The following is a 60,948-nucleotide window of genomic DNA, read 5'->3' as shown; positions in this document are numbered from 1 at the left end:
GGAGACTCTAATTAGGGTTAACCACCACTAATTTTGTCACCTTGCTTAAGCATCTCGAGCTCCATTAAATAGAGATCGGATGGAAACATTCAAGCAATGTTTCCACCACCAGTCGACTATCATACTTACCAATCAACTGGTCTTCATGGATTTCGACCATTACTGGCCAATGACTTGATACCAGTTGATTAATAAAAATACTAGTCGATTGCTATAGTAATGCTATAGTAATATTTGACTGCTACAGTACCAAACGAATGTTTTCACAACCGATGGGTACAGAAACATTTTATGCCCTGTCCCAGTTGATTGATCAAATCCTAATTCTAGGATTTGACCCCTGAGTGCATTCACTCAACACTCGTCCTCGCCTGACCAACCTAGACATAATCTTCTAGCCTCCTCCATCAGCCTTGTGTCCCTCGGATATCTCCACATCCTTCATGTCTTACCTTTTAGAGCTTCCTTCGGCCTTGTCTTAGTTGTCGGGTCTTCCTTTGACAAGCGGCTCCTCACCTCTGGGACTTCAACCATTATCAAGTCACACTTGGACTTACGTTGCCAAGACTACATACTTGGACTTACAGTATCAAGACTCCTCTTAGACTTTTCTCCTTTGTCAAGATCACACTTGAACTGTCCTTGTTGTACCTGTATCTTGCACACTCATAATGCATATCAAATACAACAATCAACCTAGCCTAAACCTTTGCCCAAATATTAAAATCTAGGGCACCTAGTTTGCTCCAACAATGATCACTCTGATCAGATAATAGTAGCAAAGCACATGTTTGGATCATTAATGAGACCTATGTTCCATTGCTTGTGCATTGACTCTAGTTTTGTCATAGTAAATATGTAATGCTTCAATAGTGGATGGAACCACACCAAGTTTGGTAACGAACTTCTTGATCTGAGCTTGTAATATATTCCGCCTCACAAGTAAAATCTGCAACAGTGTATTGCTTGAAACTCATATAATTAATTATGCCTCCAATTAATATGAATATAAATCTAGATTGGGACTTGGAGTTATCCTTGTTCGTCTGGAAACTGGCATTCGTATACCCACTTATTATATCATCATCTCTATGTACCAAGAATATATCCTTAGTTCTTCTCAAGTACTTAGGATTATCTTGACAGTCATCCAATGATCAATTTCTGGATCTGATTGATATCTACTTGTAACACTTAGAGCATATGATACATTGGGCCTTGTACATAATATAACATATATGATAGTTCCTATTGCGGATGCATAAGGTATCTTATCCATGCAAATCATCTCATCTTTTGTGCATGGCATATAGATTTCGAAAGGTGAATTTCATGCCTTATAGGTATAAAACCTTTCTTGGATTCAGACATGTTAAACTGTTTTAGCACTCTGTCTATATATGTCGACTGTGAAAGACCAAGCAACCTTTCCGATCTATCTCTATAGATCTTCATCACTAGGATGTAAGTTGGTTCTCCCATGTCTTTCATGGAGAATGTCGTGGACAACGAAACTTTCCCTTACTATAAAACTGGCATATCATTTCCTATAAGTAATATGCCATCAACATATAATATTATGAATATGATCACATTCCCACTAACCTTTTGATACACATAAAGTTCATCTGGATTTTGTGAGAAATCAAACTCTTTGATTGCCTTATCAAAATGGATATTCCAACTCCTAGATGCTTGCTTTAGTTTATAAACGGACCGTTGAAACTTGCATACTTTATTTTTGTTAACAGATGTGAAACCTTCGGGCTATATCATATATACTTCCTCGAGTAGGTTTACATTAAAGAAAATTATTTTCACATCCATTTACCATATCTCATAATCATGATGAGTTGATATGGTCAGGAGTATCCGAATGAATTTAAGCATGACTATAGGTGAGAAGGTTTCGTCATAGTCAATGTCTTGCCTTTGACAATAGTCATTTACCGCCAACGTTACCTTGTAGGTAATTACATTACCGTCAATGTCAGTTTTTTTCTTGAAAACCCACTTACATCCTATAGGTGTAATGCCTTCAGGTGGGTCCACCAAATTCCAAACTTGGTTTTCGTATATGGAATCCATTTCCGAATTCATGCTGTAAGCAACTTATCCTTCTCTGAACTATTCAGAGCTTATTCGTAATTAGTAGATTCCTCATCCTCAATGAGTAACATGTCAGTCGATTCTCTTACAAGAGATCCATATCTTTTAGGAATATTGCATGTCTTACCTGATCTACGAGGAGGTTGTGTCATAATCGATTGCGGTTCTTAACTAAGCATCTCATTAGTGTATATTGATGTCTCTTGAACTTAATCAAGTTCAACTATACTCTCACTTGTTTCCTGTAAGAAAAACTCTTTCTCTAGGAATTCAACATGCCTTGAAATAAACAACTTTTGTTTTAAGGGATGATCGAATTGGTAACCCTTAGTTTCCTTAGGGTATCCAATAAATAAATACTTATCAGACTTAGCACCCAACTTGTCTGATATAGTCCTCTTTACATAAGCAAGATATCCCTATATCTTCAAATAGTATATGAAGGGCTTCTTACTAGTCCATATCTCATATGAAGAGTTAAGATTACCTTTGTCGGAACTCTGTTTAGCAAGTAAACAACTATCATAAGTGCATAACCCTAAAAGGTTTTGGAAAGATTTGCATGATTTATCATTGACCTAACTATGTCCAATAGGATTCGGTTATGTCTTTCTAACACACCATTATGTTGTGACATATAACGCGAATTCTATCAAGACAATATACCATTCTCCCTTAGATAATCTTGAAACTCTTGGCTTAAATACTCACTATCTTGATCGGATCGAAGTATCTTAATACTTTTACTAAGTTATTTCTCTACTTTATTTCTGAATTCTCTAAACTTTTCAAAGGATTCAGACTTGTATTTCATTAGATACACATATCTATATGAGAGTGATCATCAATTAAAGTAATGAAGTAGTTATAACCTCCTAATGCTTAAGTTAACATTGGTCCACATGCATCAATATGCATGAGCCCAAATAGCCTGAGAATGATGACGTGAATCCTAATATCTTCCCAAATTTAGTGACATATATTAATTATCTGTCGTTATTAGTGACGAAATATTTAATCCATTACTAATAGCGACAAAATAACTTATCCATCGTTATATATAGATAATAAATTTAAAAAGTCGCTAAATAGTCACAAATTATTAATAATCTATCGTTAATAGTGATAATTTTTAATAACCCGTCGTTAATGCATGATTTTATGGTAGCTATGTTTTTTTCTTCATCTTGGTTTTTTGTTTTCTGGAATTTGGCTAAATTATTAATATATTTGCAAAAATAAATAAATAAAATGTTTTATTAAATCAAATTTTACTTAATTGTGCATTGTCTTTCATAAATTTTTGAATCGCATTAACTTTTAAATTAATCAAATTATGTATTTTAATCGTGCATTAATTTTCACTAATTTTGTAGAATTTTATAATGGTTGTTTATCTACTTTAAAATAAAATTAGATTTTTCTTTCAAATACTTATAATATGTTAAATAGGTGTAAGAATTAAAATTGAAGAGTATGATTAAACTGGAAATATGATTAATTTTCACTAATTTTGTAGAATTTTATAATTGTTGTTTATCTACTTTAAAATAAAATTAGATTTTTCTTTCAAATACTTATAATATGTTAAATAGGTGTAAGAATTAAAATTGAAGAGTATGATTAAACTGGAAATATGATAAACCTAAGTTTATTTATAAGTTTTGATAAAAAATTATTAATTTTTATATCAAGTTCAAATTAGACAAAAGAAACATGATCTTAATCTTAGGTTTTTTTTAGTTCAGTTTCTCTGTTATGTAATTTCTAGTCTCTTATTAGTCTTTTTTTTATAATTTGTACATTGGATTACGATCGTAATCTGATCAAAATTAACTGATTTCCCTTAGGTTCATTTTCCCATCTAAATTATAATTTTGGGTTGATTCATGGTGGATGGGCCGTCGCATGCTTAACATCATACAATCCGTCAATTGCCGATAGTCTCTAGCTGCCTAGCTTAACCTGAAATTATAATTTAGGTAGGAAGATGAATCTAGAGGAGATCACAGTCAATTTTAATCGGATTCTGACCACAATCCGAAGTGCAAATTGCGTAAAGAGACCAAGAAGGAATTAGGGATTGCGGATTTGGACTGGATTTTTTCCTTTTTAAAAAAATTATAAGAGACTAAGGGAGTGCTTGACTTTGAGAGAGCTTTTGTTTATTTAAAAATAATTCTTATAGAGATTTTTTTTAAGTTAGTGAGAAGTTAAAATATGGAGTGTTTGGAAATAAAAATCAAAAGTTAATATATGATAAAGTTAGAGTGTTGGATGAATAATTATTTTTAAATTTAATTTTTAGTTAAATAACAATGATTTTCTTAAACTATATAAATTATTATTTTTTAATTATCTAAATATAAGTTTGACAATAGTTTATATAATTATTATTATATTTTAAATATTGTATCAATTTTTTTTTATAATGAAAAAATTATAATATTAATAAAAATAAAAATGAAAAATTTATATAAATACATAAAAAAAATATGTATAAAAAACTTCTAGAAATAGAAATTATATAAAAATATAAAATATTATTTAAAAAATATATATAGTAGAAGTGTGGTGATAATTATTTAAAATGATAAATTTATTAAGGTTAAATATGTGGTGGTAATTTATATAATGATAAATTTATTAAGTATATAAATGTCAATTTTTAATTTTATATCATAAATAAAAAAACAGAAGTAAGAAAAAATATTCTAACTTTTGAGTAAAAAAGTTTTTAAAAAAATATTAGTTTTATAATAAAATACTCAAAGGAATAATAAGACATCCAATTTTAAATCTCAAATGGAATGAATATTTTAGAGGTTGTATATTATATTTTAAATTGATTAGAAAGACGAATTAGAAAAAAATCTCAAATTCTTAGATTTAAAAAATATATATTATTTATTATTTGGATTTTATCGAATTTAATTGATAACCTTACAAATTAGTTGTGATTTAATAATTTTTAAGAAAAAAAAAACCATTTTATTGAACCAGTAGCAGGGTTATAGTCAAAACCCTCCGCCTCCAACTCCTCTAGGGTTTACTATCTGGCGGAAAGCATCCCTTGTTTTTACCTGCAATGTCTTCTTCCTCTTCTTTCTCTACCTTCGCCTCCATTTCCAAGCGCCTGTTCTCGCTCTCTCCGGTACTTCCACTCCGCCAGCAGCTCCTCCACGTCGCCGCTTCTTGCCGCTCCTATTGCACTCCGCTATCTTCTGGAAACTGCTCTGACGCAGACCCCGAAGAGTCCTTTCCTCAACCCGACGATGCCGCCGCTTCGAACGAGAACCCCCAGCGGCGCGCCCCTTTCCAGCGCCCCCTCGAGAACGGCCTCGATCAAGGCGTCTACAAGGTACTGTTTTGCCGCGAGTCATTTCATAAATCTAAAATTTAAATATGGAGGCTTGTTTTCCTCGCAGGCGATTCTCGTCGGGAAGGTCGGGCAGAAGCCGATGCAGAAGTATCTCAGGAGTGGACACGCTGTGGTGCTCTTTTCGCTGGGGACGGGAGGAATCCGGAATAATCGCCGCCCCCTTGACAACGAGGAGCCGAGAGACTATGCCAATCGATGCTCCGTTCAGTGGCACAGGGTCAGCGTGTACCCCGATCGGCTTGGCAACCTAGCTCTCACTCACGTTAAGCCAGGGTTAGTCGAAGTTAATATTATCTGATAGTTTTCTGATTCTGTTGGAGTTTGTTAGGCATTGTGAAGGAGTTCAAAAGCAAGAAAATTGATCCATATACAAACTTTGCCACTGCAAATTTTGGTTTCACCATGTTGATAATCTTTAGATGTGGCATGCTTGAATGTGATAATATGTTATGTTTGTTTTTTACTGCAATAACTTTGACCTGAACATAATTAGTTGTGAATGCTCTTTACAAAAATTTCCTCCGTCAAAGAAGCACATGATAGAAATTTGAGAATAGTCGCTTTGTTCTTGTTTCACAAGTTTATCCTGATCAGTAGACACATACATGATTTGTGTATGGTTCTGATTTGTGCTTTTTCTTAACTTCAAGTATAAGAGCTAGTTCTACCTCAGTAACTCATCTGTTTTAGTAGAACAACTTGAATATTGGGCTTGCAAAAGATGTAACGCAAGCTTTCAATGCGTAAAAACACGATGAAGATGTAAGACAAGGTTTTACTACCTAATATCATGATTTGCCAATTGATTTCTGCACTAACCTTTAGCAAATATGACTGTCTAACCTCCTCAAAATCATATAGAAAAAGAGCTGTTGTTAGTCCATCCAAGTCAAGCCATATGAATTAACTGCAAGGACCATTTCATCATTATTTGAAGCCATTCTAGTATAATATTTCTGCTATTTAGGATCAAAATTATGGCGTATGCTGCATTTATGTTAATGAACTATAGACACAGACACTTACAGATCACATCATTTTTTTTTATGCGCATGTCACATTGATTTGTTTTCATCGTATATCTTGCCAGTGTTTTCAAGGTAAAATTACTATTCGCAGTGGTGATTATCTTTTCTCTTTTATTGCAGATCAATCTTGTATGTGGAGGGAAATCTTGAGACTAAAATTTTCACTGATCAAGTTACTGGTTTAGTTAGACGAATAAGAGAAATTGCTATTCGACGAGACGGTATCACTCTTTCCTTTTCTGTTGCTTTAGTTTTCAAGAATTGAGAAATTACTGTCCATTTTTAACCTGTAAGTATAAACTTGCACCACCAATTATATGCTTATTATTCTGAAAGAAAAGGTCAGTAGCCTATTAAAACTACAATTTAGAAATAATTTTAGCTTCTCAATCTGCAAACACCTCATAGAGTTCTATGACATCAAATATCCAATTGAAAATTTGGGTGGATTTAACTGCCCTAGATTAAACGAGGAAGAGCTTATGGATTTAGAGTCTTCCTTAATTCATTCTCTATGCAAAATAACAATTTTTTTTCTCAGAAGTTAGGTCATAATATCCATACAGCTTTAACTGATAAATAACTCAAACTGTTGATTGATCTTTACTTTATATAGATACCAAGTGCCTGAAACCTTTTGTTGTTTTACTTTACATTGATCTTTAATCGTAGAATGACACTGTTATCATTTTTCCTAACGGTTTCAGGTCGTCTTCTGTTCCTCGACAATGGCAACACAGCTGCTGAACCAGAAGTGCCAAAAAATGTGGGTTATTACTGAGAAGCATGATCTGGATTCACCCACTCCAGATGCAATAAAGCATAGAACACCTTAAAAGAGACTCATATCTTTGCCTTATTGTTCCAAAAATTTCAACTGGACCAAACACTTTGGGGATTCTGACCTTGGGACATTGTATTTACTCTTCCAGCAGTGGTTGGGAAATGTCTGTTTCAACTTGGCTGACGATCTTTGTTCCAGGTATTTGAAGGGTGGCTGTTGGTTGGTTGATTTGATTTACGCAAAATTATTCTTGTTTGATGTGACTTATGAACAATTTTAGTTGACGTTTCAATCACTTTGATTTTATGAGTGTTTAAAGTTACGGGGCTTGCAATACTTAGAGGCAGACCTGATCATCATCTTTATAACGCAGCGTTTATAACTTTAATATATATATATATATATATATATCAAATTTGTTAAAATTACTAAATTTAGTTAAAATCGCTACAACTTTTACCAATATTACTCTAAATGTGAAGTAATTTGATTAAAATTAAAATCGCTTTAACTTTTTAGTCAAATTATTTTCGGTATCATACTGTTACAATAAATATATTTTCGGCAGTAAATATGTTTAAGGGTTCTTGTTAGATGAAAAATGGATATAAAATAATAAATAAAAAATAATCATGAAAACTTTAAATCACATTGGGCGTTTGGTCTAGTGGTATGATTCTCGCTTTGGGTGCGAGAGGTCGCGAGTTCGATTCTCGCAACGCCCCCGTTTTATTAAACGTTTTTTTGGAAAAAAATCTTTATTTTTAAAAACGTCTAAAATCTTCTGACAACTTGATTTGGTGGTAGAGCAGCATCTTGCAATAGGAAATGGAATAAGAAACATAACTGCACCTTTTAGCAAAACCGAATTATTTGGGCTATTTTGGGTAAACTCAGACAGCGATTTGACTGATTGGATAAAGCTTCGCGATTACGATTTCCCGCAACCAAATAAAAAAGCATAATTGGGACAAGTCGGGAAAAATGACAAGGCAACGGCGGTGACAGTCACTGCGAGGCCAGTACGACAACAGCAAACGCGTCTGCATCAAGCAAGCCGCCGAAAGAGGAGAAAAGGAGGAGACGGCGATCGAGAGAGAGAGAGAGAGTGGCCGAGGAGAGGGGCACATGGCGACGTTGCAGAGTTGGCGGAAGGCCGTCGGCGCGCTCAAAGACTCCACCACCGTCGGCCTCGCGAACCTCAACAGCGATTTCAAGGTGGCAGTCCAAATGACTCTTCTTTTTCCACATCTTTCTTTTCTACTGGTGTGATCCCTGAATGCCGCCCCGTCTTTTCTTTCTCTCGATCGAAGGATTTGGATGTGGCCATTGTCAAGGCTACCAATCACGTTGAGTGCCCGCCCAAGGAGCGCCATCTGAGGAGTCAGTTCTTTACCTTTTCCATCCGATTTTTTTTTCTTCTGCTTTTCCTATCATCAATTTCTTGTTTTCTGGACTGCAATGAGTTGCAGAGATCTTGGAGGCCACTTCGATCACCCGCCCTCGCCCGGATGTAACCTATTGCATCCACGCCCTTGCACGGAGGCTCGCCAAGACGCGCAATTGGACGGTACCCATCTCTCCCTTCTTCTGTTTACTTGGATTGTTTTGCCCCTTCTTTTTCTTCATCCCCTTAAAGAGAATGAACCTTGTAGATGATTGAGTCTGGATTTTGGTGTTATGTTCGTTGGATTGGAAGTAAATTCGATTTTTGTTAAACGGATGCATAGGGGGATCTGGTACAGTGTGTTACGAACTTCGAAGAAAGAACTTTTCTTGCTCTTTTGGAACCATAAGATTTTGAAGGATTAGAATTCTATTTCTATACCAACTTTTGGAAGAAAAGATGGGAATTAAAATTCTGTTATCCTGAAAATTTGAGAGATTTAATGATCTGTTCAAAATGGGTTGGATATATCTTTTGAGTAGAGGCTTTTGAGGAATTCTTTTCTATTGTGGAATTGGTTCCAAACAAGTTATTAAGGCCTTTATAGATACTTGTTTGAAAAGGAAATGAAGAAAGGGAGACAGGGGGGACATTAAATCCTCCAATCCGGCATTATAAATCCGCACATGATACTAGGGCACGGAAGTGAAATTGAATATCATTGAAGTACCTGTGTCATCTCATGCAATTTTGATAGGATAATAAATTGCAGCAGGCATATCATGTGTAGCTGTAGTCAGGTGGTGGTAGAAAGCTGAAACTAGATTTAACGAAAACATCTGCTCTAGTTTGTCTGATGTGTCCATCAGTAGCTTTTTATGGAGTTGAAGTTTGAGATCTGCTCTTGAGGAAAAATTACATTGATGCACGATTCAAGTAATATAAGATCCCCTAATCTTTTGCTTGACTGATTGACTTTTTCCAGTTAAGTTGAATTTCAAGGACTTCCATGGTTGCACCACCACATTTCATCTATTGCAGAACATTCATGTGGTCAATGTTAGCAGATACAAATTGTTATGATCTTAAAGCAAAGAATAATAATATTCTGGAACTTTCGTGCAGTCAATGTTAGCAGCTAAAACTAGATTCCTAGATTACCCAAGAATTATAATTATAAAATCGTTATGAATTGGGGTGGTTTTTAATGCTTTGTCTTGAATTTTATATTGTATGAATTCAGATAGATTTCTGTACCTAACAAAGATGCTTGAGAGGCTACCCAAGCATCTTTATAGAAATAGTACAGGTGACATACCACATTAATTTGCTAGATTCAAACTACGTGCTAAGTGTTTCACCTAGTCTCATTTTAAAGTGTCATCTCTACTATTTTCTATTATTATTATTCACTACTTGCCCGAATAAATGGTGCCATGCAGGTGGCATTAAAGACGCTTATAGTAATCCATAGGGCTCTCAGGGATGGTGACCCAACATTCCGAGAAGAGCTGTTTAATTTCCCACAAAGGGTCCGAATTCTTCAATTATCAAATTTCAAGGATGATTCAAGTCCTATTGGTATTTTCTTATACCTTCATAAATGAGAACAAATAGAGAACCTATGTTTCAGTGCTGGATCTTGCAACTAGTTTTCTTATATTATTGGGAAAAAATTTATTTATTTGAACAATTGGCAGCTTGGGATTGCTCTGCATGGGTGCGTGCTTATGCTCTGTTTTTGGAGGAAAGACTTGAATGTTTCAAGGTCTTGAAGTATGATGTTGAAGCTGAGCGTTTGGTACGACCTGATCCAAGTTCTGAAAAGGTCTAGACAATTATCTGAACAAGCAAACATGTGATTATATGCAGGGAAATTTCACTTCAAATTCTGAATTGTTCTACTCATCTAACATATTTTCTGACAGGGGCATAGTAAAACCAGAGAGCTGGAAAATGAAGATTTATTGGAGCAGTTGCCTGCTTTACAACAGTTATTATATCGCCTTGTTGGATGTCGTGTAATCATCACTGGAGCCATTAGAGAAATATAACTGATATTTATGTTGTGCACAAATATGTCAATAAGATTCATGAGATTTAATTTTTTTCTACTTCCATTTAATGGATATTCACACTAGCTTTTGGTTGGTTGTGCAGTCAGAAGGGGCAGCTGTTAGCAACTATGTTGTTCAATATGCGCTCGCTTTGGTGAGCCACTTGCTTCTGTGAAATCTTATTACTATTTTTCTCTCTCACCAAGTTATACATTCTTATGAACATACTACATGTATTGATTTTTTCTTGGAAGGGCTATCGTAGAGTTCTGTGTCTAGTCAAATTCAACCAAGTTCTTTGATGGTTTATAGTGTTTTGCAACTGCAAGAAAAATCTGCTGTCATACTGTTGAGGTCAGAAAACTGTTTTTACTTGGAGACGCGTCTTTGGACTAGATTGAGTTTTTTCTTGAATAACTCATCGTTTTGGTCATCTAGAATGAAAGATAGATTTATCTATAATTGCTCTTAGTACAGGAAACTGCTTTCATTTTCCTACACGTGCTGTTATTTTCCAACCATTTATTTGTTCTTCTTTTCTATTTCTGTGTAATCGTGAGTGAATTTTCCCTTTCAATTTTTTTCTCCCTTCATATGGTAACAGGTACTGAAAGAGAGCTTCAAAATCTATTGTGCTATAAATGATGGCATCATCAACCTTGTTGACAAGGTATTGTCCTGAACTTCTCTTCTTGGTGGGGTTTGCACATGCAACTTCTTGAAAAAGGACAATCAAGCCTTTATTTTGACTTAGATATCTAGTTTTATCTCTATTGCAGTTCTTTGAGATGCCAAGACATGAAGCAATTAAAGCCCTTGAAATCTACACAAGGGCTGGTCAACAGGTCTATGATATTTGCAATTATCAAATCCTCTGCCACTTAATAACTTGGTTTCTACTTGTGACTGCATTGCTGTCGGTTGTTTCTTAGTAATCATGTTCAAGATGACTTGAAGCAGCATAAATCAAGGAAACTTACATTCTCTCTATTTTTGGCTTCTAATGTAGGCCTTTTCTTTTCAGGCTGCAAGTCTTTCAGAATTTTATGAAGTTTGTCGTGGACTGGAACTCGCTAGAAATTTCCAGTTTCCAAACTTGAGGGAGGTAGTTGGTTTCAAGTGTTGGTCTAGCATTTTTTACGTTAATAATATGGATTAATTGAATCTTTATCTAATATATTAGCCTCCACAATCATTTCTTGCAACTATGGAAGAATATATTAGAGAGGCTCCACGTGTGGTTTCGGTCCCGAGAGAAGCATTGGTAAATAACTATCTTCACTAATACTTTTTTTTCCACTTTAACTTGGGTTGTTACTTTTTGTCTTGCGTGCTTTAATCGATATATTCAAGTACAGTTTGTTGTTTCCAAATTTTGCTCTTTGCAAATGCTTCGTATGCAGTGGAATTTTATTCAACGTTTGTATTTTGTTCCTATTGAAAAAATGTGTTTTTCCCTTTTATTGTGTGCAACTTTGATGTGTAAATTGCTATGATTACTGGACTTTACCTTCAGCTGCAAAATAGGAAATGGATGTTTTAAGTGGTAGGCCTGTTTATTTAATAAAGTAACTGTTAATGTTTCTTGCAATAGGACTTCCCAGAGAGACTCCTCCTAACGTACAAAGTAGAAGCAATTCCTGTCACAGTTGAGGAAGAACAACCATCTCTCGAAACCAAATTAGCAACACCCGTCACTGAAGATGCATCACCTGCTGCATCCCCCAAGGCACAGAGTTCGGCGACCGTAGATCTTCTTGTAAGTTTTTACTGCAAGGATTTTTTTTTTGGATTTGCTATTCATACCTGATTGCAAACATTCTCTTGGTGTCAGGGACTAAATGTATCTGCACTAGAAGAAAGTAATGCATTAGCCGTGGCAATCGTCCCAGCCAGTATGCATATGAACTTCCTTGAACTCATAATTTTCTATTGCTAGATTCAATGCTGAAGGGATGGTGAAGAACCCCCTAAATGCCTGCAGGTATTGCAATCGAATCTGTCAGTATTCAGGATAAAGGATTTGATCCAACAGGATGGGAACTTGCCCTGGTGAATACTCCAAGCGACAATAGTGCTGCTGTCACAGAAAGCAAATTGGTTAGTCTTTCCGACATAACCCCACTCATTATATATATAAAAAAGATGATCCTGTCCTTGATCCTGTATATCATCACAAACTTCTATGAACTCTTTCTTGCTCGTTCTTTATCTTTTTGGCAATGACTTGCAGGGTGGTGGCTTTGATGAGCTCACACTGGACAGCCTATACGACGAAGCAGTGTACAGGCAGCAACCGGCGGAGCTCTATGCAGCACCACCCCCAAATCCATTCATGGTGGCTGATCCATTTGCAATGTCAAACCAATCTCCAGCCGTCCAAATGGCTGCCATGGCCCAGCAGCAGCAGCAGCCGATGCCCATGTACATGCAACCCAATCCCTTCGGGCAGCCTCTCTATCAGCAGCAGCAGGAGGCTGGCTTGGGGATTGCACCAAATCCCTTCGGGGATGATGGTTTCGGAGCCCTCCCAGGAAACACTCCTCACCAACAGAGCAATCCTTTTGGGGACCCCCAGCTGATATAAGCCCAGCCACCAAATCCCTTCGGGGGTGTTGTCTGTGTCTTGTGGATTTTGACTAGGAACAAACAAACTGCATGGGTGAGAAAAGAAATTCCATCTTAGTTCCGTCTGTTGTCTTTCTCAACGTGACGCGCTACTTTAATTATTCGACCGTTAGAAAAGGCCAAGCGGCGATAAATGGGACTCCACTCTCCCACCACGTGCCCGTTGACGTTGCGATCCAATCCACCTCCGCCGCGAAAGCTACAGCGAATAAGGACGCGACTTGGAAGCCTTTGCCGACACTTCGCCCCCCGCTCCCTCCACGCACACATGGCTTCTTCCACGTGTGATATAAAAAATGTCTTCGAAGACGGCCGATTGATTGATTTCGTCTCCACTGATGCCGACGTCGAAAACAAATCTTATTTATGGGGTGATATTTACAGGAATTAATTATTCTATGAGTACAGAGTCTACAGTTTGTGAATGAAAACGGCTAAAATTGATGGTTCCACATGTACTGACGGCGTTAAATATCCGTTTCCCTTTGCGCTGTCTCTCTCTGCGCTCTACCAACTCGTCGACTTCCGGCGGAACTCGTCGATTTCTGCTTTACTGATTTCATACTCTCTTTTTCGTCGATCCCTGCTTCACTGGACGCTGTTCTTTTATCGGATTTAAATCTCTGGCGCGCCGTCGTCGTCTGAGGAACGAATTAGTGTCGGAGGAAGAACACATCGCGGCAGGATTGGAAGGTGGTAGATACTGTGTTCTGCGAGTCCGATCCGCGGATCCTTGCGTACGCCGTCTCGTTTTATCGCTCTCTGTATTTCTTTGCAGTCTCGACAGTGGGAAAAATGAAAAGAAAAGAAATCCACCATTTTTTTTTTATGTTTTGAATATGCGTTTTTCTTTGATAGCGTTGGAGTTTCCCTTTTTTATTTGTTGCTTTGTTGATGATATAATGGTATGTTTTATAGTCAGTTTCTGGAAATTCTTCGGCTATGCAGAACGTCTTAAGGATTTGTTTATTGTTACAGACATGAGAAAGGAGTTGGTTGAATATATTTGAAGGACTGTAGGAGTAGGACCAACAGTTGAGACTGTGACAAGATGACTTTCGTTTAGGTGTTTGGTTAAAATGGTCTAGGTACTTGCCAGGTTGTGGTAATTGGTTTAGGTTTTGAAAAGCTAACTAAGTTCCCCTCCTTTGATTTGGATTTTGTCTGAGTGAGTGAATAAGCAAAGTTGCTACGAGGCTTGTGTCATATTGGGAAGACTGATGTTTGGTAAGTATTTGTCACCATTCATATCTATAGGAATCTTCACCTAATTTGAATTTAGCAGTGAATTTCGTCAACCATGGCCCTTTCCTATCCGTGCAACTACATTCCTGTCTGCATCCCGTTTATGGTTCGAAGATTTTATTAAAATGTTTATTCTGTTTGAATTGATTCAGAAATTAAAAGGTTTAATCTGTTTAAACTGATTCAGAAGTTTTGACCTGAATCATTTTTCATTATAAAACACAGTTCACGTCAATTGTAGTAGGTATTGTGGGATTCAGGGATTGTGAAAGTGTGAATTACGAGACACTTAGTACTTTTGGTAGTCTCATCCACAGAATGTTACTTTAAGTTGATTTATTTATTTTTATTTAATGCAAAAAGAGACTGTTTAGATTTCAACAGAACATAAGTAGTTAAACTAAAAATCATATGTTGATACTGACACGACAAAAACCCTATTGTTTATTATTCAAAGGGGGTATTTTTTGTTGCCGAATAAGTATATTGTAAGATTTGTTTCTATAGTGAATAAAGTGCATTCTAATTTACCTTCAAATGACATACGTTCACAGGGAATAAGTCTTGTCGGAGGTAGTTATGGCCACAATTGCTGACATAGGGTTTGCAGCAGGCATTAACTTCCTCACTGCCTTGGCATTCCTCGTGGCATTTGCTGTTCTAAGGATCCAGCCAGTAAATGACAGGGTTTATTTTTCAAAATGGTATCTTAAAGGTACAAGAAGCAGTCCACCTCATGGCGGAGCATTTGTGCAAAAGTTTGTCAATTTGAATTGGAGGTCATACTTGCGATTTTTGGAATGGGTGCCGGATGCTCTCAAGATGCCTGAACCAGAGCTTATAGACCATGCAGGACTTGACTCTGTGGTCTTCTTGCGAATATACTTGATTGGGTATTCTACCTAAGTTTTGGATTTTATTTCATTTGTTATTGCTGGTTATCATTATATTACACTAATACAGAAATATCAGGAGCAGTTAGGTGTGATACGTTGTGAATAAATATGTAATCTAATACGACATAGATCATACAATTGCACAAATTGAATCAATTAGAGTTACTCAAAAGGTATTTGACTCTATTTGAAGCTATAAAAGACTATCTATTTGTTCAACTATTGTATCCAAGTACAACTTTTCACTGAAAAATTGTTTGTTTTTATTGAGTAAAGAGGACTTATGTTCCCTATTGCATAGAAAATTCTACAATCTTCTTTTGCCTTCTTTTCTCCTTCTGCTAGGAGAAGTCAAAAGAATTTTTTTTTTGCACAATTCTTTGGCCTAGGTTTTGAGTTCACCCAAATGGCTGTCTTGTCTAAATCACGCCTCATGGACCATATTCCTACTGGGTTCACCATTGTCTTGAACCCTAGAAGACAGTTTGTTCATGCAACATAAGATTGTCAAAGGGAATCACATTTTCAGGCATGTTGTTTCATTAATTAAATTGTTGTAGATAAGATTAGAACATTTTGTTCACATGAGAATCTACCAGACAATTGAGATTTTCACAATAAGCTGAGGAAAGCACATTGTTGGCATAGCTCCTTTGTATTTTCAGATTTTCAGTACTTCGGATGCTTTGTGATGTACTAGTTTTCCCACAATTGTTTACAAATTACAGTATTTGTTTGTTCATTTTGTCGCCAATCCCTTTGAGTGCTCATCTGGTTTTCCTTTTCTCTATTGCAGACTTAAAATCTTTATTCCCATTGCAATCCTGGCATTTGGTGTTCTTGTCCCTGTAAACTGGACTAGTAACGGACTAAAAGATTCAAAGAGTTTAGAATACAGTGACGTTGACAAACTATCAGTATCCAATATCTCTACTGGGTCACAGAGGTGAGCAATTATGATTTTATCAATAGATCAGTTAAATTTTCTGATCGTGTATGCCCTGCATTTGCACTGTTTAAAAGAATCCAAAGGAAAATAATAAGTTAATTCAATAGAAATAGAAAAAGGAAATTTTGTGCAGGCACACACACTTCATCGAGACAATATTCATCGACACAATGAATATTCATGCATCGACACAATGACACCGGAGAAATTATGTAAAATTTGATAATTTATTAGAATAATATATTTTGACTATGCCACTAGAACATGGATGGAAATATGATCATAATACAAATTATGTTTTGAATCTCATGTTGTGCCTCCAACAGGTCAAACTCTACACTTCTAGTAAATTATCAAAACCTGATACTATCATGTGTAACCTATTTTGATCATGTCTATGAGTATTGTTCTGTGCCTTCACTTGACATGACACACATTAAGATGAATTCATCTAAAGTTTGTTCAATCAATTATCTAATTGCTAGTCTTACTTTTAGAATGAAACAAGTTAAAAAAAAAGATTGTCGCAGTAAAATTTATTTGAATTCATTTCAACATACATTGAATAAAAAATGAGTAAAAGATATTTTTATTCAACAATCTCATTTATACAAAGTTATTAAAGGTAGAAAATCAAAGTGAAACAATATAGTAAAATCTAGCTAAGTTCATTTTGATATGTTGTATCATATGATGAAGCACAATAAGTTTCATATCATACAATAATATTGTAATTTAAGTGACTATCCAATTGTTGTATTGTTATTTTTAGAAGAAATGAATGTAGTAAGAAAATTGATATCAAAGTGACTATCATAAAATGAATGGATATTAAAGAAGAAAATCATCTAAAACAAAGATTGTAGTAAGAAAATTGATATCAATTCCCTCGACGTGCATTTAAAATAAAAAAATGAGTAAAAGACATTTTTAATTCGACAATCTAACTTATGCGACCTTATTAAAAATAGAAAATCAAAGTGAAGAAGATTAATTGTGTAAAATCTATCTAAGTTCATTTCAACATACTTTATCACATGTTGGAGCAACAGAATTTTAATATAATTGATTGTCTGAATATTTTAGTGTTAATTTCAGAAGTAAATAAAGTGAATGGATACTTATGTAGAAATAATCTAAATTTCATCTTCATATGCTTTGATGCTTGTCAAAGTGTGTCAAGTGTCAACACAACACGATGTTGTACTAGCTTAGTTATGGCATGAAACTCAGGCATGGAGCAATATTTTAAACCTTATAATAATTAGAACATTAATAAATAGATAATTATTTGAATGCATGAAATGCAATCTAATTTCTATCCCACCTAGTGGGATAAGATTTAGTTGTTGTTGGTTTTGTTGTATGAAATGCAGTCAAATTCAGGCCAAGTGACAACCCATTATGTTAATCACAAGTTGGAGACACTAAAAAATATTACATGTGCCCTTGGGAAACTCACTCTAGCCTTGATGCCAAACTAGATAAGCTTTTGTTGCAACATCAACTTCCAACAAAAGTGCTATCTTGAAGCTGGTAGAACTACATCACAAGTGCTGCCAACTATTTGTACTTGTTTATAATTAGTCAAATTTTCTTCCTACTTGTTATCATGAAGACATACCTTTATTTCTTATCTCCTGAATACTTTACAATGCATTTTTTTTGCTTGTAGAAACTGCCTGTATGTTGTTTGCCTCACCTTTGAGTTGACAAAGCTGACTTTGTCTTCAACATGCTCATTTTTGCTATAGGTTTTGGACCCATTTGGTCATGGCATATGCCTTTACCTTTTGGACATGTTATGTTTTGAACAAGGAGTATGACATTATTGCATCAATGAGGTTACATTTTCTTGCATCAACGAAACGCCGTCCTGATCAGTTCACTGTAAGCACATCCAAGATTTCTTAAAATTGTTTTATATGCAATTGTCTTGAGTATTGAGATTGTAGAGAATGTTCTCCCTTTATGTCTGTTTTTCGCATTAGCTAGTCTTAATGAACTATATCACTTGCCATCTTTCAAGTACATTGGCATATAGTCAAGGTTTAAAATTTCGACTCGTGCCGAGGTTTCGGTCTTGGATCGGAACGATACGATTTCGGTACCGTATCGTGCCATGCCGATATAGTTTCGGTATTTTTTACATATAAAATATCTTAATTAAAAAATAAAATATTTAACATAAATATTTAAAAAATAAACAATATAAAAAATAATCTTTAAAAAAATAAAAGATTTGAAAATAGATAAATAAATAAATAAAAAAGTTATTATAATTTTTAAATTAAAATAAATGAAATATAAAATTAATTAGATAATTTTATTAGGGTTTAATAAAGCCTCTTTAGATTATCTTCATCATAGCTAGGAGTTGATTAAAATAATTAAGCTAAGTTTAATTAAAAAAAATCTGAAATCCAACACCACTCGCGAGCTCGTGCGACTTCGGCGTTGCCGCGGGGTTGTGCGACCCCTCAACCATGGGTGCGGGGATTGTGTGACTCCTCCAGCGCGACCGCAGTGGTCGTGCGATCCCTCTACAACGGCTATAGGGTCTCGCGACACTTCCGCGGCGACAACGGAAGGGTTAAGCGACCCCTCCGCTGCTGTTGCGGAGTTGAGCGACCCCTTGCTGCGGTCATGGGGTCGTGTAACTGTCGTGAGTTTGGTGCTGGGGTCGTGCCGATCGCTGGGCAGAACGAGATGTTTCGCCCGTTTCGACCGTCTCGACACAACATTTTAAACCATGCATATAGTTCTGTTATTTCTCCTTTGTTCAAGCGTGCACTATTGAAAGCTGATAATAAAATATAAATGAATAAACTGGTCTCTTTCTTGCCTCTTAAGCTTTGGGAATAAGTGATCTAGTGTTTGATTGTTGTCACTGTATAGTGTTTTACAGCTGTGTTGAGTCAGTCCACTTATTGGGTTTGACTAGGCCAATATCCATAATCATATAGTTTGTGTTATTCATGTTTAAAATTGGGCTCTGCTTTTCTGAAGTTGGTTCAATCTCTAGTAATATTTGAAGTTTGTTTTTTTATTGTGTTTTGAAAACCTGACTAGAGGGTTGAGACATTAACTTCCTGGGTCATGATTTTCCTGGATGAATGGGCCACAATTCCATTTCATAAGGATGTTTTCTAATGCTGCAACAGGCCAGTTCAGTCAGTCTTTAAGACATTGTTTTATCAGATAAAGATAAGATCATTCTAGTGGTACATGTTGGTTTATCATACATTTTATCACAAGATATTTGAGGGTATCTCGAGTGCATTAATATATTATGTTAGGTTGGCTATGTGTTGTGACAGTACATGTATCATCACTTGTGCTACTACCTAACTTTGTCATTCATGAACATTAGATAGTGTGCCACATTAGATAATGTGCCTCATGTCATGAGCATATATATATAAATGTTTGTTGAGACCAAAAGCAAAAATTTTTTATTAGTGAAAGTTCCACAGTTCCTTTTTTCTCTCTCTTATTTGGAAACTGACTTTAGAATTAAACATTTCAGGTCCTCGTTCGGAATGTGCCACCTGATCCAGATGAGTCAGTTGATGAGCTTGTTGAACATTTTTTCCTTGTCAATCATCCTGATCAATATTTAACCCACCAGGTATTCCTAATAATCCTTTCATGAATATGGATGAGCACTATCATCATTATGTAGTACACAGCTTTATATAGCAAATCATGCTTGTAAAACCATTGAAGTGTTTCTTATTCAATCTAATCATATCATAATATGCATCAGTATATGTCTTAGAATATTTGGTTTGAGTTAATAAATAGTTTGGGGTTTTGCCATTGCATGTCTATGGCCAGCTAGACACTGTTATATGAGTCTTTGATCCATAATTAAGAACTAAGTAGTGAACCTATGGTTTTGCCAATTTGAGCTGGGTGCTTTAATCATCTCCATTGCTGCTCAAAAGCTTGTTCTAAGTGATTATAGCTTTGATCATTTGATGTGTTTGTTTTAATGATCTTCTTGGTTGCATTTCCTTTAAACTGTTAAATCCTTGTTGAGGAGGTAGAGCTAGATTTTCTCGTTATGTATCAAGCTATATGTTGTATAATGATGATAGTATCAATTCAAAGTTGCATATGCCAAATTTGTTTTAAAAATAGTCAGTACAATTCAAAAGTGCAATTTTGTTGAATTATACATTTGATGTTGCATCTCAGTTATCTGGAATAAAAGTGACCTGATAATATGTTTGTTTTTATTAAATTAAAAAGTTTAGTTTCTTTTGGAAACAATTGAAATAAGGTAGAGAAGTAGTTTCTTAGACACCTTCTTTGGTGATATCAGCGTTAATTATTCTTCTGCTAAAAATTTGCTCATCCTTATTTTCCTTTTTCAGAGATTTTGTTCACTTACATCTTAGTTTCGTTTGCCCTTAGCTTTCTCCTTATTGTTATTTTGTAACAATATATCAGTTAATTCCTAAATTAGTTGCAAAGGTGAAATCCTTTCTAGATGTCACCACAAAGTTAAAAAAAAAATGGACCTGCAAATAATCAGTGAGGGGAATGCATGCTTGTATGATGAATTTGGGTGCCCAATTTAATCCTATTCTACTCTGCTAAATCGTTGCTAATTAATGGCTTGTGTTTGAGTGTATCTGAGTAAGACGTGCTGTGGTCTAGTGAACCAACACAAACAGAACAGAATACCATATTTTTGTGTCTAAATATTTCAACCTATGGTCCCTCAATCAAGACACTAATTAGGATTCATCTTGTTACAAAAAGTATAACATTCCACTTCCACTTAAATTTAGCACTATGGAGATATTCCCTTTGGTTCATTAGAAATCAACAGAAGTGCATTATATTATACTTGATGCAAATACGGTAAAGGAAGATGAGTGCATCTACCATAAGGATTGGTGAGAGAATTGCTTGAAACTATTTTGCCCTCGAAAGGTTTTTGAATTTTTCTTACTGTTTTGTATGTATAGGTTGTGTATAACGCAAACACACTGGCTAAGCTGGTTAAAGAGAAGAAAAAAATGGTGAATTGGCAAGATTTCTATCAATTGAGATATGAACGTAATCCATCAACAAGACCTACTCGCAAGGTTATTTGGAGGATAATTTCACTCCTTTCTTTCAAATAAATTCCAATTTTCATTTTTTAGCTGTATGTGTTAGACATCTATCCAGAATTTGTTGGATCATTGATGCTTGTATTTGCTCTAATTTTAACAGACTGGTTTTCTGGGACTGTGTGGTGACAAGGTGGATGCGATTGAATACTACACATCTAAGATTGATAAGCTTTCTGAGGAAGTAAGTGATACTAATTGGATCCTTTATCAGATGGTTTTTGTGCATTATAGTACTTTTGCTTAATAATGACATCGTACCATGAACCAATTTTTTTTTTGTCTAGTCTTTGGATAATAGTCATAAAAAATTAAAGTGTAAGCTTAGTTGCTATATTCTAAAGTTTGACATATTGATTATTCCATACTTCAATTGAATGTAAATTTATATCCAAGTTCATACTTCATCTTGAAGTCAAGGTGCTTCATGCACATAGACCCTTATCAACAAATGTCAATGGTCCTTGTTATGCTTATATTGAGGGGTGCAACCTTGCCTTCTTTAGAACTTAGTCCCTATAAGTAGACAAGTTAGACTGCCATAAGCACACTAAAAATGCTATTGGCAACATCTTTCAGTTGTTGGCTCTGAAGGACTAGGGTTAGGAAAAAGATGGAGGAAGAAAGATGAGAACTCATTTTGTACAATTTTGAATGACATTCTCTTTATCAACCATTTTAGAAACTCCACAAACCACAAGTGGTGGGTGGAAACTATTAAGCGGGTGGATAATGAGATGTGGTTTGTAGATGTTGCCCAGATCAGTCACATGGTATCATGCAAAGGCCAGTTTAAGGAGATCACAGAACATTGTCTTTGAAGTTTCAAGTCAACTTATTTCCCTGCCTACTATTTGCACAAGTGAAGTGACCAGAATCTCCTGACAATAATCAGACACATGAAGCATTAGAGCATTGATGCTTCCCTCACAACCTGATGTTGGCACTCAGCAGACTGGTGGTTACATAGGCCAACTTGATACTCTGAATTGGGCTTCAAAATATGAGAGTATCTAAAGTCTAGAGTTGAAAAATCAAACTGTCAAACAGAGACTTAGGCAAGGGAGTAGGGTACGTGACCCATAACCCATTTCATGGCACCCTTCTCTAGGCAGCTATGATTCTATCAAAAATTTATGGGAACATGCACCCTTGGGATAAACCATGCTTTTGAGTCAGCATCCCCCAAATCCTTCTGTAAACTTGACCTTAGCAATAAGATCATGGATTCTCTCACTTATGTTATTGTGTCTGTCATGCAAGCAAAGCTATCAATATCAGTGTAAACTAAGATCATGGATTGCCCTCATGTTTGATGCATTGGCAATCTGTTGGCTTCCCTGACAAATCATGCATCCAAATCAGCTAGCTTGTCTCTTGTAAGCGCCTAATGTCCATCTGGTGCATCTGGTTGGATAGAGATTAGAGACCCACATTGTTTTTCACAACAGTCTGTGGTAACTTTTGTTGCTCGTTTCTGACTTTGCAGTCTACATCCTCTGACTCGAGATTCAATTTTGTAGATATATGTTGGTGGATCTTTCATTGCAGGTTAACATATGTCCTTCTGTAGTTTTTTTTCCTGTTTTTAAGATTTTGCTCTTTAAACACTCCCAAGGGGAAATTGAATAAAATATTAATTTGTAATTGTATGGACCAATATGGATGAGATTGATAGTGTACCAAGAACCAGCAAATGTTACATGCTGGTGGATTCTATTCTATCATCTAAAAATATATTATATGGTTTTTTTTATTGAATTAAGTTTTCCTATTAAATTCAATAGAATATTTGTTGTTTCATATTTAACTAACTATTCCAATTTTGCTGTAAAATATATTTCCAGGAAACTGCTGAACGTGAGAAGATAGTAAAGAATCCCAAGTTTGTCATGCCAGTTGCATTTGTTTCCTTCCGAACACGGTGGGGAGCAGCTGTTTGTGCACAGACACAACAAACTAGAAATCCAACATTGTGGTTGACTGAATGGGCTCCAGAACCACGTGATGTTTACTGGCATAACCTAGCCATTCCTTTTGTTCACATTGCAATCAGGCGATTGATAGTGACTGTTGCTGTCTTCTTTCTAACATTCTTCTTTATGATCCCAATAACATTCGTTCAGACCCTCGCAAACATTGAGGGAATTGAGAAGGCAGCTCCATTTTTGAAGCCATTAATTGAAGTGTGCGTATATTTCACTGTTTTTCTTTCATGCTATTTGATAAGTATGGTTACCATTTAACTATATTTCACTAGATTGTATCTGTTTATTAAACTCCATAGCTCCATATCACTTATGATAGAATCTGAGCCATGTAATTTCATGAGAAAAAAAATATAATAGGAGATCTCCTAGAATTGGTGGTGGTCATCAGTTTGTTGAACCATTTGAAACTTAAGTTTGAGGCGTGGACATCATAATTTCCAAACCATAAATAGATCTGTTCATGAAACTTCTTTTCCTACAATGTATTATTAACAGAAGTTTAACTCACAAGTACAAGTTCCTTTCTTATGATTTCTAATATATATTTGTGATTGCTTAAACTGGAAAGAAATTTTAAATTTTAGAACTCAAGTTGCTGAAATCAATCAGAGATTTCTATACATGATTTCTAATCTATATTTGTGATTGCGTAAACTGGAAATAATTTTAAATTTTAGAACTTCAGTTGCTGAAATCAATCAGAGCTTTCTCCATCAGTAGACTAAACATTAACACTATTGCAGGACATTGTATCAGCAATGTTTACTTTCACTTATATGATTAAATTTCAGACTATTTGGAGGCATAGTTGAGAGTTTTATGGATTACTCCAGATATACTAGCCAGAAATTTGTATTATTTCAGTTTGTAGGTTTGACATAAATTCCTATGAATTTAAAGGCATTTCCATTGATGATATTGATTTGTTTCCTTTGAAATTATCCTGGTTGTTTGTTAGAACTCTAAACATTGTAGTCTGGTCAACAATATTGTCGTGAATGAAACTGTTTTTTTGATGAAATACTTTCCCATATGAAGATTACAACATAAATGGAATAAGGTATTAGCTTTGGGAGTAAATTCCTGTGGAATTATGCCTTTTTGCCATTACTTCTGACTTACATCCATTTGCATATTACACAGGCCTGTCATTAAATCATTTATCCAAGGTTTTCTCCCAGGAATTGCTCTGAAGATATTTCTTATATTTCTGCCAACAATATTGATGATTATGTCAAAGTTTGAAGGACTTGTATCCCTGTCCTCCCTTCAGCGGCAATCTGCATCTAAATATTACCTCTTTCTGCTAGTGAATGTATTCTTAGGGAGTATTATTCTTGGAACAGCTTTTCAGCAGCTAAATAGTTTTATTCATCAGTCAGCAACTGAGTATGTTCTGCACTTTCCTTCTATTTAAAAACCAACTTAATGATGCTTCAGTAGAACTATACTTTTAGTTTGCATTTATCTTTTCATATTGACAGAAGCAGTACTTTAAACTTGAATTTGCATTCCATTGGCTCATTATTGAGCCTATACATCTATATCAGCAAGTTATCACTGAAATTTCATTTTATATAATGATTTTCTACACATTTCAGTTGATGAATAAAATACATAAATCTTCTTTTCCTGACAAGGATGTATTGATATCTCTCTCATATGAAGTACAATCCAATTCTGTCAAACTGAAGCTTCTTCAGAGTGCCCTGGAGTTTTTTGAACATGTTCAGAAGTCCCAAAAAATGCAATATACTATGGTTCCCAAAAACTCTGATAAATGATGATCTTAACTCATATATTTGAATAATTTTTCAAATACTTTTGGACATGTGGTTGAAACAAAGAGAGTTTTGTATCCCCCCTTGGTTAAAAGGAAAATATTAGATCTGTCATATTTGATATATAGGCTGTCATATTTAATAGATCGGTGTTGGCCAATTAGGAAGACCATGTACAAGTGTACATAATATAGTTAACATGGATGTATCACTAAAATGATATAAGTGAAAAAACTAATATTCATTATAAATTAGGTGTACCTCCAACACATGACAAAATGAGACAAAATAGGTTGAGATGGTAGAAGACTGAAAAGGAAACTATCGTTAATACAATAAAATATGGTTTAATTAATTTCACTATTGTATAACTATATAGTTTTTATAGAGTTTAGTGTAGGGATTAGATTCAATGGAGGGTTTTCAAATTGAACCTTGGCCTGCTGAAACTGTAATAGTGATTTTCCTTTGTTAAGAATTGCAAGTATTAAGTCTCACAGAATTAAGGCGTTTTACAATCAATCTTGAATGCAATATACATGATGCTTGACTTTTGGAAATTTAAACTCTTTTTTTTCTTCAAATATAAGTTGAAGCATGCTTTGCTATGCAGAATCCCGAAGACTATAGGTGTATCCATACCACAGAAAGCAACTTTCTTCATCACTTTTATCATGGTTGATGGTTGGGCTGGAGTTGCTGGGGAGATTCTTAGATTGAAGCCTTTAATAATCTTCCACTTGAAGAATTTCTTTCTAGTAAAGACCGAAAAGGACAGAGAAGAGGCAATGGATCCAGGAAGCATTGAGTTTTCTACATCTGAGCCTCAGATACAGCTGTATTTCTTGCTTGGTCTTGTGTACTCTGCTATCACACCCTTTTTACTTCCATTCATACTAGTGTTTTTTGCTCTGGCATATGTTGTCTTTCGCCATCAGGTGAGCAATTGTGAAATTCACATCATTGCATACACTTATAGTTTGCAATGGTATCAAATATTATGGTTGACTTGAATATTTTATGTCAGTTAACTAGACATTTACCTTAGTTTCTTTACATCATAAATAATTATAATAAGTTTGGAGCCATGAACTTGAGATAATAGGTCTTTCCTTTAGCAATGAACAATCAGTATCCATCTTCAGCACGATATACTTGGTAGCAGCTGACGATTATGTTGCTTCATTTCCTTTAGGAGATAGTACTAGTAACAGCTGAATATAGTATTTAGACAAATCTCAATGACCTTGCTAGGATTTCATTTTCACGTAGATATATAGCCCAAATATCAATATCAAGTCCTGCTAATCATGCTTATTTGGGGTTAGCTACATGCATTTTATCCTTCATTGAACTTTATGCAATTCTGTATCACTAGGATTAAACCTTTAAATCATTATTTATTATATGAACTATATAGTTTTTGTGTCTCTCTGCCCCTCAGGCTCACACCTTACTATAAAAACTTGTCAAACTATAAATTCTAATGATCATCATACTATCTTATCTTAAACATGTTCATAGAAAATCTATTCTGATGTATATTATTTTTGTGATCTAGATTATTAATGTGTACAACCAAGAATATGAGAGTGCAGCCGCATTTTGGCCAGATGTTCATGGCCGCATTATCTTTGCACTGGTCACATCTCAGATTCTTCTACTTGGACTCTTAAGTACAAAGAAAGCTGCTGAATCAACACCTTTCCTCATTGCCCTTCCTATATTGACTATATGGTTTCATAGATTTTGCAAGAATCGTTATGAATCCGCTTTTGTTAAATATCCACTTCAGGTATCTCTTTACTGCAGTTTTTTTTATTTGTATCACTTCAATTAATATTTACTGTAAATATCTTCTTAATACATAGACAATTCTTTTTTCAAAACTGGTATTCAAATTTTCTTCATGATTATAAATTTAAAAATGAAACTGAAAGGCTCCTTTTCCTTTTTTATTGTATGTCTTGAATGTTTCTATTCTGGTTAGTATGAAGCATGAAAGAAACAGTAGTGTTCACAATGTGGCAAGGAGGCCAATCTTTAGGTTTGTTCTAACAAGAAAACTGTGTTTATTCGTTTCTTTTTCTTTCAGGAAGCGATGATGAAAGATACATTAGAACATGCTCGGGAGCCGAATCTAAACTTGAAAGCATACTTATCAAATACTTACCTACATCCAGTCTTCAAAGAAGATGAGGAGAATGATGGAATCTTTGCATCTGACGAAGAGAAAGATTATGATAACGTACTGGTACCAACTAAGCGCCAGTCTCGTCGAAACACCCCGATCCCCAGCAAACATGGCCGATCATCGCCACCTTCCGATATCGATATCATCCCATTACATTTGTAGGTTCCTGTTCTATCTTTTCTAGTGAAAAAAATACGTGGAATTCGCAAAGTTGATGAATCTGGGCATGATCTTTGCATCGGTTTATTACAAGTGCTACGCCTGGTTTGAAAGATTGAGCCAATACTTGATTTGTTGAAAGTTGGCTTACAATTTTCTTTCATCTCTGCTGACAAATCTGTATCAGTTTCACTTAGATTGATTTTATAGAGTTTGTTTGCACAGTAGAAATAAGGAAATATGTACATTTGAGCTTCGTTATTTCTATAGGATAATAGCGTTTATAAAGTTCATGTAAATTATTAATTAATTATTTATGTAATATAGGGGCGGAGAAAATATCAAAAATTTGGGTATATGGTATATATCAATATGAAAATTATTGATATCGAAAATTCAATATATCGAAAATTTTGATATGATATTTTGATTTTTTTTGATATCGGTATGGCACTACAAAAAACCATGTACTAGCGATGAAAATAGCAATGGATTATTTTACCCCATCCCTAATAGCAACAGATAACGTATTCGTCAACGTTATTAGTAACGGAGTGTTTAATTCATCATTAATTATACAATAAAATTTAAAAAATCAACCGGTCATTGATGATAGAATATTTAATTTTGTTGCTAATAGTAACAGATTAAATATTAGTCGTCGTTAATAGCGACGGAGTAAATGTTCTGTTGCTAAAATCGAAAAAATATAGGGTTTTAATAGTATATGGGTCGAAATAATTGTTTTATTGACGTGGCAATTTAGGGTGTTTCCATTGGTCCAGGATGCCTCCAATAGGATAAAGTTTGCTAATGTTCGACTGATCTAGCTGAATGGAGGCGTTTCGGTTCATTGGAGGAGCCTCAAGTCATATGGAGGTGCCTCAGTGCAGCTGACGTGGACTCTATTGCTTATCTCCATGGCAAAGACTCTAATGTCATTCGAGGTGCCTTGGCTGATCTTAGGCGCATCGGCTACTATTTATTCGATCTGAGGTGCCTCTAGTATTGTTCATCCGAATGGTGAATCTCAGCATTGATCATTCTTTGTTCCGCTAGCTTGGGTGATACTATGGTCACCCGGAGTTGAGCTCACTCAAACCCAACTCCGACCTCCTTGAACAAGCTTCCTCCTAGCTTCTCGTCCCTTAGATAAGTCACGCGCGTACTTCTCGCTTCACCAATGTACTTTTTCACAGCTCATCATCCCTCATATGCATTGAACCTATAAAATACCGAAAATGGGCGAATAATGATAAGGAAATTTTCGAAAATTTTTCGGAGCTCGTATGGACGAGTTTACGGGGATAAAAATAGGCTCCAGGAAAGCCTGTTTAGGCTACCCATTTAAGCGAGGAAAAGTTGATTTTCTTTATTTATTTTCCTTTCTCATTTTCTTTTCTTCGTTTCTTTCTCTCCCGTGCGCCCGACGCCCATTTGCCCTAACCGACGTCGGATGGTTTCCCTTTTCCTTCTCCTTGCGATTTAAGCCGTGCCCAACTCCCTCCTCCCCTTTCCTCACCGAGCCCTTCTCCCGAACTCACTGTCTCCTCCGCCCGAAGCCAGACCGCCTGACCTCGTGCGCACGCCCTCACCCCTCTGCCGCCGGCGACGAGAGCCCCGATTCCTCTCATCTGGCCATCGCATGATTACTGCTAGTTGTTATTTTCTTACTATACATGTCAATATTACCCGCTGAGGAGTTGACTCACCTCGTGGTTATTATTACATTTCAAGTTGAGGTTGTTCGGAGAGTTCCAGTTGCTAGTCCCCTGCAGATCGCAAGGATTTTCATTTGGGTCTTTTGGTTTTATTGCATATTGCATTTTATAGACTTGTACTTGTTTTGTCTCTTGGATATTGTATGGTTTTATTGTCGATGAGTTTATGTGGATTTGTTTTACTACATGCCTGCCTGAATGGCAGAAGAGGTGAGTGGATTTTGGTTCGTCGTGTTTTGAGCTTTATGGGTGTAGTTGAGTAGAGTTGTTTTTGAGTTTTCTTATCACTGCTTTAGTTTATTTACTATTAAACTACGTGGATGCTTGGTTGTTGCATTTTTATTATTGTTATTGTTCCGGCCGTATTGGCCAAGGTATATGTGGCCCTGAGGGCAATGTATAAGTTTCAAATTGTCACCCGTACAGGGGAGATGCTGCCGAAATTTTATTCGGGCAGGGACTACCTGGGGCGTGACAATTTATTTGATATCAGAGCCAAGTTGGCGATACTTGTTTGTTTTTCATGTTACGGATTTTCGAGATTTATCTGATATCAATTTATTGGTATCAGAGCGAGTTACAATACCTGCTTTTGGTGTTTTAGATTTTTGGGTTAACCCAAGTTTATTAATTAACTTGGGTATTTATTTTCGGATTTGTACGGGTTTCCGTCGAGTTTCTCGTACGAAATTCTGAGGAAAAATGGGGACTGGACAACGACGAAACATCTCTAGACGGCAAATAGGTATAAAGGTAATTTTATAGTTTTTATATTTGTAGTGATATTTGTGTTATAACTTAACAGATATGAGGAGATCTACACGTATAGTTGCGAGACATGGTGTTGGACAGCCACGTATGAGGACTTTGGAATCTCTGGACTTGCCAGAGATGCCTACTGGGGTTGAGCCTGTTAGTCAGGGACAGACTCAGGATATTGCGGGCGCGTCGGGCTCTCAGACCCCGATGGCTCCTTTAGAGGTACCTCTCCTCGGCTGCACCGGCAGTACCCACTATTACGGTACCATCAGGGGTACTACCAGCATACCCCGCACTTGCTCCGGTCGAGCCTGCGGCATACCCGGCACCAGAGGCACCTGTGCCCCCAGTGCCTACAGTGTATCCAGCCGCACTTGCACCAGCGATACCGGTTGCTCCACATCCGGTGCCACTACCTACCGTACATCCAGCCACGACCACCTATGCTGACCCTGCAGTACCACCAGCGGTATATGCTCCAGTTTATGCAGCAGCACCGGGAGTACCTCCCCCGGTCTATTCAGCGGTACCACCTATAGCACCAGCTCCAGTATTTCCGCCAGTTCCTGCAGTCGTCCCTACCCACCTCACTGATATTGTCGCGGCACGAGCTCGGATCCCAGCATTGGTAGAATCGATGAAGAGTCGATTCACACTCTTCCGAGGAGAGACTGATCCGAGTGTGGCCCAGTCCTGGATAGAGACCATGGAGCGGACCTTCTTCTACATGGCTTGCTCCGAGTGGGAGAAAGCAGAGCTGGCTGCTTTCCATTTACGGGACGAGGCCGACACCTGGTGGGTTACGCAGCGTTCCATCATAGGAGAGCAGAATATCACTTGGGCCAGATTCAGAGAGGCTTTTGAGAGCCGTTATTTTACACGGGCCTATCAGATGACTCGCCGTCAGGATTTTCTGAGTCTGCGACAAAACAACCGATCGGTGACAGAGTATAATGCCGAGTTTAATCGGTTGGCCATGTTTTGTCCAGAACTGGTTGCTGAGGACAGTTCCCATATGCAGCAGTTTATTCAGGGACTGGATGGACATCTGCAAGTAAAGCTTGCCGATTTTGGGAACGCATCTTACATAGAGACACTAGACAAAGCCCTGATGATAGAGTCAGCTCACCAGAGAGTGTATCCGGACAAGAAAAGGAAGCAACCGAGTCAGACATCTGGACCAGATCCAGCAGCCACAGACTACACAGCAGTAGAGTGGTCGCAGTCGGCCAGGTCAGGGTACTTCTGGGGCTTCTGGTCAGCCTCAGAAGTCAGGGTGATTTACATCAGGACGTTTCCAGTCTTCTCAACAGAACTGGAAACAATCCGCCAGCGACATTCGCTGCATCAGATGTGGGTCTAGAGACTACATCATCTCAGCCTGCGCTATGGGACAGTCAGTTTATTATTATTGCAAACTGCCTGGGCACCAGAGTCGAGATTGTCCGCGGAAGGCTCAGCATATTGCTTCTAGAGTTTCTGCTCATGGAGGACAGCACAGTCAGTCAGGGACTCATCGAGGAGGGCGAAGAGCCCAATCTTCACATGGCCTGTAGAGGATTGCTCCCCCTGCAGCTGATGCTTATGGCATGTATGGACAAGAGCACCCGAGTGCCCTCTTGGTACCACAGAGTTCTGTCGTGGGACCCCAGTATCAGTATCAGCCACAACCACTGGTCCAGTACCAGTCATCGCCCCAACCATCGGTCCAGTATCAGTCTCTACCTACTTATCAGTCTCTGGCTCAGTATCCGACACCGTCACAGTGGCAGACTCAGATACAGGCACAGCAGCCTTTGGTAGCACTACCAACTCCTCCACCGCGAGAGACTGGACGCATTCATGCGGCGACCAGAGAGGATGCGCAGCGGGCCGATGGATCCATTTTCCGTGGTACGATTTCTATTTATAACTTATCTGTTGATATGCTGATAGATACTGGTAGCTCGTATTCATTTATATCCCGTACCTTTATGCGGGAGATTGGTAGATTACCCACTTTCAGACCGCAACGACTAACTGTCTCTCTACCGTCCGGTGATTCATTGGACATCACTCAGGAGGTCAGAGGTTGCCCGTTAGATTTTGGCAACATGATACTTAGGGTAGATCTTTTAGTATTGGAAATGGTCGACTTTGATATTATTCTTGGCATGGACTGTTTGTTAGCATATCATGCCACTGTTGATTGCTAGATGAGGGTGGTCACATTCCGGCCTCCGAACCAACCCTTGTGGGATTTCACTAGCATCAGAGACGACAGCATATCGATCATTTCAGCGATTCAGGCTCAGAAGCTACTGTCACATGGCTGTCAGGGTTTTCTGTTATCCTTGATTCATACTGAAGATGGCAGTAGTTCTCAACTCTCCGACGTTCCCGTAGTCCGAGAGTATCCGGATGTATTTCCAGAGGAGCTACCAGGTTTGCCTCCCAGAAGGCAAGTGGAGTTTGCTATTGAGTTGATTCCGGGAACCGCGCCGACATCGAAAGCTCCTTATCGTATGACACCAAAAGAGTTGAACGAACTGAAGGTTCAACTCTAGCATCTTTTAGACAGGGGATTTATACGCCCTAGTGCTTCACCATGGGGTTCTCCGGTATTATTTGTCAAGAAAAAGGATGATACATTAAGGTTGTGCATTGCCTACAGACAGCTAAATACAGTGACCATCAGAAATAAGTACCCTTTACCACGGATCGAGGATTTGTTTGATCAGCTTAGAGGTACGTCAGTGTATTCTAAGATTCATCTGCGATCCGGATATCATCAGCTGAGAGTCAGAGAATCTGATATTCAGAAGACAACATTCCGTACCAGATACGACCATTATGAGTTTTTGGTAATGCCATTTAGGCGTACCAATGCTCCAGCGATGTTTATAGATTTGATGAACCACGTCTTCTTAGAGTATCTTGATCAGTTTGTTATCGTTTTCATCGATGACATATTGGTTTACTCGCGTTCCGAGGAGGAACATGCGCAGCATCTTCGCACAGTCTTGGAGACTCTTCGACGACATCAGTTGTACGCGAAGTTCAGCAAGTGTGCTTTCTGGCTATTCTCAGTCGATTTTCTGGGATATGTGGTCTCTAGCAGAGGTATTTCAGTAGACCCTCAGATGATCGAGGCTGTCACCAGTTGGGAGCAGCCGAAATCAGTTCAGGAGATCCGTAGTTTTCTGGGACTAGCAGGATATTACAGACGGTTCGTCGAGGGTTTCTCGCGTATCGCTATGCCACTGACAAGCCTGACCAGGAAAGGCGTGAAGTTCACTTGGACCGAGGACTGCGTGACCAGCTTCCAGGAGCTGAAGCGGAGATTAGTGTCGGCTCTAGTTTTGGTTTTACCCTCCGGAGAGGACGGATTCGTGCTCTACACCGACGCGTCTCTTCAGGGTTTGGGCGCTGTTCTGATGCAGCACGGTAGGGTAGTCTCCTATGCTTCTCGACAGTTGAAGGAGCATGAGAAGAATTACCCAGTACATGATCTGGAGCTAGCCGCCATCATCTTTGCTATGAAGATTTGGCGACATCATCTGCACGACATTACATTTGAGATTCTCACTGATCATAAGAGTCTCAAATATATTTTTACCCAGAAGGAGCTTAATCTCCGACAGAGGAGATGGATGGAGTTCTTGAAGGATTATGATTGTACCATTAGCTACCACCCGGGGAAATCTAATGTGGTTGTCGATGCACTCAGCAGGAAGTCCAGAGGGACTTTGGCTTGCCACCGAGTTTCAGTTACAGACTTGGTTCAGGGTTTCTCCGAGTTGGGCCTTCAGGAGCAGGGACAGATAAAGCAGGGTATTCTGGTTACCATGGTTGCTTAGTCGTCGATCAGGACGAGGATCCGAGAGGCCCAGGTCGGTGATCAACATTTGCAGTTTATTGGCAGCCAGATAGCTTTCGGGCAATAGACCGAGTTCACACGAGATGAGGAGGGTATTATATACTTCCGAGGCAGATTATGCGTACCTCAGTCTCACCCGGTCTTACAGGAGCTACTTCAGGAGGCTCATCGCTCTCGATTTACGATCCATCCAGGTGGGACCCGTATGTTGTAGGACCGTTGGGCCGGCTATAAGGGTTGGTAAATAACCTGTCAATTAAAAATAGACAACCCTTCCTCGAACGATTAAGCTAACACTTGTAAAATGAATTAAGCAGATAAATAAAAGCATAAAAGAAAAGACGAGGCACCAGATGTTTACTTGGTTACAACCGATGTGGTTGTTAATCCAAGGAAGATTAAGCTCAAAAACTCCTTCAGGCGGAGAAGCCTCTTACAGCGTTTAGGCACAGAAAACAGAAGCTTAACTACAACTAAAGCATACAAGTGTTTGGAAATAGAATGATCGTGATTGTTGAAAAGCTTCTGGACCAAGGCTATATTTATAGCCTTGGTCGGTGCGCCTGGATGGGTTCTGGGCGCCCTGGGGGGGATAAAATTTATCCCCCAATGGTTGGATCGAGTCAAAGCTCGATCCTGTGAAGAAGTCCCTTCCGGGCGCCCCGGACAGCTCCGGGCGCCCCAGATAGTTCCGGGCGCCCCGGAGCCAAAAGTCAACCCAGTTGACTTTTGGTCTGTGCTCTCTTCTCTGGTTCCCGCCTCGGTCCGGGTCTTTCGCTCGGCCCGCTTGCTTGGGTGATCTCGACATCCGGAATAGGGCTCACCCGAACCCATCTTCCGGTCTTCTCGAGCGTGCTTCCTCCCGGCTCTCGTCCCTCAATTACGGCGTGTCCTTCTCGTCCACCATCGTACTCATCCACAGACTTCGCCCCTCGGTCGCACCCGTGCCGACCTTCGCGCTAGCGTCTCTTGCTCCCGAGCAATCTTCCGCTCCGGCTTGTGCCTCGGAACCACCGCGCACTTCCTTCTCGTCCGGTGTACTCTTCCGCAACATCCTCTGACAGTGTCGTCCTTCTCACTAGCGTCTTCCGCTCGAGTACCTGTGCTCCTAAGCTCCTGCACACTTAGATACAAGGTTAGAAACAACGCAGGACCTAACTTAACTTGTTGATCACACCAAAACAACCTTGGGGTTCCAACAATCTCCCCCTTTTTGGTGTGATCAACCCAAGTTAAGCTAGGGTCAACAATAGATATGAAAAATTAAACAATGTTCAATTTTCAATTTTCAATAACGTGCAACATGATAGAAAAAATTAAATTTCAAACATTCCAAATTTTAATTTTCAATTTTTTCTACCTCCCCCTAGACTTATACTTTCCCTTCTCCCCCTTTGATCACAATAAAAATGGGGTACAAACGAAATCTAAGGGTTGACATTAAAAAAAATTTTGAAACTATATTTCAATAATTTTCAGGGAAATATTTCTAAGTCAAGACAAATTTCTAAGTCATTCGACATCAAGATTAAGAAGTTTCTAAACAGAAAGCTTTATGCAAGAAAATTTCAGAGAATTAATAACATAAAGAGAAATTTTCTATGCATTTATTTATTTATATATTTTATGCTTTAATCATAAGGTTTAAATTTCCATTTTAATTTATCAGAAATTCTCAAGTCACACTTTTTCAGATTTAAAGCAAAAAATATTAAACATGCAACAATTTGTATCATGTTAATTTCTATTATTTTTTGAATTTCAAGTTCACAAAAATATTTCGATAGCATAGATTCTAACTTGATAAAATTTTTCGACGCTATAAAAAATTCTTTCGACAATGTGCAAAATTCTTTTGAAAGAATATTTTGTAATTTGCAAGAATTTTTTAATAAAAATTCTAATTTGCAGGAATTTATTAATAATAGATTTCTTAATCCTAAAATATTTTTCGATGAATCAATTTCTAATTCATAAAACTTTTTCAATAAAGTAATTTGTAATTCGAAAAAATATTCGAAGAAAGTTTTTGACATCATTTCTAATTTGCATAATTCTTTCGAAAAAATATTTTGCAATTTACAAAAGTTTTTCGACAAAATTTCTAACTTGCAAAATTCTTTTGTTAAGATATTTTGAAATTCGAAGAACTCTTTCGATAATATTTCAAATTTGCAGGATAAGTTTGACAATTGATTTTCTAATATAAAAAACTCTTTCGATGATTCGCAAAAATTTTCAGGCAATTCTTCGATTGAATCATTCAATTGATCAGAGTTTCGAGTCCATACTTGACTTACCTTGTCAGTAATTGATTCTCCCCCTATCGAGTTGCTTTCTTCCGAAGATTCTCCCCCTTCATCGATCTCGGGATGTACTTCGGCTGTTGTAGTACTTACCTCGATTTCGGACTCTTCTGTCGGTGGCTCGGTGTCTATTGAGGTGTCAGCTTCTGAAGGTTCTTCGTAGAGCTGCAAGAACTTTTCCCAAAGTTCTTTTGCGCTTTCATAATCTGCGACCTTTTTGAAATCTTCCTTTGGTATTACATTCAGAAGATAATATTTTGCTCGCCCATTTGCCATAGACTCCTCACGTTGCTTTTCGCTCCAGAGGCGTAGATCGAGTCCTTCTCCGTTCGTGTTCTTTGGTTCTTCATAACCAAATTTCATTATTAAAGAAATATCAGAATCTGAGTTAAGGTATACCTCCATGTTTTGTTTCCAGCTGGAAAACTCCCCCTCGAATGCAGGTGGGTAGTCGCTAGCTCCGGCCATCGTTTTGTTGCTTCAGACGGCGGTTAGTCCTTCTGAGACGTACTCGGCTCTGATACCACTTGTAGGACCGTTGGGCCGGCTATAAGGGTTGGTAAATAACCTGTCAATTAAAAATAGACAACCCTTCCTCGAACGATTAAGCTAACACTTGTAAAATGAATTAAGCAGATAAATAAAAGCATAAAAGAAAAGACGAGGCACCAGATGTTTACTTGGTTACAACCGATGTGGTTGTTAATCCAAGGAAGATTAAGCTCAAAAACTCCTTCAGGCGGAGAAGCCTCTTATAGCGTTTAGGCACAGAAAACAGAAGCTTAACTACAACTAAAGCATACAAGTGTTTGGAAATAGAATGATCGTGATTGTTGAAAAGCTTCTGGACCAAGACTATATTTATAGCCTTGGTCGGGGCGCCTGGATGGGTTCCGGGATAAAATTTATCCCCCAACGGTTGGATCGAGTCAAAACTCGATCCTGTGAAAAAGTCCCTTCCGGGCGCCCCGGATGGTTCCGGGCGCCCCAGACAGCTCCGGGCGCCCCGGAGCCAAAAGTCAACCCAGTTGACTTTTGGTCCGTGCTCTCTTCTCTGGTTCAGCTCGCCTCTGGTCCGGGTCTTTCTGCTCCGGCTCCGCTTGCTTGGGTGATCTCTGACATCCGGAATAGGGCTCACCCGAACCCATCTTCCGGTCTTCTCGAGCGTGCTTCCCTCCGGCTTCTCGTCCCTCGGAATTACCGCGTGTCCCTTCTCGTCCACCAGCGTACTCATCCGCAGACTTCGTCCCTCGGTCGCACCCCGTGCCGACCTTCGCGCTAGCTGCGTCTCTTGCTCCCCGAGCAATCTTCCGCTCTGACTTTCGTACCTCGGAACCACCGCGCGCACTTCCTTCTCGTCCGCCGGTGTACTCTTCCGCAGCACCTCGTCCCTCGGACGCATAGCGTGCCGTCCTTCTCGTTAGCTGCGTCTTCCGCTCGAGTACCTGTGCTCCTAAGCTCCTGCACACTTAGACACAAGGTTAGAAACAACGCAGGACCTAACTTAACTTGTTGATCACACCAAAACAACCTTGGGGTTCCAACATATGTATCGAGATTTGAGGGGTTCCTACTGGTGGAACGGTATGAAGGAAGACATCGCGAAATTTGTAGCGAGATGTCTGGTCTGTCAGCAGGTGAAGGCCGAGCACTAGAGACCTGTAGGATTACTTCAGCGGATTCCTTTTCCTGAGTGGAAATGAGAACATATTACCATGGACTTTGTGGTGGGTTTGCCTAGGACATGACGAGGCCATGACGCGATTTGGGTAATCGTTGATCGATTAACCAAATCCGTGCACTTCTTAGCGATTCGGAAGACTGATTCCCTGGATCGATTGACAGATCTGTATTACCGGGAGATCATTAGATTACATGGTGTCTCTTTGACTATTATTTCGGATAGAGACCCTTGGTTCACATCTCGATTCTGGCAGAGTCTGCAACAGACCTTGGGCATTCAGCTCCATTTCAGTACAACTTTCCATCCACAGACAGATGGACAGTCAGAGCGGACCATTCATACTCTAGAGGACTTGTTAAGGTCTTGTGTATTGGATTTTAGAGGCAGTTGGGAGGACCATTTGCCATTGGTTGAGTTTGCCTACAACAATAACTTTCATTCGGCTATCCAGATGGCACCGTTTGAAGCGTTGTATGGTAGGCCTTATTGGACACCCACCCTCTGGGATGAGGTTGGGGAGGCCCAGTAGTTGGGACCTCATAGAGCTCAGCATGAGGCAGAGTTGGTCCGTACTATCAGACGGAGGATGTCAGAGGCGCAGGACCGCCAGAAGAGTTATGCAGATCGGAGACGCAGACCCCTAGAGTTCTCTATAGGCGACCATGTATTTCTGCTAGTTTCACCCAGGAAAGGGGTGAAGAGATTTGGCCTCAGAGGTAAGCTAGATCCGCGGTACATTGGCCCTTTCCAGATCCTGGAGAGGATTGGAGCAGTAGCTTATCGACTGGCACTACCACCGTCCCTGGCAGACGTTCACGACGTATTCCACGTATCTATACTGAGGAGATACGTACCCGACCCGACACATGTGCTGACAGATATCTCAATTCTCGTTCAGCCTAACGTCACTTATGAGGAGGTTCCAGTACGGATTCTGGATCGGAAAGAGCGTCAGTTGCGGAACAAGACTATCCGGTTGGTTAATGTCGGATGGCAGCATCATTCAGACGAGGAGGCTACCTGGGAGCTCGAGGATACTATCCGAGCTCGATACCCCCATCTTTTCACTTGAGGTGTGTGAGTTATTTTCTGTTCAACATTTATACTTTTTATTTGTTGTTATTACTTGCTGATGATAGATAACGAAATTTGGGGACCAAATTTTTATTAGTGGGGGAGAATGTAAAATACCGAAAATGGGCGAATAATAATAAGGAATTTTTTCAGAATTTTTCGGAGCTCATATGGACGAGTTTACGGGGATAAAAATAGGCTCCGGGAAAGTCTGTTTAGGCTATCCATTTAAACGAGGAAAAGTTGATTTTCTTTATTTATTTTCCTTTCTCCGTTTCTTTCTCTCCTGCGCGCCCGACGCCCATTTGCCTAAACCGACGTTGGACGGTTTCCCTTCTCCTTCTCCTTGGGATTTAAGCCGTGCTTGACTCCGTCCTCCCCTTTCCTCACCGAGCCCTTCTCCCGAACTCACTGTCTCCTCCGCCCGAAGCCAGGTCGCCCGACCTCGCACGCACGCCCTCACCCCTCTGCCGCTGGTGACGAGAGCCCCGATTCCTCTCATCTGGTTGACGTGATGTCGACCCCCGATCCGTCGGTATCCGAGCCCTAGCGCCGCTGTCATCGCCACAGCCGACGCCGCATAGAGTAGTGCCGACCCAGCGCCGTCGAACTCGCGTGCCCTAGCCGAATTCCTTCCACTGCCGGCATCGATTCCTCCAACGCTGAACAGCATCGCCGCCCCCCCCCCCAAAATCCAGAGTCGTGCCCTAACCTTCTCCTCTATCACCCCTCTTCTTGTCCTCTGCACTGTGCGTCGCCGCCCATGTTGACACGGTGCCCTAGATCGCCGGAAATCGAAAATTGGAGAAGACGACAACGAGCGGTAGTAATATGACAATGGGATTGAAGGTGAGGGTTTAGGGTTTGGTTTTCGATTTTGTGCTTTGTTTCGTGTCCTGCCGTGAGCAGCACTATGTTGGGTGGAATGGTTATGCTAATTAAGGATGGTGGTCTCTGGTTGTAGAGTCCTGGTCTCCAACAGCGGCTACTCCTTTCGGCGACACTATCCCTAGGTGTGGATCAACAGCAGCTGTAAATTGAGGTAAGGTATAGGGTTTTGATCATGTTGTCGATGATTGATAGATAGGTTAATAACTAACGTTAACCTAGGTACATGTATTGAATTAGGGATAAATTGGATTACTAGATGGTTAGATTGATTGGGGTTTTACCCTAATTTAGCCTTAAGGATTTTATTTAGCTATGCATTTGAGTTGTAGCTAAATAAAAATGTATGTATATTGGTGACACAGGACCTTGATGCGAGACGAACATCTCGACGTCGGATTTGGACTGGTTTGACCTTTCTATTGGATGCGGGTACTTTGACTTTATGTCATTTGATATGCATAGTAGTGTTTTTAACAAATAGCAATGATTATCTTTCTTATCTGTTTCGGTTGGTCACTACCCGATCTGTTACATGCTTGTTTTGTTTACTTATTATGCACTTCATGTTAGTACCTACCTGATTATACATGCTTATAGAGGTAGTGACACAACTATGTTTTTATTATGTTCAAGACCTAGGTTTTGATACCTTATCTGGCCTGTGTACCTAGACCATTGATTAGGTCAATTTGTTCTAGGGTACACATTATATATATAGATAGGTTCATGATATTTTCTTTATGCTTAGTGGCATGCACCATCTCGCATGATTGCATGCTATGCGATAGTCAGCTCCATTATTGTTGAGCTCATCGCCAGTTACTTAGATCTGCACACACCACCACTCATGGGTTAGTGGTATGTCAGGCAGGTGTGTGGCAGTTCTGTTGTTAGGCTCCACTAGTCCGAGGACTCAGCGTGGTTGCCGGCAGACAGTTCTGCTCTGTTAGGCTCTGCTGGTTTGGAGACGCAGCGTGGTAGCCGACAGACATTTTGCTTTGTTTGGCTCCGTTGGTCCGCTCATGGGTAGTGGACGCAGCGTGGTAGTCGGCAGAGATCCCTCCTCTGGACTGGCTCAGGGAGATGAGAGCATTGAGCTCCCCCACTTATGATTTGGGGTAAGAGGATAGGTGTACTCCGACAGCATCCCGTCCACTCGGTCACTCATCAGGAGCAGTGATGGCAGAGTGCACGGTTGTCACAACCCTACCCACTCGGTCTCACCATCGTGTGTGAGATGGCTGACTGGCGTCAGGGGTGACCAGGACATGTCATTGTCATCATACGCATTGATGCATTTATTGCTTGTGTTTGCTGCATTTATTTGCTGCATTTGGATGGATGCATATGATTGACATGCATACAGGATTTATGACACTCTCTGTCTGACGACCTTGTTATACTTATACCTAGGTCCTGGTTAGTACAGTTCTCTCCTGTTTATTTCAGTTGTGCTTTATCTTTCTTATATCAGGTGAATGTACGCATGATTACTGCTAGTTGTTATTTTCTTACTATGCATATCAATATTACCCGCTGAGGAGTTGACTCACCCCGTGGTTATTATTACATTTCAGGTTGAGGCTGTCCGGAGAATTCCAGTAGCTAGTCCCCTGCAGATCGCAAGGATTTTCATTTGGGTCTTTTGGTTTTATTGCTTATTGTATTTTATAGACTTGTACTTGTTTTGTCTCTTGGATATTGTATGGTTTTATTGTCGATGAGTTTATGTGGATTTGTTTTACTACATGCCTGCCTGGATGACAGAAGAGGTGAGTGGATTCTGGTTCGTCGTGTTTTGAGCTTTATGGGTGTAGTTGAGTAAGGTTGTTTTAGAGTTTTCTTATCACTGCTTTAGTTTGTTTGCTATTAAACTGCGTGGATGCTTAGTTGTTGCATTTTTATTATTGTTATTGTTCCGGCCGTATTGGCCGAGGTATATGTGGCCCTGAGGGCAATGTATAAATTTCAGATTGTCACCCGTACAGGGGAGATGCTGCCAAAATTTTATTCGGGCAGGGACTACCTGGGGCGTGACAGAGCCCGTCAACTCCCTTTTTGTATCATCCTTCTCGCTGCAACGTTTTCCACTTGACTTTTTGTGTTCCTAAGTCCTTGCACACTCAGACATAAGATATCAAATGCATAAGGTCTAATTTAACTCGATTGATCACATCAAAACTAACTCGAGGTACTTATAATATTTTTCTTTTTGATGTGCATCAACTCAAATTAAGATTAGGTAATCAAATAATAAAACAATAAATTATTTTTAATTAAAATAATTAAAAAGATGAAATATTACAATTAAGTACAAGCAATAATATAATAATATTGCGATGCCCCATTTAACTTAATCTCTATAATTTTTCCCCATTTGATGATATAAAAAAATATGTCAATAAAACGGATATATATATATATATATATATATATATATATGCTAAGTTTTAGGATATTAAAATCCAGATTGTTCAAAATAAATTTGAAAATTATTTTTAAAATGTTGAATGATTTTGACAAAGTGAAACATAATTAATCCGATTATAAAAAGAATTACTAGAAATTATGTTCCTTATATCCAAAATAAATATTTTTTTATAGAAATAGTTGTTTTTTAAATTAAATGTTAAAAATATATTTTACTGTAAAAAAACTTTCTCATTTTTTTACCGTTCAGAGTATAACCTTTATTTTCATAAAAAAATAAATTTTTCAAAAATTAATCTCTAAAAATTTTAAATTTAAAAAAAATCAATTTTCATTAAAAAATTTATAAAAAAAATTATTTAACTGTCAAAATATCTCAAAAATTTTTCTACCAATAGATAATATAATTTTTATCACAAAAAATATTTAAACAAAAAAAACAACCAAATAGAAAGGTTATGAAAACTAATTTTTTCCATTAATGTTAATAATAAATAAATAAATTAATTTCTAGCAATAAAAATAATTTAATGAATCAAAATAGATTTTAGAATCCATAATAAATTTTAATCTACTAGATTCATGATATTTTCTAGAAATTTTATTTTTTGATACTTTTATAATTTAACCCTTATAATTTTTAATATACCAATTTAATCCAAAATTTCTTATGTAAGCTTTCAGAAATAACTTTAATTTCTGAGTTTCCAATAATTCTTTTATTTCTAATTTTATTAAATTCTTCTATGGACATGTAGTTGCTAAAGTAACTCTTAAGTTAATGTTATCCTTTTTTTAATTTTGCATATCTTGTTCTTAGTTTACACAATGAGTTAGATAACATTTTAATGTCATAGTATAGTTGGTCAGGAGGAAATTGACATACCTCACTTACCGTATCAGATTCATAGTGTTAGAGTGTATACTAAAAGCCTAGCCTTTTGTAAATATTTTATTGTGAAATAAAGAACCACATTGGTCAAATGTCTACATTTATATGTGTTGGAGTGTATACTAAAAGCCTAAGCTTTTGTAAACATTTATTTTGAATAAAGAATCACATTTGGTCAAATTGTCTACATTTAGTTGTAGTTGTTCAAATTAATTTATATTGTAGATAACATAGTATGTGGTGCTACATACAGAAGATGATGTTATCAGTACCTTATAAATTATAAACAGTAGCTCACGACCAAAATGGAAAGGAACAAACCATTGGAAGGTCGTAGTGTAATTAGGAATTAGTTTATCTTGACTATATAATTACACTAGTACACTTAGAGTGTATTGAGTAGGACCATTTGAGGTTGTTTCTTTTATACTGACTTTATAAAGGAACAAATACCTCAGTTATTATGGAAGTGTGTGCTCTTAATCCTAATATAATAACAAGAACATATATTTAATATTTATTTCTTTAATTTATCAATGGGTGAGATTTAGTTCGATAAATCAATAAGCTCGATAAGTTGGGAAATGATATTACTTAGAGTGTGTGTTGTTGATTATAGAAGGAAACTGTGTCCTAGAGATACTAGGTTGATAATGTCCCCAAGAGGAGCTCATAAGGATTGTCATGTTAAACCCTGCAGGTGGACTTAGTCCGACATGACGATAAGGTTGAGTGATACTACTCTTGGACTAAGATATTAATTAAATGAGTTGTCAGTAACTCACTTAATTAGTGGACATTCGATATCTTAAACACAGGGAGACTAACACACTCATAATAAGAAGGAGCCCAAAAATGTAATTTGGGATTGGTGCGGTAGTTCAATAATAGTTCTCTAGTTTATGAATTATTATTGATAAAATTAAGTTGTGTGTTCGGGGCGAACACGTGATGCTTAATTTTATCGGGAGACCAAAACCAATTCCTCCTCTCAGTCCCTATCGTAGCCTCTTATTTATAGAGTACTATACTCACCTATACCCACCTTCTATACCTACCTAAAGGGAGCCGACCAAGCTAGCTTGGAATCAAGCTAGGGCCGGCCTAAGCATGGTTTAAGGTGGCCGGCCCTAGCTTGAACCCAAGCTAGAGGGGGCCGGCCATATTAAATTAAAAAGAATTTTAATTTTAATTTTTATTATGTGGAAGATATAATTTATTAAAGAGAATTAAAATTAAAATATCTCTCTTGTAAAGGATCTACAAAAGATTAAAGAAAGATATTAGATCTCTTTTCTTATTTGTAGATTGGTGAGATATTTTATTTTTTATTTAAAAATTATTCACATGTTGAAAAATTAAAATTATAGAAATTTCTTTTTTATCAACCATGAAGAGATTTTTGAAGAGAAATTTTATTTTTAAAATTTCCGGAAACAAATTAGGAAGTTTTAATTTGTTGATTAAAACTTGTCTAATTTATTCCTCCATGATGTGGCCGGCCATTATAGTTTAATTGGGAAATTTTATTTTATTTTTATCAATTAAATCGTGTCAAGGAAATTAAGGAAATTTTATTGTAATTAAATTTCCTAATTTACCAAGGCTAAGGAATATAAAAGAGGGGGTTGGGGTGCCTTCATGAGAGACAACCTCTATTATTTCTCTCCCTCTTTTCCTTGGTGTTGTGGCCGACCATCATCCTCTCCCTCTCTTCCTCTTGTGGTGGCCAAATCCTTCATCTCCCTTGGAGCTCTTGTGGTGGCCGGATACTACTTGGAGAAGAAGAAGAAGAAGGAGAGAAAGCTTGCGTCTCTTGGAGCTTGGTTGGTATTTTGTTCTTCATCCTTGGTAAAGCTTCCTTATTGTGGTCGAACCTAGCTAGGAGGAGAAGATGGTGGTTGGTGTTTTCTCATCTCGGAAGATCGTTGCCCACACAACGTCCGAGGTTGGAAGAGGAATACGGTAGAAGATCAAGAGGTCTTTCTATAAGGTATAACTAGTAGTTTTTCCTTTTCCGCATCATACTAGTTATTTATGGAAATAATACCAAATACAAGAGGCTTACGAATCTAGTATTTCGAATATGTTTTTCGAAGTTGTGTTCTTTTATTTTATTTTTCCTTGTGATTTGATTGTTCCTTTCGGTTAACCTAAAGTTATTTTAGGAAATTAAATATTAGCTTTCCATAAAAGGTTTTGTCTAGTCGGTGGTGGTTGCTCCCATATCCAAGAAGACCATGTGCCTCGCCACGTCAGTACTGGGAACCAATTATGGAAATTAATATTTAATGGAATTAATAACTTAAGGTGACTTGGGTCGAACGTGTTAAGTTCCGCAGGAGATCCAAGTCAAAACCTAAAAGAACAAATAGATTAAGTTTTGGATTAAACGCGTTAAGTTCCGCAGGCGATCCAAAATTTAATTTAAAAGAACACATGGTAGCTAGGAAAAGGTTCAGACCTTTGTACAAAATTTTTGTACAGTGGAACCTCTAGGTTTTTCGAGTAGCAACCAACAATATGTTAAGTGTAGTTGTTCAATTAATTTATATTGTAGATAACATGGTGTGTAGTGTCACACACAGAAGATCATGTTATCAATTCCTTATAAATTATAAACAGTAGCTCACGACTAAAATGGAAAGGAACAAACCATTGGAATAGTCGTAGTGTAATTTGGTATTAGTTTATCTTAACTATAAAATTACACCAGTACACTCTGAGTGTATTGAGCAGGACCATTTAAGGTAAGTTCTTTTTATACTGACAGAATAAAAGAATAAGACTTTTGTTATTATGGAAGTGTATGCTTTTAATACTAATATAATAACAAACACATATATCTAGCATTTATTTCTTTGACTTATCAATGAGTGAGATTTAGTTCGATAAATCAAGAGGCCCGATAAGTTGAGAAATGATATTATTTATAGTGTGTGTTGTTGATTATAGAAGGAAACTGTGTCCTAGTAATCTAGGTTGATGATGTCCCCAAGAGGAGCTCATAAGGATTGTCATGTAAACCCTGCAGGTGGACTTAGCCCGACATGATAATGAAGTTGAGTGATATTACTCTTGGAACTAGATATTAATTAAGTGAGTTGTCAGTAACTCATTTAATTAGTGGACATTTTATATCTTAAACACAGGGAGACTAATACACTCATAATGAGAAGGAGCCCAAAATGTAATTTGGAATTGGTGTGGTAGTTCAATAATAATTTTTTAGTGGTATGAATTATTATTGATGAAATTAAGTTGAGTGTTCGGGGCGAACACGGGAAGCTTAATTTCATCGGGAGACCAAAACCAATTCCTCCTCTCGGTCCCTATCGTAGCCTCCTATTTATAAAGTATTATACCCACCAATACTAACTTTCTTACCCAACCTTAGGTGGCCGGCCAAGCCAAGCTTGGAGTCCAAGCTTGGGCCGGCCAAAGCCAAAGGGTTGAGCCATTATGGTGGTCGGCCAATGCTTGAAGGTCAAGCTAGGTGGGTCGGCCACAAGAAAATAAAAGGATTTTATTTTTAAAAATCTTTTCTTATGTGGATATCATGGTTTAAAAAGAGAGTTTAAAATTTAAATCTTTCCTTTTATAGCTTTCTACAAAAGATTAAGTGAAAGGTTTGATATCTTTCCTTATTTGTAGTTAAAAGGAAGATTTTAATTTTTGATAGAACTTTCCTTTTTTTTAACCATCTTAATGATTTAAAAGAGAGTTTTAAAATTAAATCTTTCCTATTATAGTTTCTACAAAAGATTAAGAAAAGATTTGATATCTTTCCTTATTTGTAGATTGAGAGGAAGATTTTAATTTTAAAGATAACTTTCCTTTTTGGAAATCATCCACATGTTTTAATAGAGAGATTTTAATTTATAAAATTTCTTTTATAACCAACCATGAAGGGAAAATTAATAGAGAAATTTTTATTTTAAAAATTTCTGGAAACAAATAAGGAAGTTTTAATTTTGTGTTTAAAATTTGACTTATTTGGAGCATGTGATGTGGCCGACCATAGCATGGGTTAAAAGGAATTTTTAATTAAGTTTTCTTATTAACCTATGGTAAGGAATATAAGGAGATTTTAATTATAATTAAATTTCCTTATTTGCCAAGACCAAGTAATATAAAAGAGAGGGTAGAGGTGCCTCACCTCACATCACATATTCTATTATTCCTCTCTCTTTTCTTCCTTGGTGTGGTCGGCCCTATTCTCTTCTCCTCTCTTCTTCTTGTGGCCGAACCTCAACATCTCTTGGAGCTCTTGTGGTGGCCGAATTTTGCTTGGAGAATGAGAGAAAGGAGGCTTTGCTCTTGCATCCCTCGGAGCTTGAAGGTTGGTGGCCGAAACATAGAAGAAGGAAGTTGTCTTGGTGGTTCTCATCTCGGTTGATCGTTGCCCACACAACGTCCGAGATAAGAAGAGGAATACGATAGAAGATCAAGAGGTTGTTGCGTACAAAGAAAGGTATAACTAGTAATTGTTTTCCGCATCATACTAGTTTTCTTTGTATGGTTTTTGAAATACCAAACACAAGAGGCATATGATTCTAGGTTTCGAATTTGTGATTCGAGTTTGTATTTTTTTATGTTTTTTGAATTTGTGATTTGATTGTTCTATTTGGTTAAACCTAGGGTTATATAAGGAAATTAAATATTAAATTTCTTTAAAAGGATTTGTCTAGGCGGTGGTGGATGATCCCATACCCAAGAAGGCCTAGTACCTCGCCATGCAGTCCTGGAAGCCAATTTTAGAAATTAATATTTAATTGAATTTATAACATGGGTGGATTTGAATCAATAATGTTAAGCATCATTTGCAATCCAAGTCTAAACCACTAACAACAGATAAGTTAAATTTGAAATCAATAATGTTAAGTTCTGTTTGCGATTCCTAATTTAATTTCTAAAGAACACAATAGGTTGTTAGTAAATGTTTAGGACTTGTACAAAATTTTTGTACAGGGGAACTGGTATGATATTCCGCATAGCAACCAACACATAGTTGGATGTTCTCCCTTCATTGCTGCTTTCTTCTGAATTGGCTCCCCCTTCATCGATGCTCTCCTCTTGGTAGTCAACCGTTAGTACTAGTCTAGTGTATTCTTCATTCTCGGGCTATTCAGACAATGATTCACTCCAAGTTGCTTTGAGGTTTCTTTGCTTGGACCTTTTTGACCCTTTGTCCTTTTATTTTTCCTTATTATTTAATCTAGTGCAATTGTCCTTGATGTGTCTTTCTTCATCGCAGTTATAGCACCTTACCTTTGTTTTTCCTCGAAGAAGCTTCTTAGCCTGTGTCTTATTAAACTTATTAGTTTTAAAAAAAAACTTATTAAACTTTCTTACCATGTATACATTTTTATCTTTGTCAAGTGATGACTTTGAATTTGGTTGTTCTTCTTAGCTTTTAAAGCGACGTTGTTATTTGACTTTTCTATATCATTAAATCATGCACATCGAGATTCGTGTAATTTCAAAGTTAAAAATAATTCTTCTAAAGTACTTACCTCGAAGTCCTTCGAGATATATTAGGAATATACTATTGATGCCCAATTAAGGTTTTTGGAAATGCATTTAGTGCATATTTGAGTGAGTCTCAATTTGGTACAATTTCTCTGAGGTTGGTGAGTCCAGTTATCAACTCCTTGAGCTACGTGTAGTTGAGCCAAATTTTCTCCCTTTTCCTTCTAGAGCTTGATTAGTTGATTTCGAAGTAGGTCATATCTTGCTAGTTTGGCCTCCGAGGTGCCTTAATGCAGCTTCAAGAACTTCCAAAGTTGTTTGGAAGAGTCATAGGCGCCAATTTGATTAACTTCTTGGGGTGGTAGTATGTTCAGCAGATGGAACTTTGCCTTGCCATTGGCCACAAAGTTAATTGGTTGCTTCTTGTTCCATTGGTACTCTTCCTTTTCCTCTCCGTTCTCATCCCTGGGTGCTTCAAAACCATATTTAATTATTTGCAATACATCAAAATCTGTTTTAAAAAATATCTTCATTTATCGCTTCCAAAGTGCAAACTCCCCCTCGAACTTCGATGGGTGGATGCTTGATATCAGATCATCTTCTTATTGCTTTAGTCGGCAGTTAGTCCTTCTAAAGTAGTTGGATTTTGATATCGCTTGTTGGATCTGATGGACCAACTAGAGAAGGTGAATAACTTACAATAAAGTTAACTATTTCTCTTGCTATTGACTAGCAAGGACACACTAATTATTTTAAAAAAAGAATAAAAATATAAAGTAAGAGACTCAGAATTTTTACTTGGTTTACAACCGAAGAGATTGCTAATCCAAGGCAATAATAACTCACTAAAAGATCTCCTTCTTCGACAAGGTCAGATGTGGAGAAATCCCTTACAGTAGTTGGAAGCTTAGACTTTGATACAACAGAAGTGGAAATGAAAGTACAAGTGTGTTCCTTTATAACTAAGTCTAGGGCATAATTTATAGTGCATTTGTTGAAATAACTATTTTACTGACATGGCGATTCGGGGCACCTCCATTCGTCCAGGTCGCTTCCAACAGGATAAAGTTTGCCAATGTTCGATTGATCTGGCTGAATGGAGGTGCCTCGATTCATTGGAGGTGCCTCAGTTTTGATGGAGGCATCTTAGTTCCGATGGAGGTGCTAAAGTTCGAAGGGGAGTTCACACTCTAGAAACGCCGAATGGAGGTATTTTTCAAAGTCAATTCTTTTAATAATCAAATATGATTTTGTAGTACCCAAAAATCAACAAGAAGAAGAAAAAGAAGAATATCTATGGACCAAGAAGGAGTAAAATGACTTTGTAGCCAATGACAGAGTGGAATTCCACATACTAAGTGCGCTACTGCCTCAAGAAGTCAACAGAATCTGTTGGATCGAGACCGCACTAGAGGGGGGGGGGGGTGAATAGCGCTCGCGGCTAAATTGTACGTTTATCGGAATCGTGAAACTATTGGAGTTAAAACACGCAGCGGAAAGTAAACAAACACACAGAAAGACAAGCTATTTACTTCGTTCGGAGCCTAAGGCGACTCCTACTCGAAGGCCCGCGATCCTTGATCGCTTCCGGTGGGAAACAACTATAAGCTCGATAAGAATTACAAATTACAACGAAAGTATTAAAATAACTTTGTACCGACAACTTAAGAAAGAAGAAAATGGAGCTTCGGGTCGTCGGAATGTTGCAGCAGCACTTCAGAATGACTTTGTTAGCAGCACGTTGAAGACAGAAAGCCTGGAACTTGATGATCTGAAGTGCTGGTCGAAACCCCCTTATAAAGGGTGTTCAAGGCGCCTCCATGCTACCGAGTCTTCCGCGTGGATCAAACTTGATCTGGTCGAACTTCATCCCTTTAAGGCGCCTTATCCCCTGCTCAAGGCGTCTTCCAAGGTGCCTTATACCCTCATGAAGGCGCCTCCATTGAAGCTTCGCAGCCAGGTCAGCTTTTGCACCCAAGGCGCCTCCAAGCTCCATGGAGGCGCCTCGGACACTGTTCATCCGAGGTAAATCTTCGTTATTTTGTACCTGCAAGACATGTTAGTCCCAAACAACATCCTGCAACACAAAGTTAGCACAAAATAACAGTATGAATAATAAAGAATGTTTATGACAGTCTCTGGACTGTCCGGGTCTGACTTCTGATTTCCAACCGGAAACCTTAGGTCGACCCGACGCCTACTGCTCCCTCTACGGGGAACGCGTCCTCACCTACTCCACTCAGGAGATTTACCTGTTGCCGGTCGATCCTCCAGATCGACTGGACTTTTGCTCAGCACTCGACGCTTCCGGACTTTCTACTGGACATCCACTTCCCGGCTAATCCAGTCTTTCACCTGGTTTGCGACACCAGGACTTTCCACCTAGGGTTACCACCCCCTAGGACTTTTGCCTGAAGTCATCGACCTGCCAAGACTTTCCGCATAGGGTTACCACCCCCTATGACCTAGGGTTACCACCCCTTAGGATTTTTCCCTTTGCCTAACCGCAGCTAGGACTTTCCTGAAATCCTCAAGTAGACTTGTTAGAAGACAAAACACCTTAACTTTGAATCCTTTGCCATTATCAAAACACGAGTTCGATCGTCGGATGCTTTCCGCACCAACAATCTCCTCTTTTTGATTATGGCAACTCAAATTCAAAGTTAAGTAAACAAACGAATAGATAAACATTTTTAACACAGGCAAATTTGCTAAGAATAGATGAACATATTAACCAAAGAAAATTTGCTAAAGTAAACTATATGCTCCCCCTTAACTGTTGCTCCCCCTTTTATATTAATTTAAATTTGAATTTTACATTTACATTTTTGCTACTCTCCCCCTTTGCCATATATAAAAAATAAGCAATAATAGACATTTGAATAACTAGATTTTGAGACCACTTAACAGTCATTTCTTATTTTTAGCTAAGTGAAATGATGATGTTAGTTCTTTAGAAACTTAGTTAACATTATAAAACTGTTAGGAAGTGAATCTTTTTGATAGATTTTAAAAGTTAGTAATAATATCATTCTTACTTAGGAGAAAAATTGTTTTTTAATCTTTGAAGGTACTGAGTTAAGTTTTGAAAAACTGTACAAGAATTTACAAAATTCAAAGTTAGCTAAGTTCAACAGGGTTTGAAAATTAAGATTGGAACTTAGCTTAGCTCTTTACAAGTATTGAATTTGAAAACTTAGGTTAACAGTAAACTTAAGTTTTAACAATATTTAAATTTAGTTTAGGTTATTCATTCAAATTCAGTTGGTCCTTAAGTCCAAGCATGAGTCATGTTCAATAGATTAAATTACTAGGTATCAGAGCCCTAAAGATCAAACATGCTTAACTAGAAAATTGAGTATCATTTACCAACTGTCTAACCTTTAGCTACTTGCTGATTGCTTATAGAGCAATAGCTTTCACATAGTTAGTCAAGTTAAGTCAATTTGGTCCAGTTAGATTTGACTAGAGCTGGAAGACTTGACTTGATTAATGTATATTGATTTTTAACACCCAGACTCATATCGATGCACAGATATAAGCATTCTTGAGTCCAGGCTATGCCCTATGCATCTCACGCCGTTCTATGATTTTCAATCACAATCAAGGTATACCTAGGTGTTTGTGAGATGCTCTGGCTTAATTCTAGGGGAACATGATTTCTAGGGGGAAAGCCTAGGCTAATTCCATTTTTTGAACAATTTAAAAAAAATTGAAATTTTGAAAACTGTTTTTCCTAGAATTTAAAAAACAAACAGGATAACAAAAATGAGACACCTACTCTCAAACAAAATACATAAGTACTCAATAACATGTCCAAACAGTCTAAAAGATCCAGGATACAAGTCAAAAAGATGAGTAAGATAGGCAGATCCAAGAAGTGAATGACATAGCCCGAATATCTAAGAAACAGAATCAAGCCGGTGGATCGTCAGCTGGAGGATCAGCTAGAGGCTGCTCGGGTGGTGGCTGAGGCTGTCCCTGACGCCGAAGCTCGCCTCGGAGAGATGCGAAACCAGCAACCATCTCGGATCGCATAGATTGAAGAAAGCGATGGTTATCTAGCACATCCCATCGCGTCTGAGTGGTCTGGACCTCGAGGCGAGTGAGTCTTTCCTCGACAGAGAGTGGTGCTGAAGATGAAGGCCCAGCTGAAGTGGAGGGTCCGGCAGAGGTGGAAGGATCTATGAAAAAGTCCTCTGCCAGGAAATCGGGCCACTCCTCATCTGCATTTGGTGCGTCCTCGGCCTCTGGAGCACCAGGGGCAGCAACTGGTGGTGGTCGGCCCTTCCAGGCCAGAATCCCCTCGGCAGTGACCTCTACCCCTGCTAATCTAAGGCTACGCTGACCGACCTCATCATAAATGGTTAGTGGGATGAGTACCCCTCTAGTGATGTTTATCCTAGAGCTGGAGAATATCTGGGTCAGGATATGACAATAAGGCATATGAACCACTCCAGATGTAACTGTGCTAGATGCAAGGATAATGTTATGAAACATATGGAGGGCTATGTCTATGTCAAGGCGCTGGCTGAGGGCGTACAAAAAGAACGAGTGGGATGGTCGCATCTTCGAGACGTCTCGAGATGATAAGGGTAGTATACAAGCTGTCAGGACTCTGTATATAGCATAATCCTGAACTCGAAGAAGAGTGGATCTGAACTCGGTCAGTCCCAAGGGTCTCTCTTCACCAAAGAAATGCATGTAGATGTTGTCTAATGTAATGTGTGAATAGGGATCACCAAAGGGTAGGGTCCTACTCGGGTAACATAAGAATGTACACTCGGACTCTCTAAGCTCGAGGCTGGTGCGAAGTAGGGAGGGTGTAAACTGAAGATCAGTTCCACCAACTCTGGTGGAGTAGGTTCTATCATCAACCTTTTCAAGGTTGTGATAGAACTGGGCACACAGATCTTGGTTGACTGTAGTGGTACAGTCAACCAGTTTATCTAGATGATAGTGGTTTATCATCTCGATAGTGGGTTGACAGTATTGGGACAAAAATTCTCGACCAATATATCTAGGTTTAATTGACTCAAAGGTAAACCTAGAGAAATCTATCGTATGCTGTTCCGAGGGGAATCTCGGGTCCGTGGAAGGGGCCCTAGCTGGTGTGGTATCCACAATACGACGCTTCCTATTGTTGACATTATACAAGAAAAATTGCAAAACTAGCAAAGAATGTAGGAAATAAATGATTGAAAAGGGGTTTAGGTTATACCTAGGAGGCATTGCTAGGAATGAAAGGGAAGTATTCTGGTAGAAGGCGCCTTGGTTGGGAAGAATCGCAAGGAGTCGGCTTGCGGCAGAACACGAACAGAAACGAAAAACGCTTCTGTTCGTGACAAAAAGAAAGGTTTAAGGCGCCTTAAGGTCTCTTTAAGGCGCTTTTGGAGGCGCCTTAAGGGCTCCTTAAGGCGCCTTAAGTGGGCGGCGGGAAATTTCCCGCCGCTGCTTGAGGGCGCCTCCTCTTTGATGGAGGCGCCTTAATGTGCTACGTGTCCAAATTTTTTTTTTTAATTTTTTTTATTTTAGTTGAATTAATCAACACATGTTTTACCTGATTTAGGTTAATTTTGACAAGGATAATTTTAAAAATTAGTTAAATTAAAGATAAATTTAAAAATAGTTTTAAAGTTAATTTTTGAGATTAAAATTAGTTTCAAAATAATTTTGAAATTGAGTTTTAAAATAATTTTGAAATTGGGTTTTAATACAATTTTGAAATTTAAGTTTTTAAAATGATTTTGAAATTTAAGTTTTTAAAACGATTTTGAAATTTAAGTTTTTAAAACGATTTTGAAATTTAAGTTTTTAAAACAATTTTGAAATTTAAGTTTTTAAAACAACTTTGAAATTTCAATTTTGAAATTTAAGTTTTTTTTTTAAAACAATTTTGAAATTTAAGTTTTTAAAACAATTTTGAAATTTAAGTTTTTAAAACAATTTTGAAACTTAAGTTTTTAAAATAATTTTGAAATTTAAGTTTTTAAAACAATTTTTGAAATTTAAGTTTTTAAAATAATTTTGAAATTTAAGTTTTTAAAACAATTTTGAAATTTAAGTTTTTAAAACAATTTTGAAATTTAAGTTTTTAAAACAATTTTGAAATTTAAGTTTTTAAAACAATTTTGAAATTTAAGTTTTTTTAAAATAATTTTGAAATTTAAGTTTTTTTAAAACAATTTTAAAATTTAAATTTTTAAAACAATTTTGAAATTTAAGTTTTTAAAACAATTTTGAAATTGAAGTGTTTTAAAACAATTTTGAAATTTAAGTTTTTTAAAACAATTTTGAAATTTAAGTTTTTTTTTAAAACAAAGATAATTTGATTAACTTGATTTAAGTTTAAGTCATAGTTTTATTTCTTAGTCATCTCACCCGATTTAAATTGTCAATCAGGGAATCCTATAATTGTTGTGAGATGAATTATTGTTTAATTTAAGGGTCTGGTTTAACTTTGTGTTAGATTCAGGTTTAACTTTGGGTTCAACAAGTAAGCATTCTTTGGATAAACTTCTGGGCTATGGTGAGTCACAAGGAGCTCATTAAAGTAACCATGCCTTCGAGGTTTTCCAAATAATCCTACCCATTGAACTTAATACTAATCCTTGGTCTAACTAGTTATGATCCATTTGAGGGTAGCTTCGGTCAGTTCTACTTGGCCAAATGCACCAGGTCGAAGCCATATCTTCCTAGACATGCGATGCCCAAGCTTCCCTAACGTACTATCATCCAAAAACTTCACCAGTACTGTGGTTCAAGTTAAACTTAGCCTGTTTTAAACTAAACTTAATTACCCTGCCGGGTAATCTACTCTTGTTTTACCCATTTCGGGTAAATTAGGTTCAGTTACCCTGTCGGGTAGTTCAGTTGGAGGTGCCAGCTAGTTTGGATCCTCCATCTATATATATATATATATATATATATATATATATATATTTTTAATTTTGAATTTTGAATTCATAATTTAATTTCGAATTTTTAATTTGATTTTGAATTTTGAATTTAGAATTTATAATTTCGAAGAAGTTTGAATTTATAATTTATAATTTAATTTCGATTTTGAATTTTTGAATTTAGAATTTATAATTTAATTTCGATTTTTTAATTTGATTTTGAATTTTGAATTTTAAATTTTTAAGATCGTTTTTCTTTTAGCTCTCCCTGGATCATAGCCTCGATATGGTCTATCGAGGTAGTGTATTTGATCCTTCGGAACCCAATATTGGCCAAGTCCAACTTGATTGATCAATTTGGACTTGGGGACCCATGCTTGGATTGATTTACTACTTTGTTTGTTTATTAAGGATAAATAAGATATATATTTACTTTTATATCCTAGCCCAGTTCTGTTGTAGACGACTCTTTGTGTCCCAAGAATTAGGTCTAAATTCTTGGAGCCCAGAGAAAACCGTTCTAAGGTATTTTTTAAATCTTTTACCTGATTTTTCAAACTAGAATTTTCTTCCTCAAGTTTTTGAACTTAAGTTGAATTTCCAGTCTGAACTTGATCAGGTAAGGAATTAGTGTTAGTCACTTCTTTAAGGACAACTACTTCCTTTAGAAGTGATTTAATCCTAATGTTTGACTTAGCTAACTTGCGTAATAAGTAATTAACTAAATTATTGAGCCTTGGAATACTTACAGTGGAGTCTGGCCCTTCTGAAACGGATGTGGATCCGTGGCTTTGCTCAGACTCGACCTCTGACTCTCTCTCGCTCTCGACGATCTGGTCCCGGGCCATCAGTGCGAGTAGACTCGTCTGATCGAGTTCGTCGTCGTCGTCCTCCGAGGAAGATTCATCCCACGTTGCCTTCAGGGCCTTCTTTCTTCTTTGCTTTTTGGCTTCCTTTTGGTTGGGGCAGTTTGCTTTGATGTGCCCCTTCTGGTTACACCCGTAGCAGGTGACTTCAAACTTTACCTTCGAGTTCGGTTGGGCCTCCTTGGATTGAACTGCCTTCTTCAGATCTTTCTTGTTGAAGCCCTTCTTCTTCTTGTAGAGCTTCTTCACGAGATTCACTAGTTCACTGACCTAGTTCGGAGAACGAGCTCCCAATCCCTCTCTGACTTCCTATGCCAAGTTTCCATACTTGGACTTTTCCGTGCCAAGTCTCCATACTTGGACTTTTCCCGTGCCAAGCTCCCTGCTTGGACTTTTCCCGTGCCAAGCTCCCTGCTTGGACTTTTCCCGTGCCAAGCTCCCTGCTTGGACTTTTCTGTGCCAAGTCTCCATACTTGGACTTTTCTCGTGCCAAGCCTCCATGCTTGGACTTTTCACCAGATGTCTGGTCAACCTTGACCTATCTGGATTTCCCTTGCCTGGCTTCACTCACCAGGACTTTCCAACTGCCTGGCTTCACTCACCAGGACTTTCCCTTGCCTGGCTTCACTCACCAGGACTTTCACCTGGCTTCACTTACCAGGATTTCCAGAATCAGGTCGACTCACCTCGGGTCAACCAGGTCAACCTTGACCAAAGATTGCACCCACAATCTCCCAAGTTTGTATTCTGTCAAACATCAGAATAAAACTTTTCTATTCTCGTCAAACATCAGAATAGAACTTTTCTATTCTCGTCAAACATCAAAATACAACTCGAATCAGGTCAACTCGAGTCAGGTTAACCTTGACCTAAGGTTGCACCAACAATCTCCCCCTTTTTGATTTTTGACAAAAACCATAATCAAGTTAGGTTAACCCGATAACCTAACTTAGGTTTTCCAATGTTCTTCCTTGAACATTCTCCCCACACTCTAATGTTCTTCCTTGAACATTCTTTGGACATTCTCCCATTCTCCCCCTTTTTGACACACATCAAAAAGAGTGACTCAAGGTCAAGAGTTTCTTCCTAATGAAAGTCCCATACCTTTCATTGAAACCCTTAATTTCCCCCTTATACTAAGGTCAACAATTAACTTAGTGATAATCCCATATCACTCAAGTCTTTAGGAGTAAAAACTCCCTCTAAAGGTCAACTTCCCCTTGACCAGTAGTAAAACTCCCCCTAAAGGTCAACTCCCCCTTGACCAATGCACCAACAATGTCGTGGAGAGTTTCAAACCTTTAGAAATCTAAACCACCAACCTCCATAGCTAAAATTTCAGTCAACAGTCGAAAAATCAGCATTTGGCACGCTCTGATCGGTCACCAGATCGATCAGCCTTCACTGGATCGGTTACCAGACCGATCCACACTCTCCTAGATCGGTCCTAGTGACCGATCCACACTTTCCTGGACCGATCCACACTTTCCTGGACCGATCAGAATCCTCTCTGATCGGTCCACAAGACTGATATCAGAATTTCTGATTTTCCTCCCGAAATTCAGAAACTCCTAGAAAATTCCAGAAAATTCAAAAAATTGTAAAACTTTGAGGATACATTCCTCATAACATATACTATCAAGAAAAAATAGTTTTCTCTGAAAATAACTTCCATTTTCAAATCTTGATACAAAGTTCAAAAGATTTTGAAATAACTCAAAGTTAATCAATTTTTTGTATCAACTTACTCAATGATGAATGTTGAAATGATTTTAAACCATTTAATTTAGGACCACAATCTTAGGGCTAAATGTACATGACTTGTACACAAGCTTTCCCTATGATCCTCAATTTCGAATTAGGCTCATCTAGGTACAAGAACTATGCACCTTGATCCTAACTCATGATCCTAATATCTCACACACATCTAAGGTGTATCAAACACATCCAAGTCAATTTTGATGTGAGATATGAGTTTAGGTCATCTTAGGCTAAGTTCTTATGCATTTTCTAAACAACAATTTGATCTCCATATCAAATTGTGTTTTTGTCCTTAAATCAAATTAATTGATTTTAAATGCAAAAGATGATGACATGGCATATAATGATATCATAAGTAAAAACATGTGCCAATGTCATGATGTCATGTCATAAAATATGAAACTTAAATAGAGCATGACATTTAACTAACCTAAGCATTATCATGACATTTCAAATAATAATAAATTAAATATGATGTCATGACATGGCATATGGCAAACAATATATGGCAAATAACATGTAAAGGTATAGAAGATACCTAATTCTAGCCTTAGTTGCCATTTTTGATAGTTTTGATCATTTTACCATAGGTTCTATATTCCTAAGTGTAATAGACCTAAAATCATATACCAAAGATTTTTAGATCACTATGTGCCAATTAGATGGACTCTAGAAAACTCCTCAAATGTGGTTGACACATCCTAATCACCTTAGGAATAACTTTTCATTTCATTTTCAAGGCTTGATTACACCTTGAAAATTCCTAAAGTGCCACCTTTTGCCATGATTAGGTTAACTACCTATTCAAGTAAGGTTGGCACACCCTAAACCATCTAGCGTGATGGAATCACGCTCTTAGGAACCCAATACCTATTGGAGCTCATTGGGTTCACTAAATATTCACTAGGGATGACTTCCCTAGCAACCCTCCTAATGACCCTCCTAGGCTTTAAAGCCTTGGTCATTTGGGACTCAACAAGATCAACTCTAGGGGTGACTCCCCTTGTGACCTTGGTGATGGTCTTTCTAGCCCTAGGTCTTGTTCCATAATCAAATGGAACATTATGATAAGTGGGCTTTGATTTTTGACCCTTAGACCCTTGAGTTGACTTCTCTAAATTCTTAAGGGCCTTTTCTAAATTGTCAAGTCTTGACCTCAAGACTTGATTTTCCTTTTCTAATACCTCAAGTTTTAATTTGTCATTTTTCTTTGAGGTATACCTAGGCATATGTCTAGTTGTTTTGGGATTCCTACCTAGGTTTTCCTTAACCTTAGATGAGTTAATTCTAGGGTTGGTTTTTCTAGTATTGTCCTTATCTAGGCTAACATGTTTGGCACCTAAGCATGTGTATCGGTTACTATAGTTATCATGCTTATTATTATTGACAATAGTAATAAGGCTACTAGCATGCATCCTACTAGAATTGCAAGAATGTGCCTTAGAGATTACCTTAGGGTTTGCCTTAGCTCCCCCTATAGACATGCTCGGTCTCTTGTCCTTGTGAGGTTGCCTCCCCCTCGGACATTGGCTCCTATAATGTCCCCTTTGCTTGCATTGGAAGCACACCACGTGCTCCTTACCCTTGCGTATCGGGACTCCGACTTTCTTGACCTTTGGCGCCGGTGGAGTCTTCCTAATCCTCCTTGGACACTTACTCTTGTAATGTCCATATTCCCTACACTCAAAGCACATTATATGTAATTTACAAGAAATTAAATTGCTTGAGTTACCTAGTGTTGAGGGTGGTTGTATGCTTTCTTCTTCATCCCTTCCGGAGGTAGAAGCTTCTTCTTCTTGTTCCAATCTTGAAGAAGAGCTCTCCTCCTCTTCTTCCTTAGATGTTGAGTAGCCCTCAACTTCTAATTCCTTACCTCCATGAAGTGAGCTACTTGACTCACTTGACTCCTCTTCATGACTTGAATTAGAGCTTCCCTCATGGAACTTGGCCAAGTTATTCCACAATTCCTTGGCATTGTTGTAACCACCTATCTTACACAATATATCGTTAGGTAATGAGAATTCAAAATTTTTCATTACCTCGTCGTTGATTACGGATTGGTGGATTTGTTCCTTCGTCCACCTCTTCTTCTCAAGAATTTCTCCTTCTTCATCCCTTGGAGGAACAAAACCTACTTGTACACAATTCCAATTAACTAAGTTAGTCATAAGAAAGTACTTCATTCTTACCTTCCAAAACGTGAAGTCGTCGCAATCATAGAAGGGTGGAATCGTGACGTCTTCTCCAAGTCCATCCATTCTCTAGCTTGTGCTCCCTTGGGTGTTAATCCGACGAAGAGCAACCTTGCTCTGATACCACTTGTTAGGATCTTCGGACGCGGCTAGAGAGGGGGGGTGTGAATAGCCGACCCCAAATTTGCGTTTCTTTCTACAAATCAAGTTAGCGCAGCAGAAAAATAACAACAGAAACGTAAATGGAGAATTCAAACCTCAAGCACAGCGATGTAACGAGGTTCGGAGATGAAACTCCTACTCCTCGGCGTGTCCGTAAGGTGGACGAAGCCTATCAATCCGTCGGTGGATGAGACCCCGGAAAACCGGCTAATATAAACTCCTTCTGGGTGGAGAAACCTCGCCACAATAACTCTTGCAACA

General features: G+C 37.8%; 3 protein-coding genes and 1 non-coding gene across 5 annotated transcripts; all 4 read left to right on the top strand.

Annotated features, from left to right (window-relative positions):
* The first annotated feature begins 5,131 nt into the window (after positions 1-5,131).
* LOC121977705 (single-stranded DNA-binding protein, mitochondrial-like) lies at positions 5,132-7,609 on the top strand. Its single transcript, XM_042530148.1, has 4 exons — positions 5,132-5,470; positions 5,538-5,764; positions 6,640-6,740; positions 7,227-7,609. The coding sequence occupies exons 1-4, from the start codon at positions 5,198-5,200 to the stop codon at positions 7,298-7,300; spliced, it is 675 nt and encodes a 224-aa protein (XP_042386082.1). The 5' UTR covers positions 5,132-5,197; the 3' UTR covers positions 7,301-7,609.
* A 347-nt stretch (positions 7,610-7,956) lies between these two features.
* TRNAP-UGG lies at positions 7,957-8,028 on the top strand. The gene has a single exon. It is a non-coding gene; the product is annotated as a tRNA-Pro (tRNA).
* Positions 8,029-8,275: 247 nt separating this feature from the next.
* On the top strand, positions 8,276-13,436 carry LOC121975449 (putative clathrin assembly protein At2g01600). Its single transcript, XM_042527109.1, has 15 exons — positions 8,276-8,521; positions 8,617-8,686; positions 8,776-8,873; positions 10,133-10,271; positions 10,391-10,518; positions 10,619-10,711; positions 10,851-10,901; positions 11,352-11,417; positions 11,527-11,592; positions 11,772-11,852; positions 11,931-12,011; positions 12,342-12,506; positions 12,582-12,642; positions 12,732-12,847; positions 12,981-13,436. The coding sequence occupies exons 1-15, from the start codon at positions 8,432-8,434 to the stop codon at positions 13,332-13,334; spliced, it is 1,659 nt and encodes a 552-aa protein (XP_042383043.1). The 5' UTR covers positions 8,276-8,431; the 3' UTR covers positions 13,335-13,436.
* Positions 13,437-13,839: 403 nt separating this feature from the next.
* Positions 13,840-28,007, top strand: LOC121975448 (calcium permeable stress-gated cation channel 1-like). Of its 2 annotated transcripts, none has more exons than XM_042527108.1 (12): positions 13,840-14,068; positions 15,175-15,513; positions 16,313-16,462; positions 18,220-18,355; positions 19,995-20,096; positions 21,448-21,567; positions 21,698-21,778; positions 23,442-23,782; positions 24,729-24,974; positions 25,980-26,304; positions 26,928-27,161; positions 27,462-28,007. In XM_042527108.1, exons 2-12 carry the CDS (start codon positions 15,200-15,202, stop codon positions 27,720-27,722), a joined length of 2,310 nt encoding a protein of 769 aa, XP_042383042.1. In that variant the 5' UTR covers positions 13,840-14,068; positions 15,175-15,199; the 3' UTR covers positions 27,723-28,007. The 2 variants fall into 2 exon arrangements, with proteins under 2 accessions (XP_042383042.1, XP_042383041.1); XM_042527107.1 differs by having other exon boundaries at positions 13,841-14,112.
* The last annotated feature ends 32,941 nt before the right edge of the window (positions 28,008-60,948 follow it).

The sequence above is a fragment of the Zingiber officinale genome, chromosome 4B, assembly GCF_018446385.1.
Source record: "Zingiber officinale cultivar Zhangliang chromosome 4B, Zo_v1.1, whole genome shotgun sequence".
NCBI lineage: Eukaryota > Viridiplantae > Streptophyta > Magnoliopsida > Zingiberales > Zingiberaceae > Zingiber > Zingiber officinale.
Note: the sequence above shows the minus strand (reverse complement) of the source record. Positions and strands in the feature narration are given on the sequence as shown.

Coding starts and splice junctions, on each gene's coding strand:
- LOC121977705 (XM_042530148.1), top strand. CDS start 5,198: ATGTCTTCTTCCTCTTCTTTCTCTACCTTCGCCTCCATTTCCAAGCGC. Junction 5,471..5,537: donor TCGATCAAGGCGTCTACAAG/GTACTGTTTTGC, acceptor TTTTCCTCGCAG/GCGATTCTCGTCGGGAAGGT. Junction 6,741..7,226: donor AATTGCTATTCGACGAGACG/GTATCACTCTTT, acceptor TAACGGTTTCAG/GTCGTCTTCTGTTCCTCGAC.
- LOC121975449 (XM_042527109.1), top strand. CDS start 8,432: ATGGCGACGTTGCAGAGTTGGCGGAAGGCCGTCGGCGCGCTCAAAGAC. Junction 10,519..10,618: donor CTGATCCAAGTTCTGAAAAG/GTCTAGACAATT, acceptor ATTTTCTGACAG/GGGCATAGTAAAACCAGAGA. Junction 12,848..12,980: donor CTGTCACAGAAAGCAAATTG/GTTAGTCTTTCC, acceptor AATGACTTGCAG/GGTGGTGGCTTTGATGAGCT.
- LOC121975448 (XM_042527108.1), top strand. CDS start 15,200: ATGGCCACAATTGCTGACATAGGGTTTGCAGCAGGCATTAACTTCCTC. Junction 20,097..21,447: donor ATCAATATTTAACCCACCAG/GTATTCCTAATA, acceptor TTGTATGTATAG/GTTGTGTATAACGCAAACAC. Junction 23,783..24,728: donor TTGAAGCCATTAATTGAAGT/GTGCGTATATTT, acceptor CATATTACACAG/GCCTGTCATTAAATCATTTA.